We start from the raw sequence: 72,089 nt of genomic DNA on the forward strand, positions 1-72,089 counted from the left end.
TCCTTTTTATTTTTCCTGGCAACTACAGAAGAAGTAACGATAAGCTATAACTCCATCGACAGTTATGATCAGTGTAAAGAATTCGCACCGAATAGAAATTATATAGTGGGATTGTTGCTTCCTTTGTGATTCGACTTGGGAAGCGTTCTTTTCACAAAAGAGTCTACGTCCCGCGTTATACATGATATAGTTGGCGATCATAATGATGATTAAGATTTCCGCTGCGACGTGCTGATATGAGAGTCTTGCAAAGCGCGCACCTTGTACTTACGTGCCCGCGGAAGATGACACGTGAGCGACATCAGTAAAAAAACGGGAATAAGAGTTTTGGCCAGCCTTCTCTATATTTTATTTGTTCAACGTGCAAAGCACCTCAAGGTGCCCAGGAAATGACGAATGGGTCAGCCAGTGGCTCCCAGATTCCGAAAATGGTCAGCACCTGCGAGTGACGAACAAACGTTAGACGCGTTTAGGCGCACCTGACGTCAAGCAGCTGCTGCAGGCGAAACAGATAAAAAACACATAAGCAGTTTTTGTCGATCACTGCCGTCAGAGAGCCCAAAGAGTGAATAACGTGGAAAAAAGAATAAAACTAATACTGGCAGCGGCTGCAGCTTACTATAGAAAACACAGTTATCGCTACTTGAGAGCGACTGGATTGAGTGACAAATTGTGACAGCGTTGTGCGTGTGTGTGTGTGTTATGCCTTTTTCCCCTTCTCTCTTCCTCCTTTTAGTCCCCTAATTCCTGTTCCTCAGTGCAGGGTAGCCAACCGGAACACCTTTCTGGTTAACATCCCTGCCTTTCCCTCCTCCTCTTTATCTACAGTTATCGCATGAAATTTCAGAACTGAAGATTGTTCGCATCATCCAGAGACGGTAATGCATTTCGAAAATTGAAATACCGCTTCGTTTCCGAATAAAATACTCTGCACCCGGCATAAATCCGTCCCAGCGTGTAAAATTCGACCATAACTATAATGCGCGAACGTTTATGGAATGTGGCCGGGTTTTACGAGCTGCTCGCTCTTAATCATAGCTATAATCAAATCTGATTGGTGAGCATGTGAAGTAGGGTAAATTGATTCGGCGCATTCCCATTGATATTTAAAAAATAATTATAAAAAAATTCCAACTTACAAGTTGCACAACAGCGGAATACACAGCCACGTATGTACCAATCAAAACATAAAGGTAAGGCGTATGATTTGTGGATTTTGAAGTCGGCTGGCATAGACACACACTTCGACTTCACGCACCTGAGTTTCGTTGCTGTGGCGGAACTCTAAGCTCCTGCTCTTCAGCGACACCCCGCTGGGTTTGTGGCGCACACCGAAGACGGCCACGCTGTTCAAGCGCAGGTCGTCACTGAAGCCGCGGTGGGTCACGCTCACGACGAGTTGGTTGCTCTGCAAGTTAAAGGCACGCGAGGCATCATTAGCACTCAGGGTGCTTAGGCTTATCCACGGCTCTTTTTGGCCACGATGCCCTAGCTGCATTAAAATCAAGACGTCCTCATCGTCACTGTCGCTTAGCTCGTAGGGGTTGCGCTTAGATGTTAAAGTCATATCAATCCCAAAATTTGTATCGGTGCGGGGGGTAGCGCTCAATGTTTATGTGAAAGGATTTCGACAGTTTGCTGTAGTACGGCAGCAAAAATTTTATGCGAAGCATACTAGCCGCACAACCGAGCTCTTCCTTGCTGCGCCGCGCGCGGCCGCGTAGCTACCACTTGACCTATATCGGCGCACCACGTGATATGACGTCACAACAGCTGTGAAAGCTGGGGCTCAACTCGTGCGCTCGCTTGCGGACGCGCAGCCTCCGCCGGCGGCCTAACTCCCGCTCCTACCGCTAGGAGATACTGACGTCACGCAATTGTATAAAAAGCGACGCACTCGTTGAGTCAGTTGAGCAGCGAGATGTCGGCCAGGGAGAGGGCGGCTCGCCAGACCGCAAAGCGCAAGTTACAAAGAGCCACGGAAACGGGAGAAGAACGAGAGGTACGGCTTGCCAAGCGACGTATGCTTCGCATCCTAGGCTTAACCATAAGCTAAGCCAGGCCATTTTTTGCCTCAACTTTCCTGCCGCGCTTACGCCATTGGCGCTGCTTTCCTTGAAAAAGTGGCCTCGCGCCATTACACAACACATCTTGCGAGCTGCGCATTAAAGTAAACTGGAAGAAAAGCGATAACAAAAAAAATTCAGCGAGGCACTTCGTTGCCCTAAAGTGCACTGAGGCGAAAGCCTTTAGCACGGTGTTGCTGCTTGTATCGCTGACATGTGGTAAAGATGTTGATTAAAGACTACATAATTGTTCGCTTCACGACACTTTCGCTGACGTTCATTTGCGCGCGCAAGCTTGGTTGCTGGAGACACAGGAGAGCGTTTAGGTGGATTCCTTCCAGATCGGCGTTGAGGAGGCGTCTGTCAGATTTCCTGGGGAACGCTCATCTCGAACGATGGAGGCGCCGCTCAATGACGTCACACGCATGCGCAGTAGGCTGAAGCGCAGGTGCATTGTCTGCTGGCGCCTAGCGCATGCGCAGTGCATTATCGTATACTGAGTTCCCAGTTACGACATACTACACCAACCACTAGTAATACTAAATACCTAATTACTAATTTACTAAATTTCCATTCATAAATTAACCAATTACCGTTAAATTAATTACTAATTGATTAATTAATGTTCCACTTTGAGGACACTTGTCTGCTTACGTGGAGGAATGCGAAAGAATGTGTTTGGAGGAAAGGACGCAGTAGTTCTCAGATGGACACCACACCCACGTTTGATTGACAGCTATAGTGTTATTCTTTTCTGCAACATCCCTGCTGGCGAGTCATTAACCTATAAAGGCTTTCGCTTTAACAGGAAGGACAAGGTGTGAACTTAATGAACCTAGTGTACGCCACGAAGCAAATATTTGCACGCTATACTGGCATCATGTGATGGTGAACAGACTTTCTGGCATATTCTCGCCCGGCAAGGCCTCAGTGAGGTCCCGTTTAGCCGCCGCGGTGGCTCAGTGGTTATGGCGCTCGACTGCTGACCCGAAAGACGCGGGTTAGATTCCGGCCGCGGCGGTCACTTTTTTATGGAGGCGAAATTCTAGAGGCCCGTGTCCTGTCCGATGTCAGTGCATGTAAAAGAACCCCAGGTAGTCGAAACTTCCGGAGCCCTTCACTACGGAGTCCCTCATAGCCTGAGTTGCTTTGGGACGTTAAGTACTTATGAACCAAACCCGATCCCGTTTAACCATGTCTGTAGCTTCGTAGGTATCCTGATGTAGTTAACTGGTTATGATCCATCGCTATGGATCGTAACGCATACCCACTAGCCCGAACCATCACCTTGTTAAGGTAGTTAACTGGTACAGCGCAACCAATAAGTGAGTGAACCAGACTTACGTCGATGAGCATGAACGAGTAAGTATTGTACTGTCCCCGCTGCACAGTGTCTGTAAGAGAAAAAAATTGTTTGATTTAATAATCTGTTCACGAACGTCAACAGTTCTCATCGCGCGATTTTATGTGCCCAGTTTCGCTGCGCGGAGTAACGTGACTCGGCTCAGTAAGCGGCATTCCTAAACTTTGCGCTGTCGAAGAATCGAATCTCAAACGTTCTTTAACTCCTTCGAGATACACTACGCATTAGTCTCTGTAATATTTTCTAACAGTGCTTCTATGTTCTGCGCGCCAGTCGGTGTCATTATAGCACAAATTTCGACTCGGAAGACACGATCGCTTTATTCCCTTTTGGAGCATCTAATCAAGTATGATTTGCTGCCTCTGTTTCCCAACGCTTTGATGACCAGATCAGGCGTCAACACGGTTGTCTTTGGCAAGGGAGTGCGTAACAAACAGGCAAATATGGTTTGATTCCCGCATGGGTAAACTTGTCCACAACCCATTTTTGTGATGATAGTTTGAAGATGCAAACGGAAAAGCTGATGAAGTGGGCAGCTGAACAGAGTACATTCATATCAAAATCTAACACCCCAATGCACATAAAATAAGCGCCGAATGCGTGTCGTTTTCTATGTTTCGTCAAAACTAACGATGGTGCGAAGATATTTTCTTACAAAGTTGACTTTTCCATGCTTCTTTATGCCTACGCACAACATAAGTGCGGAACAAGTGCGGAACAAGTGCGGAACAAGTGCGGAACGCACTTGTGTCAGTGCAGCACATAGCAGTCGTTCTGGCAGCCCCATCGCCTGCAATCCATGGTATATACCCCATTACGTACCAATAGAGTCTCCATCGTCCCAAAAGAGCTCGCCTTGAGCCGTTCCTTTGTCGTCCGGCGCTACGACGAGTAGCAGTGGATTCCTTCGGCTAGCACAGAGGGAGATTAAAAACAAAAAGACATAAGGGTGGGGGAAGGGAGGTGGAGAGGGAAAGCTGAGAAGCAAAAAAATGTTTGGCAGTTTGCATGGCGTTGGAACAGAAGCTTTTTCCGGCATAGTAATGCCAACGTTGGCAGACGTCGAAAAACAGGCGAATCATCTCAACTAGCTAAGTGATTAACTGAATTCTAATAGTTAACCTTTTAACTATTACCAATAGGCCCCTGATTGCAAACACAGATTTGTAGCCGGCCGTTAATAATAGCCATACCAGTTTTTAGAATTTCGAAAACGCCATTACTCTCGCCGCTGTGGCACTACAAAATCTGGCTACATCGTGCTAAAATACATGCAGTTTCGAAAAGTATGCAGGCAAAGCAACCCCTCCAGTGGTCCTAACTAGTCGAAATAGCCAAATTTCGTTGTGCCACAGAGGCGAGAGTAATGGCGTTTTCGAAATTCAAAAAACTGATACGGCTATTACTAACCGCCGGCTACAAATCTCTAATTGCAATCAGATGCCTATTGGTAATAGTTAAAAGTGAACTATAAGAATTAGTTAATCACTTAGCTAGTTAAGATGATTCGCCTGTTTTTTTGACGTCCGCCAGCACTCATATTATTATGCCGCAAATTGCTTCCTCATGTTACCTGAAAAACCTTATTTTTAAATATTAGTGATCACCATCTCTGAAACACGTGGTATCTAAAACACATTGAAGTCCTACCCGCCGTGGTGGCTTACTGGCTTTAGCATCCGGCTGCTGGTCCCGAGATCGCACGATTGAACTCTGCCGTGGTTTTCAATGGAGGCGCAATGCAAAAACTCCCGTGCGCTGTGGGATGTCAGAGCCAGTCGCATAACTCCGGTTGGTCCAAATTAATCCGGAGCTCTCCACTACGTCTTCCCTCATAGCCCTGTGCCACTTCGGGATGTTAAACCCCACATTTAAATTGCCACTACTTGCCACAATGCCGCCCATGGCCACAAGGATGCCGGTGGACACGTGTTCCAAACATCGTAGAGCTGTAGAGTCGAGAGTAAACAAAAAAAAAAAGATTAGCACAGTGACGTCATCGGAACGGTGAAACTCACACCGCACGGCTGGCGCGGTGTCGGGCTTTGCGAACACGCCTGGCACTTTTGTTACCGGCGTGTTCGTAACCGCAGCGCCGAGTGATGCTATCCGCCGCTCCGGGTGGCACGTCACCAGTGCTAATCTTTTTTCTCGCGACTGTACTGTACAACAGACGACACAAGGCAACAATTTGCCCCCATTTCTCTAATCTCATACATGTCGCCATTGAGTGACGAGTGGAAGTAATTAAATATGTCAAGATCCCTTACTGCACTTACATTCTATTGCACGAATAATCGCGCTTCAGCTATATACAAACGTAAATCATCGAGCAAATGTATGCACGATATGTGGAACACTGGGATAGCTGGAGACCTTATGAAAGCTCTCCTAAACTTCTTTTTTTGTCCGTCTCTGAAGGTGGAGCATGATCCCTTTTATTTAAGAAATTGCAGATGTTTACGCTCTGCTTACGCTGCGCAACTCAGCGAAAGCTGTCATCCGGCTGCTGCATGTGTGCGGGTAATACCCAAGAGCTACCGCAATGTCTAAGACACACGGGGTTTGCGAAAACCTGGGCTATCAAGAAGATTGCAGTCAGGTGATCGGTCACACGACCGCGATCCCTGACCATCACGTGACCGGATGTTGACAGTCTACGCCGTGAATTCTCCTGAGAGGGCTCCTACAACAGCTTTCGCTGCAACAACTGCGCGCAGCGCTCTCACCTGATTTCGGTTGTCTGGCCGGGAACTTGACATGGAATTATTGAGCCCCCTCTGACGAGCACCCGGATGTCGCGCTGGGGCGCCGCAAGGAGACCGTAGCTTCCTTTCGGTTCCCTGTAGACGCTTCCGTCCGCGTTCATGTCGTACCACACTCCCCGAGGAATGTAGGCCCGCACACTCGTCTCGTTCTGATAACCGCAGAGAAAAGACACTTGTGTAAATAATGGGCCCAAGGATAAGGCATGGTTACGGCCGAATTACAGGGACGCCGGAAAAAGGGGGGCCAGAGCACCCCTCCCTCGATCTCTGCCGAATCAAGGCGCCGTTAAAAAGCTTTACGCTTTAACCTGAAACTTATTCAACATCCTTTATAAAGTATGTTTTCTTCCCACTAGTGCTTTTTTTTGCCCACTTTACACGCAGTTCATCTTTGCGGTGTATCCGAAATTGATAATAATATAAAGCTTCCTGCCACGAAATATCATTCCACCCTAAAGCCCTTTCAACAGCTGGAACACAATTTCACTGAGGACACCATGCAGCAACTTACACTGGGCAACTACAGCAGCGCAATAAAGCATCAAACTGCACGCTAAAACAAACCGCATATGAAGACGGTATACCATCTGCCCTTGGGGCTCAACACCTGGACACGGCCCCGTTACTATTGACATTAAGCTACATACCTCGTATAGGACAGGGTTGAAGAGAAGACTTGATCCCCATAGGAACTGCTGGTCGATGTCGTACGTGTTGGGATCGTCAGGAAACCTGCGCAACCGGAAAGCTCTGTTTTGCACGCTCATATCACCGCACTACACGGCTAAAAAAGAAGCACTGTGATACTACCCAATACTGACTATTTGCCTGTACGCAAAATGAGATATCTTGCTGTCATTCCTTCGGATATTGCCCAGTTATCACAATGTACTCGCTTATGTATAAGCATGAAGCGGTGAGCTACATTAGACTAATTATTCGAGAGGCATTTCGAAGCCACCAGTGTACAGTAAATGACTATTGCTATAAACAGCCCGGTTGCCACATTGAAGTTCTTACAGCCTTGAGAATCCTGTTTAGATGAGGAGTTCGAATGCGCCGCATGGTGGTTTGAAATTTTTTCGCCTCACAATCCATCTCTTCTCAGTTCTGCTTTGGCAAACCTTGATTTTCGCCCCTATCCTGCATCTTGAAGTTTTCGAGTCTTCACCGAAATAAAGTATCGGGTGACCTGCCGCGTACACGTTTGTGTTTTATGAGAAAACTATGTCAATCGTATGAGAAATGAGTGTTATTTTCTTGGTTCAGTCATACATAAAATCTCTAATTGGACCTCAAATCAAAGTCTGTGACCGTAGCTGAAGTCGTTATTCCACACGAAGAGGTCTATTTCAGCAACACGCGTGTAGTCGCCACAAAAAAAAAGCTGCAAATATAACAGCAAGCCCGAGCAACACGTCCTGGGCCTTGTTGACTGGCTGGCCTTCTAAAAAGCACAACTTGAACATTTATTTCCAGCCCTCTATCTATTGAACAAGGTTACGGACTAAATCATATTCCCAGTTTATCTGATCAAAAAATCACCGCATCGAATACCCACTCCATAAATAATGGCCTGGCCACCGTATCTCCGTAGACGTGACTTCTGTAGAACAGCGTGTACAGGTACGGCAGGAGGGTGTAGCGCGCCTCGAGCGCATTCTTCGCTACTGCGACCACTGCGGGGCCCATGCTGTAAGGATCTTGGTCCTATTAGAAATTGCAAAAAAAAAAAAAGGAAATGAGACAGTGCCAGTGGAATAGGCTTTTAGCTAATCGGAAATAAAAACAATGGTGTGAGCCTGAGCGGGGAATTCACTTTGTCCCCCCTCGTGCATCTGTACGCACTCATTAGAGCAAAAATGAAACACTGTAGTTCTCCAAACTACGCGCAAGGTCCAGCAGAACTGAACAGCGTCATTAATGACAGCAGCAAGTTTGAACTAAACTTGGTTGATTGCCCGGCGTGATAGTAATCTTATCACGTTAAAACATTGTGCGCCTTCTTTACAGAGCTTTACGATCACAAATATATTTAGAGGTTTTCACTGAGCTGTAAATGTATGTAATCAAGAGCCGCGGTTGCTTTCATGGCGCGAACTTGGTCTCAGATCTTGCGTGCGGAAAGAGCACTACTAAATCTATGGCATATGCGAACTATAGAAGAGATTTACTGTCCATAATACTCGCCTTTTTGGAATGTTATTTTATAAACAGCACGTACGAAGGTACACGGAAAGTTTTGTACCCAGAAATTTTGGACAAGCGCATTTCCTAAACGAAAAATTGGTTATGAACACAATTTTTTTCCCATATCGTAAGATTGCGCCATTATATTCAATACATTCCGCAGGATCCTCCTAGGCACGCCTGTAGTTTTCTGCTATTTGTTGTCATAAACGCCCCCATTAGTTTTCTTTGGCAGAAGCGCGGGACAAAATTTAAAAGCAAGACTTCGCTATGTATCGGAGGGTTCGGCCATTTCCATGTCCAAGAAACCTGGACTTGGCAGTGATGTATACGACCCGTTTACTTTCAAGAACAACTTTTAGACTATGTCCAAGTCTACGTCAAAGCTCGATGTTTCCCACCGTGCGCTGAGTGCACTCTATGGTGGGACCCAAGATCACACGGCGATGCATAGGTGTATGAATAGATGGCATGAGTATCCCACTCGAAACAGTGGGTGGTACAGGGTCGTCTTTTCTCAATGTCACCTTCACGCGGAAATTCCCTCTTACGTAGGCTTATCAGCTTGTCGCTCTGAAATCACGAAAACCGCCAGTTTTCCTTTCTTTCATTTTTTTTGCCACTGTGGGCGCTCAAAATAGCCCTACTAACAAAGTCACCAGTCCAATTTACGGTTCGTAATAGCCTGATCGTTCATTCACGATGCTGATTCCAGCCCCTGCTTTTTTTCATCATGTCACGCAAACCGAAAACGCAACAGCATTTTTTGTTTCTTTTAACCGTGTAACGCCGAGATAAAAAAGCCGGAAAAAATTATTACCTGCTTTCATTTCAGCGTTACTGGTCGGCAAATTGCATAAATGTAAAAAAAAAAGCCTGATAGACTTACGACCCATCATGTCATTTCTGTCCAGTTATAATTAGGAACTCATAATAAATTCCAGAAACCTAATATCAACAAAACTTCGCGCACATACTCAGGATTATATAACCAATAAATGGCATAATTGAAAACTATTGCATCTAGAGTCAATGCAGCAGTGCGCCTGTGGCAATTTTACTTAAGAATAATCTTCCAGTAGACACCCTGCCTATTCGGCCGGGGGCACTTGAGTTTGTTGAGATACATATATTGAGGAATGCAATCTGTACAATGATGTCAAGATTGGATCTTCTTTTGGGAGCATGAACGAAGGGCATTCATGTTTTTACTCTGTGCAATTGGTCATAAGCGTGCGTTACAGCCTTAACCTTTGGATCATCTCCGTCTACAGACCGGAATGGAATTCAGTCTCCCTTCCATGGAAGAATCAAAATGCAAACAGAAAACCGACATGGGTGTTGCAGGCAGGTAAAACGAGCTATCAAAAAGAAAAAAAAAACAAAACATTCAATGAACAACATATCGCACGTACCACGCTGCCCATCATGTTGTGGCTCCGAGAGAAGGGGTAGAAGGCGCCCAGCTCGAACCAGCGGGCGCACAGCTCTTCCGTCGTGTTTTGAAAGAAGCCGCACACGTCGGTTCCGGTGAGCGGAATGCCCAGCAAACTGAAACTCAGCATGCCTGAGGGAGGAGAGAAAGGCAAATCGACACGAGCGGGTGGCGGCGATGTCGATGGTAACCAGGAAGCGACGGAAAAATGGGCATCACTTCAGAATGTCCTGCATACTATGTAGTCAGCAAGCAAAAGATGCAGACGTTAGTCTGAACGCTCGCTGTAAGCAAACTCCAGCACATAAACGTAAAGACGACGCGGGCGGCTTTAAAAGCAGCTGCATGACACTCCGTGTCTTCTCGCAGAACAATGCCATCTGCGTTGTTTTAGAGAGAAAGCTCATCATGGGAACTTTCTGCAAAGGAGCCACGCTTGAGCCCCGTCACGTGTTTTCGGCTCCACCACGGGATGGCGCTACTGGAGAACGCATCTTTGTTGTTTTGAAGCCAGGACGGGAGTTTAGCGGACTAAGTCGTATAGAGTCAGGTACCAGGGGATAGATACGTTGTGCGGTGCTTGTGGAGATGAGGAGGAAACGGCTGAACACTTCTTTCCACCTACGGTGGAAAGCAGCGGGGCTGATTTATCCAAGGCATTGGGGTTTAAGGACAGTGAAGGGAAAGTAGATTTTAAGCGGGTAGAAGTAACCAAGCGAAGGTTATCTGATTGGTGGCTAAAATCAAGAGAAGAGTAATGTTTCACAAGTCATGGCTAGGTGGCTTGAACCACTGCCCGATTTAAATGGTTCAGCCTTATCCATCCATCCATCCGTCCGTCCGTCCGTCCGTCCGTCCGTCCGTCCGTCCGTCCATCCATCCATCCATCCATCCATCCATCCATCCATCCATCCATCCATCCATCCATCCATCCATCCATTCTTAAAACGTGTCCAAGAGTACGCGTGATAACGCAGATATTGCATGGCAGATGGAGTCAATAGAGAGAGTGAGGAGGAGGAGGAGGAGGAGGAGGAGGAGGAGGAGGAGGAGGAGGAGGAGGAGGAAGTGCGCATAGACGATGGCCTATGGCGCGGTAGCGAAAGAGTTAATGTGTTAGCTTGGCGCCACGTTTGCATTGTGAAGAATGTAGTGGAGGAGGAGACGTGGTGTGAGCTCAGTATGCGCTAGCGCACTCTATACTAATATGCGGGCACGCAGATCATACTTCATATTGAAATTACAACTTTCAATGGAATGCGCGAACGAGTTTATGTAGATGCGTTTACAGGCGGTGGTGTATGCTGCATGTACCAAACGGTGTGCATATGACAAAGTAATGACGTCACGATGCGGATGCAATAAGCGGTATGAGGGATCGTTAACACCAGGGGGCGCTGCGCGCCAGCTATCGCTCAGTTTAGCCATTTATGCAGAATACCGTAAACGTTGCGTAATGTTTGTATTTTTGTTGAAAATTATGGTTATAGCCCAGCGCAATATCGCTCCTGCCCCTAACGCCTGATGGGCGAAGGCGCTGGTGGGTACAAAAACCACAGTTGCAAAGCAGAAAAAAATTGAACGGAGGAAAGAATAGGAAAAGTGTGATCAGTGGATAAAAAGTGCAGTTAAATTTCTCGCTCAGAAAAAAAAGGTACCATATCCAAATTAGCTCTTAAGTAACCATAGATATTTCAAAATTGAGCATGGCAGCGTGCTCGCATTGCTCATTAAACCATAAAAAGGGTTGCAGACGTCACTACGGGTAAGGCCTAGAACCTGGGCCCTAAGGAAAAGTTTGAGTTGATGGAAACAGCTCAAATCGTGTTGACAGAACGAAGAGAATTTGGCATGGAGAACGACAACAACCAGCTAAACGTTTTCTGTGTAGATTCGCGTTCACTCCGGCAGTGACAAAGTTGTAACTATGCCCGACCGAACTTATATATGCAGAAAATCGATGGGAACACGCAATACCACACTCACGCGACAGAGCCTTTATATCTAGTCGCCAGAGTCGGAGCAAAGGTTTTTCAAAAAAAATCAGAGATCCTGAAAATCTCAGGAAGGCTTTATTGATAGTGTAGGCTTATGTCGCGGGCAAAAGGGAAAAAGAACATCGACACATGTCAAGACTAAAACCGGACTACAATGTCGCGCCATCACGTGCCACAGCCCGGCACCGTCTCTACTCTCCTCTCTACGTGCGGCCAGGCTTTGGAGAGCTTTTGGCGCAGCCAAAGGAGGGCGCTAGCTTCAATCTCCCAAGTCTTGCAATAGGGACATCGGCAGTATGGAGACACATAGTTCAGCAAACGACTCCGCTATTCCAGCGAACTGTGCAACGCTACAGCCAGGAGCGCCCACATTAAACAAAAAGGCCTCGAGAGACGAAGAGAGGAATGCGCTCAATCCAGACGAATAATTGGACGGAGCAAGACAAGCGCTCCCGAATAGGGAGTAATTTACAGCATTCGAGAGTAATTTTCAAGGACGACTGGCTCCGGCGCAGCAAGAAATATAGGGGCAGGTTCAAGGAGGACCGTTGAATAGATGGCGAGCAAATTCCTAAGCCTGCGTTTCTTTCACACAAGGAAGCCGCAGTTCCAATTAGTGCTCGTGTTTGGAGACACACTGCAGAGCCTTCCCAACGGGGGCTTATTGGTTTGGGTGCTAATGCGACCGTCGAACCATCGACTGCAAGGGAGCGCTCTGCCGATTGAATTGGTAGCCCGTCAGCGCTAGCGAAGGACATATAGGAAGACTTATAGCCCTGCGTGCCAGAGGGTTGGTGCTGTTCCAGGAAGAAAAACCAGGAGTACCTACTGCTCTCAACGCTGCACACGCGGATGGCAGATTAAAATGAACAAAAATAAAAAGATATGCATGAAAAAACCCACTGCGTTGCGAGCAATATAGGCATGTCGAAAGCCAATGAGCATATTTCGACCCCTTAGAAAGACTGCGCCGAGGAAACACATGAACACGCACTACCATAAAAACAATGGCAAGCAGAAAATGGGTGCCGAATGCAGCCATTTTATGCACTATTCGACATTCAGTGACTTATTTTTCTGCAAAAATGCGCAAGTACTTATTATTAACGACCTTTGGTCAAAAACTCTAGATGATACATATATATTCAAGGAGTACTTGCCTTTCATTAAAGTGCTATGCTAATCACTCGCGACATCAGGAGCACCTTGCACCGCGATTAGTTCCTGAGCAGCCTCGGGACATTGTGAAGCTAACCGGAGCTCTTTGTGACTCGGAGCCGGTCAGCATACGACGCTGGCCCAGAATGATGGTTTATGGTTTAGCGGGTTTAGCGTCCTAAAGCGACTCGGGCTATGAGGGACGCCATAGTGAAGGGCTTCCGAAATTTCGACCACCTGGGGTTCTTTAATGTTCACTGACATCGCATAGTACAGGGGCCTCTAGAATTCCGCCTCCATCGAAATTCAACCGCCGCGGCCGGGATCGAACCCGCATCTTTCGGGTCAGCAGTCAAGCGCCATAACCACTGAGACTGAGCCACCGCGGCAGGTGCGAAATGAAGAAGCTACTGTAGGGCAAAAAAATTAAATCAACGAATTACGCGGAGTTTACTTTCTTTCATCTCTCTGTAAGACATGTTCTGAGGGCCGCGTCTGGCAACAATAATCCTCAGATGGAAAAGAAATGATAAGAGAGGTTTTCACATGCGAATCATCCAAAAAAATCATTCGGTAGGGCTTGAACTCACTCCAGTTGTAGCCAACACAGTGCTATGCGCGTGTGTTTTAATTCCTCCAAGATTAACTAATCACGCGCACAACCTGGACACATTTCTTATTGTGTAAATAGTTTGCGTATATTACCTCTCCCTCTATCCTCTCTTCCTGTCCCTTTCATTTCATTTCTCCATTCTGCCTGCTATCCTTTATTTCCGCTGCCCCAGCTCAGGTGCTTCAGTATCGATGGCAGATGCCGGGGCTAGCAAAAATCTTTTCCTTCCTTTTTACTATTATTTTAATAAAAAACCACTACCACCACCACCACTAGGGCTTGAACTCCAAGGAGCTGTTGGTTCAGTAAGCGTGCTGTTTCTTCAGCCGTTTGCAATAAGGATAAGCGGAATTCTCACTGGGAACGCTGAACCTGAGATGCTCCCAGCTGGAGTCGGTATCGCCGGACCAATGTCCCGACCACGCCCCCTGACCGGGGCTTGTCGAGCGGGATATGATGAAGGGCCGCTTTCCACGGACGTCCACCAGGGCTCTTGAAGAGACATTACAAAAAACACCTGTCAGAAAGGTACTCATAAAGCCGTCGGAACACGTTCAATACAAGTACTGCCTTTATTCTTTTTGGTGACAGATAACGAGTTAGCCGAAATGAACAGGTCTTGATCCCAATAATTGTGCTTGGAGTGATACCTTTGTATAGCTTAAGCAACCGAGCCAAGGCTAGAGGTAAAAACTGCGATAATATGCTACTAAGGAAAGTTTTTTTTTTCAAATAAGTGCGCTCTTGAAGCAGTTCGTGAGCACCCTAGCAGAGTTTCACGCACTTACTTTACGACTGTTCATGCACAAATACTAATCTTCCAAATCTTTTCTGTCCTTGCTTTTTTTCCATCTTTGGCATTGGATGTGGTGCCGACGCTCTGTCGTTAGTAGAGGCCAGTTTTCACAGCAGGTAGCAGAAATATAAAAGGGTCGAAGGAAAATCAATCGCTGTACTGCTGCATCCCGGGTCTGCCCAGCTTTTCATAGAGTTAGGGAATGTCAAGAAAACGTAGATTTGGACAGCAATATCCGACATATGAGCGCTCGGAGGCAACCCTTCATAGCCACAGTCCCGTCGACCAGGAATCGCTGGTTGAGAGGGGCCGGATTATGATGGCGACCAATGAGGTTCTCCTACTGAACCCACCCAGTATTAATACTCTTAATAAATGTTTTACTCCTCCTCCTGCACAGCATTTGTCTCTGGTCACCGCCACTGCTGTGGTTATAATCCAGGGTTTGACGGAATGCCGTCTGGCCAGATAGGGGAATAGTAGAATTAATCTTGGGTCACTGAGCCAAGTCGACTTGGTCAGTGACCCAAGATTCATTTACTGCTATGGCGGCCTGAAAAGTGATATTCAGACTGACGACGCATAGGCAGTTACTTCGGAACCAACGCGCCATACTGTGAAGCATCGTCGTTATTTCGGAGTCCAGCACGATGGTTGATAGAAAGCCCTTGCGCACCTGTAGGTGAGGATGGCCTCGAGGTGCGCATAAATGTTGTGGATGTCGTAGTGGCTGGACAGGTGGTGCCGGTCGCTCATGCACAGCGTCTTGTTGGACAGCGCTTCATCGCCCGGCACATACGGGGGAGGGTTGGCATCCTCTTCCACGGGGCAGCCTTCACTGCCATCCCCGCGGAAGTTGGCGAAGTTGGCTGGTTCGTTCATGTCCTGCGAGGCGGGAAGGCGACGCTGTTAGGCAGCGGCAAACGCCAGGCTCGACATCAGCGTGTCACGTGACGCTAGGAAACAGCAGCGATCGGATAATTTTCGCACAAGCGCAACTTGCAGTGGTGCGGCTCGTCTTCGATATATCACATGAACGGCGAAATCGGAGTTCGATATACTGCGTGACTTGCCTATACTTTTACACAATCTTTCCAAGGGGATAATCGGTGTGTCCAATATAGCCAATAATTAGAAATATCCGGGTTTTATTCATCCGAGCTCGACTGTATTGCCAAACCGGTCATACGCAGGATGAGCTGTAAGAATAGAGGTTTCGGTTCAGGCGGTATGTTGCCTATCGATAGTTCTGCAGAGTGCCGCGATAGGCCAGCGCTGTTCCGCAGCTGACCAGAAAAATTTACCGCATCGAGACAACACACCAGACCACAGTAGCATTTCTTAGCTCTCGCAAGAAGACGTGTAGGTATAACAGCGTGAGCCTAAATGCAGGGACATGCGAGGGGAACGGTGGTGCACTCTCGTATGCTGGCACCGATTTATCGTTTAGAAGAGATGGAATGCGAACACTTTAAAACCTACTCCGAAATGTAGCGCGGCTGGGGTAGTTGCACGCTGATAATTTAATCACAGCTTGCACGTTGCAGAAGTGATGGATCAGTTCACCTAAACTTTTACTGTGAGGAACAGTTCTGGTCGAGCAAGCCCGCAGCCACTTCATCCGCTCCTTATTTTTCAGCAACTAATAATTAGGTTAGTATTTACTCATTTGTGCTAATTAAGAACATCCTAAGTTCATTATTAATCAACCTTCAATCAAATACAAATACCCTGAAATTGTGAATTTATTCTTTACAAACTTTGAGTACCTGGCGCAAAGTGTTCGCAGTATCCTCATGATCAGTTTAACTACGTCCACTGCGGGACAGAGGCCTGCGGAACAAAGGCCTGTGGGACTAAGGTTCCAATTAATCGTATGGACCTTTTCACGACCCTCCGGAAAACCGGTTTTCGGAGATGTGGGGAGAACACGGGGTAGCTTAACCCTTAACTCTTTCCTTTAATACGAGCACAGCCCAGTCCCCAATATGGCGGCGCCCGTGAACCCCTTTTTTAAAAAGTTTATACTGCGCCAGCTGCAAGCACCTTTTTTTTCCCTTGTTTGTACTTGGCACGAAATTTCGCTTTTCATGCGTGGCTGTTTTGCTCTCCAAATTTGTGACGCAGAAGTATGCGCTGCAAGAAAAATAAGTGTATTGGAGTAGCTGACTGCTTGTCATAGCAGCCCGCCTCTACTAATTAAGTATCGCTATTTTTTTTCGCTTCCTTGTGTCATTCGTCCGTTTTCTCACTGTTTGATTCGTTCCTTAAACATACGACGTACTCACAATCCACGCGCCGTCGAAGGGAATGACTTCGTGAAAGCGACGGAACTGCTCTCTCCAGTAGTCGCCCGCCGCGGGGTGCGAGAAATCCGGAAACACGCTGATGTTGTCGTTCCACACCTGTGGAACATGAAAAAAAAGCAAAAAGAATGTCGTCAGTGGCACAGGAGCAGATCTCGGAGCGTGTTCGACTTGCCTTTCCCTGCTTTACGCCGCCGGTGGCGTTCTTGACGAAAATGTCCATTTCGACTCCGTCGTCGTAGGGCGGGTACGTTCCAGGCTCCTCAGAACCGCTCACTGCTGGATCCTGTCACACCGCGAGGGCCATCAGTCAAGAATGCAAGGCACGACACTACAAGCAAGCTCAAGCTCGTTTCCGTCGCTCTCGTTACTATTGTATACGCTTTTAGGAAGAGCGCGAAATCATTCTGAGCACCCTTTCGGGTAGCTCGTTTGTAGGAAGCGCTGAGAATCTTTGTCCCCCTGTGGTTCAAGAACAGTCCGTCAGGAGCGCTACGGCTCAGCTGTTCGTTAATTCTGCGGAAAGTTAACCCTCTAAGGTGGTGGGCGGGGTGGTGTTAATGTACAGGTGGGATTATTCTTACAGTGGCCTGTAGCCAATTGCTCCGCCTGAGTCACTGATTGCAATGATTGTCTCCACAATTGTTTTATCCATAAGGCTAGTGTCTTCTGAAAACTTCAAGAGTGTTTTTGACACAGATCGCTGCTCGATTCGGCAGCCCTCATGTAACACTATGCGACAGATGTCGTGCAATGAAATGTTCATTGTAAGCATTAATCTCCCACTAGATCAGAGGTACCATACAAAAATTTCGCAAAGCGTTGTACAGTGCAAGTGTGAGCAAATTTCTCGTCAGGCGAGAAGCACCTGTACTGTACAGAATGATACAGTTAATGAACCTATCTGTTCCCATTTAGAATCTAGCTTAAATTTTACTTGATTATAGTTTTTTTTTTTACTTGAGATTTTCTGATGCAGTCCATTTTGGCTCTCGCCTGCCTCCTCATTTAAACTCTATAAGCGACGGGTATTTCAGAAGCCAGTTTAGGAATTCAGCACAAGCAGATACACGACACAGAACGGACACAGTGAAGGGCTCTAGGGCCCTGTGTCTTTTATTCGCTGTGCTTAAGCTCAGTCCCCACCGACCCCTGTGCTCTCCAACCTGCCCAGCTGGCACTTTTGCAGCGAGTAATGGTCTTCCCTACTACGTCTATCCATGTCGCCGCGGTTACTACTCATGACCTATCTTATGACGAGCACTACATGGCAGATGATGAGCAAGCTTGTCAGATAGTGAACTTGGCTCTTTTCTGTCTCTCCCGAATGTTCCCAACCATGAAACGCAGCGACCGCCTCATTTTGCAGAATGCGAAACTCCGCATATATTCCAGGACATTACAGCTCTGAACACGCGCATCCCTACACGCAGAACAGCTAGCTAATAATGCTTATTCGTAATAGCAGGCGTGTAGGAAATAGCCAGTAACGATGTTCAAAGTGCCGGACACGCCCGAACCGCTCCTATGCTACAACGACATTCTGAACTATGCCTATAATGAATCATTCCCAGAAATTCAAGGCAGCGCTCAGCCAGTACCGCTAAGCCTAGCAGCCTATAGTGCTTCATTCGAAACCACTCGGTCATGCTCTATCTTCGTTACGTCAAGGATGTGCCAACACGCTGTTTTTGAATGTTCAAAGCCATGCGACTCGTGGTGGCAGCCAAGGGAACTAGAAGCGCTTGTTTCGAATTCCTGGTAATGAGTCTGTATGGATGCAGCTCGCACTCACAAAGATGAGCATGTAGCGGCGGCCTCCGGCGTGGACCTCGCTCACAAACTCCGGCAGTCCGGCAAACGTGTCCTTGTCGTACGTGAATCCGTTGTTACGCTCCATGGAATCGATGTCGTTCCACTGAGCATCCTGCAGTACACCGAGACAATGAGCAACTTTACGCGGCAAAGCTCACAGCGGCACATTTTGCAAAAAAAAAAAATAAAACTGTATTACTGGGGAAAAAGATGCAGATGGTAATAATCGTTTTCGCAGCTTATCAACAATAAAAGTCACAAACGATCGATGCCATTCATGCGGAAGAGTACGCGTTATAGCATTAGTGTTGCCCCCTGATGGTGGCGAGTGGAGTGATCCAGTCCATCAGTCACAATGTGACATGCCTAACCCCCTCTCCACTCACCAGATCCCAACCCAGCAATCACACCACGCCACACCGTACCCTCTCGCCACTCTCTCTACCCCCGACTCTTTTGGACGGTAGCGGTTTCCCTCTTACCACCGCCGTCTCCCACTGACTCGCTCTCTCTCCCTATCTTCACTTTACTCCTACCTGCTTCATCTCTCATTCCCTCCGTCTCTCGCTTTTTCTCCTCTCCACTCTGCCTCCTCTCCTCCGAGGCTTCACACGCCGGAGGCCAACGGCGGACATTTTTCTGCTGAGGGTGTTCTAAAGCTAACGCATTAAAAAGCATAAATAGTCGGTGGTAACTTACAAAAGGAATTCCGGCCCGTATATTGTTCTCCATGACTTGGCGCGTATTGTTGAGGCTTCCGTAGCCGTAACGGCAGAGGTGGAAACCGAGACTCCAGTAGGGTGGCATGGCGGGAAAGCCTACCACCCTCTGATACTGCTGCACCACTTGAGCCGGCAAGGGACCCACGAAGACGAACAGGTCCAGGATGCCACCCAGGGCGCGGAAGGTGGCAGCGGGCGTCGGCTGCAGCAGTACTTCTGCATGGAACACGAGGGAAGCGCATGTGTCCTTAAGTCACCATAGACTTCGCAACATACATTGATTTCCTTCGTCCTCTTTCCAGAGCAGACTAGCAGGTCAGGTGACCACAGTTGAACCTTACACCGTCTCCTCCTGGATTTTGATGCAGATGTGCGTTCTTGGCATCCACCTCGTACTTTCTGCGTTCGCATTCAGATTCTGAGCTGCGCCTCATTGGTTCGCGCCTGCTAAAGACCCCCATGCCAGCGTGACTTTCCAATTTTTATTTCGAATAATACTCCCACGCCTGGCAGCAGTAAGCCTCAAACGTGTGAAAATACTGCTTTCCGCAAAGATGCTTTGCTGTTGCATGATTGAGCTCCTCAACGAGATGGCTGCACCCTCCACAGTTGCTCAGTGGTTGAGGGAAGGCAGGGTATACAGGTGACAGGGGGCTGCCTGGCTTTTACTACAGCCGTCGACGTCGCGTCTGCGCAGGCGGCTGCGGCACTCGTCTTCCATTTCTCTCACCTGTGGATTCTTTCACTTTCATTCGCACGCTGCAGTGATAGTGGCAGTGATAGGCGGTTTGAGGTCAGTGTACAAGACGGTGGACATTCCATTTTTTTCTTTACACACACAAAACGCGGCTACCGAGCCTAAAGAGGCGGTTCTAATCAAGGCAGCGGCGGGCGCGAACAGATCAGCTTCGCTGGTTACTACATGAAAGGGCCGCGGCGGTCGAATTTCGATGGAGCGGAAATTCTAGAGGCCCGTGTGCTGTGCGATGTCAGTGCACGTTAAAGAACCCCAGGTGGTCGAAATTTCCGGAGCCCTTCACTACGGCGTCCCTCATAGCCTGAGCCGTAAACCAAGCATGAAAGCACTATGTTATCGCCACAGTCGATCCGCCCCATGTTAAACTGCAACACACTCTCGCGTTGTGCATTGCACATCACCGTCTTCATCAACTTCATGATTGAAGAAATACAGGCTGCACCAACCTCTGATGCACTTTGATCATATGCTGTTATAGCAAGGCGAGCTAATGATTCCAGTTTTTTAGCACCTTGTGATAAAAACGCTCCGCAATGTCCCAGACACGCGTTACAGCTATTCAGCGAGTTTCTTACCGATATAGTTGGTGTTGTGAAGAAAAACACCATGGCTCTGGCCTCCGCGTTCGACAACCAAGTAGAAAGGATGTGAACCGTACAAGTTCTTGCCGACCTGCGTCGAGAACAGAAGCGCCCCTATGTAGTAGCAGCCTTGTGCGCTGAGCGCCCAAAATGAACTGCAAGGCATGAAGCTTAACAAACGCACACAACAAATACTGAATACATTTTTTAAGAGAATAGCCATAATCGCTAGTACGAAAATGCGAAATTTACGCCAATAACCTACTATCCACAACATAGAGATTACGTCACCGAGACCCCCAGCGTCATCAAACTGGTGCAGTTAACATTTTCCCTTCCGAATGTGCCTCAGAAATTTAAACATCGTCTCCATCTCCACCGTGCTTCAGAAATCAGAGGCGCGAATGCCCCCCGCCCCCCCCCCCCCCCCCCCCTCCCCGGTTAAGCTACACTCAATCTCTGCCTCGTGCGCTCAGTAAGATCATACTCCACAGGGGCGAAAGCCTTTCAGCCGGATGCTCTCCATGCCGGTGCATGCTTCCAGGGCATTATCTGTCCAGTAAAGAGGAGCTGCATCAGCACAGCTGCTTTTGCACACAATCAGTTGGCGACAGGCGGCGTCCGTGCTCTAGCCAGACAACGTAGCGGACGCAGAGATAGCTACGGCGCCGACAAATGAAGATTTAATCAAGAGTACAAAGGTCTACACAGGAACCGGCGCTATCACCGCGACAGCTTAGTCGGCGGTCGCCGCACGTTCTCTCGGTGTTTCCCATCACTCTCAGGAAGGGCTTTGTTGCTAATCATATGCAAGTTACTCGAATACCATCATACTTGGCGCGAATTCGTCGCAGCATGACCTGCATTTTGGGTGTTTATTGGACAAGAGTCTGAAATTGTCTTGTTTTACAGTAAAGCTCGAGTATACTTTTCATTTGTTTGTTCTAAATAATTATGCTGGAGCCCTTTCTCGAGATCAAGCAGGGGTGGTTACAATATTGATGCAAAATGCAAAACAAAATGCAGCAGAGCCACTCAGAAAATAAAAGGTCTGCAAGACCAGTACTTGAAGTAATTGGATGCACGCAGTCAAAACAACGCGCAAATAAACAAGACAATGAAACAAGTGCAACTCTCATACCATTCTCTGAAATTTCTTTATTAAATATAGACCTAGAGTTAAACCCACCTGGCTGGAATTAATTAGGGATAAAAAAGGTTAAGCGAGCAACACTTGTTTTACATATATATATATATATATATATATATATATATATATATATATATATATATATATATATATATATATATATATATATATATATATATATATATATATATATATATATATATATATATATATATATATATATATATATATATATATATATATATATATTTTTATACGAATAATTACACAAGTATACAAGGCTCTCATAGAAATGAGCGCTTTCCCATTTGGGAAGCTATGTGTACGTCATGCGTTTAAGAAATTCTTTTCGGTGCTTTTTTTTTTGACGTTCTGAAGCGAATCAGCCTACGAGGGACGCCGTAGTGGAGGGCTCTGGATAATTTGGACTACATGGCTTCTGTTTTGTTCGCTTTGTCGCAAAGCCGTAGAGGGACGTACCACTGGCTTTTCAGGACGAATCAAGACCAAACCATCACGCAAAAGTTGTAAAGGCGGAATGTCAGACGCATGAAGTGCTGCCGGCGAAGCATCGCACTCAATCTGCCGTCCGGTAGCCTTTATCATAACCACCAAACCATCAGTAACAGAAGTACTCAGTAACGAAACCCTCTGTTCCAAGCGTTTTCATTTCCACTAAGCAAGATACACAGCTAACACAAAGCAGATCAGCCGCCGCAGTGGCTCAGTGGTTATGGTGCTGGGCTGCTGACCCGAAAGACACTCGTTCGATCCCGGCCATGGCGGTCAAATTTCGATGGAGGCGAAATTCTAGAGGCCTGTGTACTGTGCGACGTCAATGCACGTTAAAGAACCCCAGGTGGTCGAAATTTCCGGAGCCATTCACTACGGCGTCCCTCATAGCGTTATTTGCTTTGGGACGTTAAACCCCCAAAAACCAAACAAAGCAGATCATCACAATGCAACAACTGTGGCTGTCAGACCAGCTTCATGCCGGAGCGTAGTTTCCGTGTCCTGACTGAGGGATCACTTGTGCCAGTGATTTCCCCAGCAGCACAGCTAATCGACCCAATATTGGAATTGCATTGGCAAATGTCGGTTCTGCAAAGGACCAAAGTAAAACCATCAATTTCCAATACTTGGCCGATAATCTGTGCTGCTTGGGTTCCTGCACTCACCGTGACCGCCCTGTCCTTGTTGAAGAGCAGCTGACTAGTCCAGTTGAGGCTCCTGCGCAGGGGACCCCAGTGCTGGCCCAGGCCATACAGCACGTCTGAAGGTAGTAGCGTCGACAGCTGCAGGAATCGGTCCGTGAACACCAGCCGTGAGAGATCCGTGTCGAAACTGCACCCAAACGAGTCATATAACGGTGGGTAAAAGGAAGCACTGTACACTTCACACCGTAAAGCACTGATCCGTTTGTTTTCTGCTCAATTTACTTGGAACTCTTAGCTTCTAGATAGCAGCATGAACGCTTTATAAAACACTGCGGTGCAAGTTGATGATAAACTGTTGCTAGATGAGGTGAAAAAACTTTATTTCCTCCAGAATAATACCCGTGCCCCTCCGGGTCCGCGCGCAGGCGCCCGGGTAGGGGCAGCGTAGCAGATGGAAGAGTAGCAACGATATAGTCGCACAGCTTCTGCTGCCAGGCGGGTAGCGTAGCGTTGTATACTAAGGTCAGCGCTTCTGAGTATGGTCTCCCATTCTGCATTATTATTATTAATTCTGTCATGCCGTGGGACATTGCGGCATCTCCATATTATGTGTTCGAGTGTAGTGGTATGCCCTCAGAATCGCAGACCTCCGCATCCTCCCTCGTGTCACCTCCTGTCCAGCTCCTCCAGAGCGGGGATGCGAAGTTGCTAGCCTGGAGTCTTCTCCAGTCATAGACATCAGCCGAGCTAAGGGATTTATCCGGAGGAGGATAGATCATTTCACTCCTTCGGATTGTCTGCGATGCATTAAAGGTATTGGTTTACACTTTCGTGCTGAATTCGTCTGAGGTCTCCACGGCTCCCCGGGGTAAAGAGGAATACTTTACGGAAGCCAAGAGTCACCAAAACCATGGAGTAATTTAGTAATAGTAATTTAGTAATTCAGCGCTTTCTTATTTCAGCCCAGCACACAGACAAACATGACTGGACGTGCGCTGTCTGTGTGCTCTTCTGGAATAAGTAGCGCTGAATTACGGTTCTAGAAACCAACACGGTCGGACAGACAGCAAAGAAGCAACTAGACAACCTGAGGTTAAGCCAGGCTTCAATGTGACAGCACTGTCTGCGAAGAATATTTCCAAACCTACAAATTTGTGTAGCTATACAGAGGGTTTTGCGGAACTGATACCGGTGTACATAGAATCTTCAAGGTCTACAGAATCCAACTTTATCGAAAAAAAGTCGTACTTGACTTACTCCATGAACACTGTCACCGAAAGTCAACAATGGGTTCAATTTACTTTGTAAATTGAAAATTGAAAATTGTTTTTTTTTGGGGGGGAAAGTAAATGGCTCAGTATGTGCCTCGTATCTCGACGGACACCTGAACCGCGTCACAAGGGAATGGATAAAGGAGGGAGTGAAAGAAGAAAGGGAGAAAGAGGCGCCCTAGTGGAATGCTCCGGAATAATTTCGACCACCTGGGGATCTTTAACGTGCATTTACATCGCACAGCACACGGGCGCCTTTTCGCGTTTCGCCTCCAACGAAACGCTGCCGCCGCGGTCGGTGTCGAACCCGGGTACTCCGGATCAGTAGCCTACCGCCCTAGCCACCGAGCCATCGCGGCAGGTAAAATTTACTCTCCACTAAACCTCTCTTTGTTTATTAATAACAAGCGGGCTATATCTCGCGACCAGTGCTTCATTTCGCTGACCAACTACTGGCTTCCAGTTTAATGGCGCACCTAAATTTATTCTGCTTTTCAGAACTCCTCCCCCCCCCCCCCCCGCGCGCGCTTCGCCTGGCGCCAACACAATCGCAGAGCTGAGTGTTACTGTTACGCTTCGAGGCAATATTTGTGCACCTATAGCCAGCCTGTAGTTCACAGGAATCGCTGCAGTTGTCCTATAATGCAAGCCTATACATTACTCCCGCCAGCCGCTTCGGTGTCGATAAACGCGAGACCGCATTCTGAATGATTAGAGGCGCACGTTTGGCCGATAACATGCCATGCCTATAAGTGCTCTCGGCAAAGCCGAGTTCGCTGACGCACGCCACGTGTGACTACTACAGAGCACCGAATCTCATGCATTATACAAGCTCAGGCAGGCGGCGCGGAAAATCACTATAGGTCAGCGTAAAAATTGCTTGCTCCTCTCGCTATAGGCTGTGCGTCACGGCGCTGCGATAGCCACGGCAGTCTTAATGGCAGGTTGGTTACAGAGCACTATCTGTCCCTTTTGAACAGTATGGCCTGGCAGGCAAGGTCGCAACCTCACAAAGCGTTTCTTTTGGGAAAATCCGAGGACAGTTCTGGAGAACGCTGGTGTTGGATAAATGAATTAGATGGTTTCAGTTTTATGGGGTTTACCGTCCCTAAAGCGACACAAGCTGAGGAACACCGTGGTGGAGGGCTCCGGGTAATTTCGACCCCCTTGGGTTCCTTAACGTGCACGGACATCGACCAGGATGCGGGCCCCTAGCATTTCGCCTCTAAATAAATGCGACCACCGTGGCCCTGGACCGACCCCGCGAATTTCGGGCGGCAGGCGGGCATCGTAATCACTAAGCCACCATGGCGGCTCGGATTCGATGGGTTCCCGGTGTTACAGGGATATGAACACAGCAGTTCTCCTGCGAGGCGGATACCATTCCTTTGGTCTCTCTTATCTATGGTGTCGTGTATCTGTGCTTGTCTGTACGCTCAAGTCCGTATTGACATCCGCGTGTCGTCTCTCATTGTCGGCAGGGCAAAAACAAAGAGCGCTTACATCCTTGTCTGAGCTGGATCGCTGCGACGCACCCTCAATGCCCCGCTGGCGTCGACGTCCACCGAGTAGTCGCGCACGCCGGCGAAGGTACGAAATGGGATGCGTGGGACCGGAGGGACGAAGCGCTCCCTTGAGGCGTCCGTTATCTGCAAGACAACGCGTGTTCGTGCCTGTACCATGCTGTGTGCTCGCAGGGTTAACGGAACTTCGTCGCTATATGTCAGAATGACGACAGCGCAATGGTCCCAAAACGACAGAAATTCAACATCACGGACTGCAGAATCATCATCATCATCATCATCAGCCTGACTACGGCCACTGCAGGTCTAAGGCCTCCGCCATGTCTCTCCAATTAACCCTGTCCTTTGCCAGCTGCGACCACCGCATCTCTGCAAACTTCTTAATCTCATCCGTCCACCTAACTTCCTGCCGCCCCTGCTACGCTTGACTTCTCCTGGAATACACTCCGTTGCCCTTAAGGGCCAGCGGTTATCTTTATATGAAACAAAAAAGACGACTAATGTTTCTATTCACTTCTGTTAAGACTTGACATCTGAACAGTTAGCTTGGTTCGATCTCTAGAAGCGTTCCAGAGATAATTTGACACCTCATCATTAAACCCCCACTAAAAGAACAAGTAATAAGCAAGGGCGAAGTTGTCATCCTTGGAATTCTGGCGGATTCTACGCAGCCTAACGTTCCAGCGACAGATTCTCAATAATGTCGCGTTCGCTTGTCTATGAAAACGTAACTCAACTCCCTTCAGCTTGTCACCTAGCGCAATTGGGCAATATATTCGGCAACTGTCGATGAAATCCTATTTGTATGCTCAGGTCCGCTAGAACTCTAGTTTAAAACACTCTTTTAAATCTCGCGACATTATGTAATATCACTTTGTGTTTGCTTCCATAGCCTCTCATTTGCCAAGGCACCAAAGGACCCAGATGCTACTGATATGCAACAAGTACTGCTTCTACAACCATTACTGCAGCACTACAAAATATCGGACATAATAGAACGTGCTCACGAATTTACCCTTATTCTCACGGTGTCCCTGTCATAGTAGATGACCTCGACGTTCACACTTTCGACGTCCACGTCCACACCCGACGGCGTTCGGCGCTCGAGGCGCAGCCTGATTCGGTCGTTGTCCGTCGCCTTGTCAACCACGGCGTAGCCATCGTGGTCCGGCGCAAAGTAACAGCGAGGCACGCGGCCACTGGCTTCAAGGTCAAGGTCGTCTTCCGTCCCCGAAGAAGACCAGCAGCATCCTCGAGCCAGGCAAGCATCTTGGGACGCGCCCTCTTCCGGATGGCAGTCGAAGCGCTCGGCGACGCTCTTCAGCACGCATCTGGCCGACGATGCTGAAAGCGATGAGAAACAGACTGGTCTCTTTGCAACCACGGACCCGAGTGGTGTGCACTAAAAGTCCGTCCCATACAAACATGGTCTATCTACCGTTTATAGACTTCTTATAGACTCTATTCCCTCCCTATAGATATTTATTTTTCTCTATTCATTATTTATAGTGTGTCTATACGTAAAAGTCTACTAAAAGTGTATGGCCATAAATCTATAGAGTGTCTATAGGATTTGTATTGCCTATAGGTGGTTCTCTAGGGTCTGACTATAGAAAGTCTATAGACTTTATCGACAGATGTCCATGGACAGTCTATAGACTGTCTAAAGGAATTTTTGTAAGGATTGACGCAAAAGAAACTTCTTCTTCAGAGAACATATCAATACAGCAAAGCATGGCGACTCCATCGGCCATTCGTGGGAACTGCAGCGGTTAGAAAAATAGTAGATACTTTCATTACGAACACGCTAGTTTAACCAACAGTTGATGTTGATAACTATTCCACAATAGAAATCCAAGCTAAGTAAAAGGTATTTCCTGCAGTTATAAACTAGGTGGCCTTAAGCGCATTCTTAAAGAACAAAATGTGGTGGACAGTTTGCTCACAATTCGATGGGAAGGTTGCCGCCTGCTACAATACGCAGGCTGTGATGACGTCACAAGTTCACTTGACCTCTCTCGACCATTCAGCGATTTCCACAGCCTAAATGCTGTCGCATTAAAAAATCCGCAAACACGGAGCACGGAATAGGAGATCCCCTGACTAAGCCTGGAACAAGAGTTTGGCTGAAGTCAGGTAGGTTATTTTATTTGTACAGGCTTGTTCGTCCCCTCTTAACACCAGCGTCGTAGGTATAGTTGCTATGGCGGAAGAGGCTGTAGCAATTGTAGCATGACAAGCGCAGCCTGCATGCATCTTGGCTTCCTGTTAGATTTTATAGTAACTCGGCAAAACCGTCTGAACGACGTTTCATAGTGCACTTCAAGCGGTTAATTTGTACGAAGGCGGCGGTTTCGTTTATTTTCGCCTCAAAAAAACGCGCGAGCAATCGCGCAGTCCGGCGGTACGCGGAGAGGGGAACGCAAGAAAGGAAACGTAATAGAGTCGAGCTCGGGTATACCGAACCCTGATATTTCAAATTATTGGCTATATTGAACACACACAATATAACCTTAAAAATCCCGTGTAAAAGTATAGGAAAGTGTCGCAGTATATCGAACTTGAATTTCGTCTGCCATTCGGTAAAGCGAACAGCACCTCATGCGCAGCAACAGTGCCCTTACAGCGGGCGACTGCGTTGACTTATTAAATGTAGCCGAAAAAGCACGAGGTACACACAGGGAAACTTCCGATACGGCATACGTGACTGCTAAGTGCAAGAAGCAGGACGGCGGGGTGCATGACGCGAAGCAGCTTTTCACATAACGAACCTTGCGATGTGCCCCCTGTTTTTGCCGAGCCACTTCGGTAATATTCCGCGTTCTCTGGAGTGGACACTGAAGTCAAACAGTTACTTTTAATGCAAATGCGATGTCTCTGTTCTCGGGAACTTTTTCGAGTGCGCAGCGAACTAATGTTTTATTCTGCTTGGTGAAATAGACAGTTATGGTAGGAGTCGAGGTCTCGCGTCACCGGTAATGTCTGCAAGAATGCTCGTTTTGTTCTCTTGGTGTTGGGACAGCTTCACAAGCGAATACACAGACGTCTTCTTCGAGTTCCCAACGGAATTTACGTTTTATCTGCAGGGCTAAACATGTTAAGTCATTCTGCTTATTTCGAAAATTGTGTTCAAGATGCACGCCTTATTTTGTTTGACCGGAGTGGCGTTTGGTGTGGTATTTGCTGTTTTCACCACAGGTTTTGATCCACCTGCAATCATAAAATTCAGGTAATCTGGGAAGCAACACTACGTGACTCTGCGGAGATCTTAGCGATGTTTAATCGTTTTCTAGGACCGGTGTTGAAAAGACGCACTTGTTCAAGCTCGCGAAAGTGAAAAAACGTCGCGCTTAGTGGCTCGCAATGAACGCTGAACGCGACTGCCAGCAGCTGTTTTGTGTTTAGATTTTTTTTTTTTCGCGGCGCAAAGAGACGCTCAGGACGTAGTCGGGTGATTGGCCTCTGAAAAGGACTTCATGCGTTCAACTTACGATCCCACGCACACAAAATATCGCGTCAAAACTTTTCATATTAAAGATCGCCAGGTGGTCTAAATTTCTGGAGCCCTTCACTAAGGCGTCCCTCATAGCCTGAGTCGCTTTGGGACGTTAAACCCCCATAAACCGTAAAACTTTTCATAATGGGAGCCTGACAGAACGCGAGCTAGTTGCAGGCGTTGATTTTTGCATTGTTGGCCGCGCGACTGACGAGAAGCCATGCAGATTAAGAGAAGCGAACTATTATATTTCGACGACGAAATGCAATACTAGCCGCGCCAGCGACCCGTCGGCTAACTTGTCGCGCTCCACTAACGCTGCCCATCGCTTTCGCCCCTACGTGTGATCGTGATAAGCTTGCGAAAATTTATATCGCTGCCTTTATTCAGCCTTGCGGCTCAACCAACCGCACTACAACTCGTCAGGATATCGCGAATTACATTAAAAAACACGCAAGCATGTCGTACCCAAGGCGCGTGGTACCGCCTTTTGCCTACACAAAAAAAGTCACTGCTGACGCCAGCGCAGACGTATATTCGTGACGTCACGGCTCAAAGACCAATTTCGCAAGCATTTCACCCCGGATAAGCCGAGGCGAATGCTGCAACCGCTCGGTCACCGCTGCGGTCCATGTATTAATTCGACTGCACATGTATATCGCTCAAGAGAATAGTATACAGCAGCTGTATCTTACTGGTAATCACCTACGGTGCAGAAACGTGGAGGCTAACGAAAAGGGTTCAGCTTAAGTTAAGGACAACGCAGCGAGCCATGGAAAGAAAAAATGATAGGTGTAACGTTAAGAGACCGGAAGCGGGCCGAGTGGGTGAGGGAACAAACGCGTGTTAATGACATCCTGGTCGAAATCAAGAGGAAGAAATTGGCTTCGGCATGGCATGTAACCCGAAGCCAAGATAACCGCTGTTAAGGGTAACGGAGTGGATTCCAAGAGAAGGCAAGCGTAGCAGGGGGCGGCAGAAAGTTTGGTGGGCGGGTGAGATCAAGAAGTTGGCAGAAGTATGGTGGCCGCAGCTGGCAAATTACAGGGTTAATTGGAGAGACATGGGAGAGGCATTTGCCCTCCAGTGGGCGTAGTCAGGCTGACGATGATGATAGTGAAGATGACAGTGCAGAGCTAACAATAATCTTCGCATGGTTGTCTGAGTGCATCTGTGACCCATAGCTCGACTGATAGAGTATATGTAGCTGTAACGCATTGTGTGCACATGGTCGCGGCAGTGTAGGTTAATAAAAGCCTTTCCTCGAGGCCGAAATACATGACTAAACGACGCTAGTATATGCTAACTAAAAAAAAACAGTTGCCTCATCTTATTTCCTCATACAGCGGAGTAGTGTCGATGTGTTTACGTCCGACCGACTTGCGTCCGGAGGGTTGATAAATGCACAAAATCGCTTCCTCATCCTGATCGAAAACATAAAAGCTTCCACTGCGTGTCGTAATTTGAAAACATCACGGTAAATATTTGTAAAATTTTGAAGAAAATGAACGCTGTAAACAGGTCGGCGCGCTTCTACATACATACTTGCTTCGCCGTTCATTAAAACGCTCGCCCAGCATGAAGATAATGAACGTGAAGCTGAAACGAACCTTTTACGTGCCCGCCTCGTAGTATATCCTCGGCGAGTGCATAGCAGCACGCGACAGAGAGCCAGCATTTCACCTTTTACACGTAGAGCAGCCGTCTTGTTTATGCAACGTCTGGCAAAGGTTTCGTTTTTTTTGACCGAATCAGCATGGCGGGCCTAATTACGGCACGCGAAAAACATGGCGGTGTGCATTTCGCATTCTGTCTATTGACGTGGGCAAGGAAGCGCCGGGCTCTACCTCGCAAAATGAAAACCGCCTATGGAGGCAAAACGCTAAGGCGCCCGTGTGCTGTGCGATGTCAGTGCACGTTAAAGATCCCAAGATGGTTGAAATTATTCCGGAGCCCTCCACTACGGCACCTCTTTCTTCTTTTATTTTTCACTCTCTCCTTTATCCCTTCCCTTGCGGCGCGGTTCAGGTGTCCAGCGATATATGAGACAGATACTGCGCCATTTCCGTTCCCCCAAAACCAATTATTATTATTATTATTATTATTATTATTATTATTATTATTATTATTATTATTATTATTATTATTATTATTATTATTATTATTATTATTATTACTACTACTACTACTACTGAAGCCGCCTTTCTCATAACGAAAAAAAAAAACAATGCGCTAGCCACGCATCAAAAAGCGGTTAACGAGGTACAGCTGAACCTCGTTGTAACTAATAATATGGGGCCTGGCGATTACTTCGTCACAGCCGTAGCTTCGTTATACCCGGGTTGGCCGAGCTTCCTAGGGGAATCGTCACTCTTTTGTTACATCCATTATTTCGTTATGAACCGTTTCGGTACAACGAGGTTGGACTGCATAACGACTCTGAACTCCGCTATCAAAACGGCACTGTGTAGTATAGTTTTTTTTTTTAACAAACAGGCGTTCGGACAGGGCGAAGAGAAAGTTAATGACGATGCGCTGAGTACACTACGGGAATTGCACAACAAGCACCGGTGGTACGCCCACTGTCCTTGTCCCTCCCTCCATCTCCATCTCGTCTATGCGGTTATTGCTGTTACGTTAGTCACAAACACACCAACCGGCATAAATCTTTACAGCTTTGAAAAGGTGCACGCACAAGCGAGGTCTCTGAAGCACGACAGCGTTGTGCACGTAATAATAATTGGTTTTGGGGGGAAAGGAAATGGCACAGTATCTGTCTCATATATCGTTGGACACCTGAACCGCGCCGTAAGGGAAGGGATAAAGGAGGGAGTGAAAGAAGAAAGGAAGGAAGAGGTGCCGTAGTGGAGGGCTCCGGAATAATTTCTACCACCTGGGGATCTTTAACGTGTACTGACATCGCACAGCAAACGGGCGCCTTAGCGTTTCGCCTCCATAAAAACGCAGCCGCCGCGGTCGTATTCGAACCCGGGAACTCCGGATCAGTAGTCGAGCGCCCTAACCACTGAGCCACCGCGGCGGGGCGCGTTGTGCACGTACCATTTTGTTTTTCAGGGTTGACCGGTCTCCACGGTACCGACTTCGGTTCTCCGACAGACGCCCCAGCTCCACTGAACCAAGCGATGACGCTGTCGAGCAAAAAAAAAAAAAATTAATAGGACGACATGAGCGTACACAAAGTCGCTTGAACAACGCACAGTGCACTTGCAGCCGTTAATTGCACATATCCGTCAGTTAGGGAGTTTTTAAAGAATGATATCGCCCAGACAGCATCACGTGATAAATGGAGACATTTGTTATGATGGGCAACAAAAAATAAACAAGACAAACAGTGCCTTGCCTGCAGCCCCTATGGCGCAAGTATCGATGAGAAGCGATGCTTCGGTCGCTGCAATTCGTCACAATTTGGGACTACGGCTTTCCCTAGCAAAGAACATCGTCCTCTATGAATCAGGCTGACACAGATTCAGTGTAAAGCTTGCGAGCAGTGTCGCACTTCGTCGTATGGCAGACCACAGCATTCACACTCTCTCCTAGAGCGCAGGTTAACAATAATTTCTCATCGGCGGATTTAGGTGAACGCATTATTAACGTATTTTTGAACAAGTTATCAAACTAAATGTTGAAAAAGTTAGATTTAATAGTACTTTTACCCGATTCCATTCATTGTCTAAGTGTTGCAAGAAACTGCCTTGTAAAAGGAGTGGAGAATCTGTCAACGGACCTCGTTCATGAGAAATTGTCGCCCCTTCTTTCTGCATTTCTATACTGATAGAAATGCAGAAAAAAATGAATTCAATTGAAATATAAGGCCTCCTATCTTTGAATGTTCTTCTCAGTGCATATATGTCATTAAGATAAAAAACACCAGCATTACTAGGAGACAACTAGAATCCAGTCCTGAATCCCGGCTGATTCGAACAACCAACTGACTCAAGCAGGAGAAGCAAGTAAAGGCTGAAACAAGCAACACACCGTCAGAAATGCCACTTTACCATGTACAAACTACTGACCTGAGATCTACCCACTTGAGCCGTTTTAACTATATTTTGCTTACTTTTTTCATTCTTGTTCGTGCCGCCGATAGAGTTGGACATGGTCTGAGCACCAATAAGCAAAATCACCACGGCGTCAGTCATGACAAAAAGTAAAACTGCAATGTCGAACAAAACCGGCAAACTGCCGACTTTGCGAATGGTACGCTGAAAAGAAAAAAGTCGCCACTTGTAGGCGCTTTCAAGATATATCTCACCCGATCCAAAGCGCAGTCCGGAGGGTAAGCATGTCTCACGATTCCTGCAGCGCTCCTGGCGCCGCGCAACAGCTTCGCCACCGTGGTTTGACGCCCACACAGACGGAGACATTATATAACCAACCACACCGACGGCGGCCGTGCGTACGACGGTAGCGGCATCTATCCTTCGAGTGGGACACCTCGGCGTCGAATGACGCAAAGCAGAGCCGCTATCGCTTGGGCAAGACGGCGTCTTTGATGATATTGCACCTGCGCGTCTACTCGACGGCGTGTCGAGGGCCCTGCACGGGTGAATGAGAGAATGAAATGTGTGGCAGTTCGCTTGGGGAGGATAGCACTTGTCTTGTGATGCATCGTATCCTGTCCTCTGGAAATTTTTTCGTACTGTGCATGAAAAGCTATCGATGTTCCAAATCCGTGAGCGTTGGTGAACAACTTATATAAATTATTGCAACTGGCTGCATTCAAAGTGCGATACAACACCTTCTTCTGCAAGATGAAATTATTTGCTGTTATCTTATATTTTACAAAGCAGAGCGTTCATTTTTTGAAAGAGAGGCAAAGTAGTAGTCCTGAGGTGAAATTGTGTGTCCTGCTATATCTACAGTCTTGAAATAAACACGCACGAACGTTCCGTCAATCCTCAGCCACGTGTAAGGGATAAAGTTTCTGATAGCCAGTACAATGACACCCTACCTTTTTCTTTTTTTCCAGCGACAACAAAAGATGACCTTATCTCACAAATGGTGTAGTGACCCAAGTAATCAGTCTATCCAGTCCGTCTATATTGCCATCGATGCTAGGAAACACTGATGAAACATTTATCGAAACAAATTCCAGCTTCTGCGCCCTCCTATACATGCCGAAGGGACAACAATAACTGTTCCGCTGCCCAGCTCCCGTACGAGAGTCCTGACCCACAAACGTGTCCCTCAGTTCTTCTGTCCACTAATTTCTAACTCGCCAATAAGCGACTGGTCTCTCCCACCCACACCGATGACGCAAAATTGGTCTAAAAAGCTTCTTTTCTTCTTCGTCTTCCCTTTCTTCCTCTTCCCTTATCTCCTTCTTCTTTTCCTTCTTTTTGTTTTCTCTTCTTTTTTCTTTTCTTTTTGTGCCTACCTCTTCATCAACTTCATTCTTCCTTCCTTTCTCATCTCCTCCTGCTTCGTTCACTGCCAGGTCTACCTGGATCAGAAAGCTAATACGGGGGCATTCTTGACGCCACCCGTATCAGGACTTATCGCTCTCAGCTCTCACTCGGCTAAATTATCGTCGGCCAAGACGCCAACGCAAGAGCTTTCGGTGACACGACGTTCGACACGAAAGGCGACAGAGATGTCGACGCGTCGTTTACGCAGGTCGCTTATCCTTGTCTAAGGACAATGATGATGGCAAAACTTTATTTCGTCAACGATCAAATAAATGTCAGATCTCCGAGTGGTGTCAAATCTTCTCTTCTTCCCCTTGACCTTGAGGGTCCGTGAAGTTGCTACTTCCAAAGCCCGATGCAAGGACCTCTTCTGGTTTTGAGGGTCCGAGGTGTACACCGCGTCCTCCCACCCTTCTTGGCTAGAGAAACCCGTGGGAGCTAGTAGGTCCGCATGACATTCTTATAATATGTGAGCTATATCGCCATTTCGATGGTCACAAAATCTGCACATTAGAGAATATGATCTGGGATAAACGATGGACCATTTATGTGGATGGGGTAGAGTATTTCTCTGCAGCTCTATATATATGTTATCTGCTAGAGTTTTGAGAGAGATTTGTCGGGGGGTGTAGTGCATTTTATCATTTCTCTAGTGCACCGCTATTTCGTCTTACGTGACTATGCTCTCTGCACCCTGTTTCAGGTTTGGGCAGCCCACAGCCCGGTTGGCGAATCTTCGGGCATAATCGGAAGCTGGCTCAATCCCAGCTTGGGAAGAATGCGCAGGGACCCATATAATTTTCATTCGACGGTCGATAATACTTATCTTTCTAATGATGCTGCTGGCTGTGTAATTCAGCCTGCCGTCAGAAAAATTTCTAATCGCCATTTTTGAATTGATAAAGATATATCTAGTCCCGCTGAAAGCGATCTCGAGAGATATAGCCGCCGTCTCCGCCTCCTTCGGCCGCCTAACCTAAAAGGTGGCTGCACATAGATGGCTGCCGATGCGAAGGGCTCCATATCTGCTAGCTCTGCAGCATCTCCGTAGATTGCCTCTACTTTGACAAGAGCCGTGGTTTTGGCGACTTGTCTCTTTTTATGATGTTCCAAGCAACGTGTTTCTGGTTAAGAAGTTGACTCGGATATGTTAATATATCTTGGACGGACTCGATAACTCTCCTTTTCCTGTTTATTATATCTGTGTCGCCATCCCATCCGGCAAGGGTAGTTCTGCCTGTTTATATATATATATATATATATATATATACATATATATATATATATATATATATATATATATATATATATATATATATATATATATATATATATATATATATATATATATATATATATATATATAAGCGCTCTATCTGTGAGAGTAGATGCGCTTCTTTAAGCTAGGAAAGCGCGCGAACGACAAGGAGAAAGGAGGAACAAGTCTTTACGCCGCCTTTCTTTACGTGGTTTAGCAATTTAGTCGTGCAATGCTTAAGCTGCTCATGGTGACCAGGAAACGGCGGATGGATCGGCGAGGGGATCTTGGATCCCTAAAATTCTCTGCACCAGCGAATTATCAGGAAACGCAAGCTGGATATAAAAGGCCCTGGCGTCAAGCCGTTGTCATTGCCATAGGCTGCAAGATGTCAGCTACCACCTCTTCTCTCCAGTGTGCCACCAGACTAGCGCTGAGAAGAGAAGGTGTTAGAGCGATTGAATGCTCCTTGTATATATGTAGCGTTGGAATACATACGTCCTGCACCAGTGCCGCATTAAGATGTGCACCCGACTTCCCATGTCTTTAATTATTTTAACAGCAAAAAAAGCACAGGACGGTGGCCATGTGTAATGCGAGATTCAGCGACAACTCTTTGAGGTGGGGAATTTATTATTGAATATTCGTTATTATTTGCGTTCTCCTCCGTCCCATTGCAGGTAACGTCACCGTACTCAGACCACTCCGCGTGGTGACAACATGCGTGACGTCACTGCATGCGGGCCAATCCACCTGGTGTGTTGCGGTGACGTCATACATGACGCCATTGCATAATGACCAATCATTCTGTCACGGCGCTACGCCAGCAACGCCAACGCCGCCGCCGCAGAACTGAGGAGCGTGACCTTAACAACTATCGCTGTAAAAACAATCTCATTTGATCCCGACCACCTCTCCTTAGACGTTGCTCCTGTAGAACAGCGTATAAATGTAGCTAGGAGTATGTATCGGGTCTCAAGAGCATTCTTCGCTGCTGCCATCACCGGGAGTCCCATGCTGTAAGGATCCTGACCCTGCCACGAATCACCAGCAAGAGAAATGAGAGCGCTCTTGCGAACTGAACGTAGACAGTCTGCAGAGAAGTACTCAAGCAAATAGCGAAGTTTTCTCGGATATACTGGCGCGTCTGTGTGAAAGTAATTTCTCTTGACCACGAAACTGCGCAAGATATTTTCCCAGAAATAGCCTCATTAACAAGCACAGCGCTCAAGAAATATAGTAAACATGGATATTGCACGCAAATAACCAGTTACGTTTTCAGACTACTTATTGAAAAGCTTTCCTTGGGTTCGGGTTCCTTTGGGCACATGTTCCTTTGGGTTCAGGTCCGGCAAGCCACTTGGCCGCTGGTCTTTCATTTAAATGTTCTAAGTAATAACAGCCAATTTAGTCGATATCAGACATCGAGCAACGTAAAAACGTGATGGATGACAGTACACCAAAATGAAAAGCCACTTGCCCTAATTCCCGTGGAGTCATACCTGACTGCGGGTTTCCTATCAGTTTCAGTTTCATTAATGTATTTTCAGCGCAATGTGTCTGTTAACGCTGTTTTCCGCCTCTCTTCCGATTTGCACCCTAGGAGGGAATCATTTACCGCCCTAGAGGGAGTTCCGCATGAGTACGCTCCCCATGACGATAGGAGACAGGCTGAAACTCTCACCCGAATTTATCTTGGCTCTTAACCGCAGGCCTCCGATTGCTTGTCCCGAAGTGCCCGATAACGATATCGCTCCGGAGCGCCGAGAGCGACGTCCAGCCCAGCTGCGGAAAATCGGCCTGCTCTTAGAAGCATGCACTGCTCAAGCTCTTTCGCACCCTCAGGTTTTTGTAGTTCGTGCTGAAGTCACCAGATGGCACCAACGGGCGCACAATGCCAACGCGGACCCGCCGCGCGTCGTCTGCTCGCACCCGCGGTCGCATCTGTTCCGCCTTCGCTGCAGCCGGCGGCTGCCGCGGCTGCGCAACCACCACCGCGCGCGCGTCCCGGCGTCCTCTCGCGGGTGGGGGACGAATGCCTCTCAGGCGATGATCGGTGCGTTGTCACACAGTGGGCGCGTGGCGGATGCTTTCTCCGGGTCGCTGCGCTTGCCGAAAGCTCGGGAAACGGCTCCTCCGACTGCCACTCAAATGAGCCGCGCCGCGTCGCACGTTCGCGAGCAACGGCCTGCGGCGGCAGCCGTCTTCTATTGATCAGGCGGCCCCAAAGTGCAGACGGACCATCTCCCAGACGGCGGCGGCGGCGCGCGAGGCAAAAAGGCGCAGAGAGAGAGCAGAGTAGGAAGAGCGGTGCAAGTGGGGGGTGGAGGCGGTGGATGGCGCTGGCGTCGGGGGTCAACAGCCGCTGTACAGGGAACCCGGCGTCGCGCGCCGGGCGCTCCGTGGGCTCCCAACTTCCGCAACCGCGCTCACGCGCTCCCAACGCTAGGGGTGTTTACGCGGCGAAAGCCGGCGGCCGGCTACTCCGGTGTGCGGCCGGAGCGCCGCTGCGGGGCTACCCTCTCCGGTCCGGGCCTCCGCCTCTTCCCGGACCCCCTACACGGGTACCGGTCGGACGCGCCGCCGGGCCTACTGCGTAGCGGCGACTGCGTCGGACTGCTGCTCCGTCGCGAAAAGCGGTGAGCCTCGCCCCCGTAGCGTGTCTCTCTGTGTGTGTAATAATCCTCCCTCCTTTCGTGGCCGGTGGGAGCCCGGCGGCATAGAACCCGGGGTTAGGGAGCCGGGCCGCGTTGGACCCTAGCGCAGCCGAGCAAAGCCGTGCGCCGATGGCACTTTCGGATATCTCGAGTGCGTTTTGAGACGGCGGGCTGTAACTGCACACGCGCGGAGCGGGAAATCGGCCGTGCTCGTGGCTGGCGCATAACTGCGCACGTTGTGTGGCAAAGCGCGCCGGCGAAGTCCTCGCCGGTGTCCGCGTTGCTGCGCCATCGAAAGAAATAAAGCAGAGAAGCAAGAGCGGCCAGTAGTGCGTCATACGGGGTTTGTTTGGGTTCGCGGCGCCGCCAGCGACGTTCAACGGACTTTTTTTTTTTTTTCGCTCCTAACCCGGAAGTGATGTTAGCATTGGCGCAGCACTGTTCGATCGGATTACATCACGAGGGAAGCGGTTCTTCCTGCGTCTGGGGAAAAAAACCCACGGATTTTCCCCTTCGGGACCGACAGTGGTGCGAAATATGCATATAGTCGTAGCCATTTTAACTGGTCGTGCCAGCGCCTGAAAACCCCGTTCACGGGTATCTGGAGAAGCTTCGTCGGACGCTTCTACATCACATAAAGCTCGTTTACGTTAATCCTATAAAAATAAAACGTCTCGCACAAAGTATAGAGCGATGCAAGACATGGAGCAAGTGTTATGATAAGGCAACGAAAACCGAAACTGCGCGCTCCTTCTAGTTCAGATATCGAGATGTAGGGCAGTGTTATCATGTGCGGAGCACATTTGCACCATCGGGCCATTCGTGTCTGTCTGTGATGTTCGCTGTTATATTCTTCGATCAAATATTCTGTTTGTCAAGCTCGGATGTCGTGCAAATGGTCGCGTAGCTCACGGCTATATGATTGCAACGACATTTGCTGCGCCTTATACTGGCACTAGCTGTAGCGATTATGCAGTTGCTAGTTCTTTATTGCCACCGAGTAGGCATTCAGCAGGAGCCCAGTCTTTCGCATAAAGCCCTCAAACGGTGCTCCTTTTCGCATACTGTCACTTTCAAAGCCGGCCTTCGGTATGACTGAAATAGCACGCCCGTTGAAATCACACTTGTTTACATGTTCCAAGGAGGCGGGTAAACTTGCGTGTGCCTTGCCAACTCTTCTAACCCACTTCCTTCACCTTCTAAAATATAAAATAACGTAGCAGCAAACGTTGCCAAAGAGCAACAAACCTTTATCTTCTATAGTTTCTTTCGAAGATTCCGACTCTTGATTATCTCAGAAATTAAGGAAGTTACAAGCACTTGAATTAACCAGCATGAATACCAAAATACCCAGCAATTCTGGACAACAGCATCTTTCAGCACGAAACCGTTTATGAACGGAATTCTTTGTTCATATAATGTTTAGTTTAGATTAGTTTGTGGGGGTTTAACGTCCCAAAGCGACTCAGGCTATGAGAGACGCCGTAGTGAAGGGCTCCGGAAATTTCGACCACCTGGGGTTCTTTAACGTGCACTGACATCGCACAGTACACTGGTCTCTCGAATTTCGCCTCCATCGAAATTCGACCGCCGCGGCCGGGATCGAAACCGTTCATATAATGTAAGATTTCACTATAACAATCGATATATCCGCAGATAACCCGACGGCGGTCTTGTATCTTTTTTTCCCGAGTATTCAAGTTTTTTCTGCCGTTAAAAGCGTTCCCCATTGATTTTCTATGGCCCTCTCGACTGCTCGATGCGATCGCTGAAAAACACTTTAACAGAAAGAATTTGTTGCACTTCAAAATAATGGACCGTTCCCTTCAGTATTTCCTTAACAGCCTCTTACAATTTTCGAATTTTTTTTTTGCCCAAGAAAGCTGCACATGTCACATCACATGTGGACGACTCTTAGATGATTGGCGGCCTCGAAAACAGATAAGCCGTGGCTGAGCCACGCCGTTCGTCAGCACTGCAGCGCGTTTATTATGCATCGTCAACCCGTGACCGCGCCATTGCTTCAGCCCATTGCTCTCATAATTCTCTTGCGGAAGGTTAGCTGCGTCACATTTTTCACGGCGTGGTCATCAATGCCGTTTCAATATTTCCTATTCCTTCCTACGGTGGGGCGTTTAAGTAGGGCTGATTGCTGCTCGCATTTTGGAATTACTTTGGACTTGCATTCGTATTCAAGCTCTATTCGGACGATGATTTCGACGTTTTATCCATCCCTCGTTTTGTTTTATTCGGCAGTCTTCAGCGGAGGCAGCCAGTCGACTTTGCTGAGCGTTTCTTATCAGTTCTTATCGAAACATCTCTTAACGAAGGCTTCTTCTCTGACGCATAACTTGTCGCGGTGATGTGGTGCATTGGTGCGATGAAGGAGCTGCTTCATCATGAACTAATCACGCGCGCAACCTGTACATATTTATTACTGTGTAAATAGTGTTTGTGTATATTACCTTTCCCCCCTATCCTCTATTCCTGTCCCCTCACCTCTTTCATTTCATTTCTCCATTCTGCCTGCTTTCCTTCATTTCCGCTGCCCCAGCTCAGGTGCTTCAGTATCGATGGCAGATGCCGGGACTAGCAAAAATATTTTCCTTCCTTTTTATTATTATTTTAATAAACCACTTACTACTACTACTGCTACTACTACTACTACTGACGGAGTCACAGCGCTGACGGGTGCGGATTACTTGCTGATTCACTGCGAATTCTCTCCGTACCTCAACTTGTCCAACTTAACCTTGGTATCTTCATATACAAAGTAATTAATGAACATATTTCATTTCCATCCATCCCAAGGTCAGAGCTCACCAACACCAGCACCACGAGATTTGCGATTAACAGGAACCTAATTCTGCCTCATGTACGCACCAATTATGGGAAGGAAACAGTTTATTTTTCATCATCCTCCTTATGGAATACCTTACCGGTGGAATTAAAAAATACTAAACCTGTATGTGAATTTAAAAATGAACTAAAAGCGTTAATACTTCACAATAACTGTTAGACAAGCTACCACATTTTAGAATTATAAGGTATTACATCAGATGTACACCGCATGCTTTTAATATGTGCACTATTTTCCCTATCGCCATTTTACTGTTCAGTTTTTCGCTTTTTTAGTAATTTTGTAATGTATCAGTAGTACTGAATAACTGTATAACTATAAGCACTGTATAACTTCTATTTTCATTATTCTGCTTGGTTGTTGTATATGCCTACTCACCCCTGTATATAATATATGTGTCGCCGCGGAAATATGTAACGGCACGATTGTTTCTTGTTATTACTACCTGTTATTACTACTGCTGTGTTTGCATTCATATTAGCATTTTGATTAACAATATAGGAGGTCCCAGTACAGTCGCTGACTACGGGACCTCCTTCTGTATACATTTATCCGGGCTGTATCTCCTTCTTGTATAAAGAAACATGATTCTGAAACAGGGCGGAAGTTCGGGTTTAGTGCCTCGTACGGAGGCGGCTGTTCCAGAAAGATTCTCCAGGTACTGCGGGGATCCCCGTACAGTGCAATACGCACTTAATCCCCTTAACATCCTCTTGCGTCCCGGGAGTCGAGTGCCAACATTTCTGGCCTATTATGCTCACTGAGTGTACGCGAAAATCGCGCGTTGAGTTGAATGCGTCTACTGAAAGACGCGCTATTTTTTGTGTCCCCGTAATGTATGAGGCTGCTTTTAAAGCGCGACATATTTGATAAAATTGAATATTTCGCATTTTGTTTTATGAAAATCCCGTTTCATTACTGAACAAACTGCAACCAAAATTAACAGGCTTAATTAGACACAAGTTGTAACCCCTTGCGCATCTAGCAAAACTGATACTAAACGTTTTCCAGCCGATATAAAAACCTCATTTTTTCATTATTAGTTTGGGCAAACGGGTATTATTACATTGGGCAATCGGGTAGATGTGTCAACACGAGACTTCTAGAGCATAATAATGACTGCGACAAAATTAACCACCCTGGGAATCTGGCGCAACATTGCAGCAGGTGTAAGAAGAAATGCGAGCCAATTTCCCACAGGACCACAACTGTAGGTAAACAGAAAGAAAGGATTGAAAGAGAGATAGTCGAAGCGTTTATAATCGAAAAGGCGGAAAATGTAGCGTGTGTAAGCACTCCTTCTATTGCACTTACAAATACAGATATTGACATGAAAAGTGCAGATGCTGTGTCGTGGTGATGGTCACGTGTTTGATGATGGGAAGGTTGCATTTTTCAAAAAACTAACGTTGCGTATATAAACGCATCTTCCGTAAGGAATAAATAGTTGTTAGTTTGCGCTTGTGTCGTGTGTATGTGTGTTGTCTTCTTGTGCCGCTTTTAGCGCATTCCTTCGCATAATCATTATTAGTTATTTTTTCACCTTGAGTTTTTCAGTTTAGACTTATAATGTCTGCTTCTTGCCATCTATGCCTATTTTTGTTCGTATTTAGTAACTAAGACGCTCACAAAAGCAACGCAAGACGAGGATGATGATTTCAGGATGCCAACACTGAAAATTGTATGTTGGCATGTGTGATTTCAGCTATGGTATCAGAGGTACGCTAGACGTTTTGAAGCACACAAAGATCAAAGCTGGTCCGTGCACACAGAAAGCTTCCCTGACAAGTGACCAGCAGCGTGTCTGGCAATCTTCCGTTCGGTCTACTGATGCCTAAAAAAACACAAGAAAAAAATTGAGCTGCCACATCCGCCAAATCAAGGAAAAGCAAGACTAAGGAAGAGCAGGGCTGCAAATATGGCGGATTTTAATTGTCCTCCAGCTTGGTTTATGGCATTTGTAGTTATTCCTAATCTTCTTTCTCGTATTTCTCGAAACTCACTTTCTTTCGATTTCTTCTTACACGAGAAATTTTTACTTTGTCATTGTACACAATTTTTTATAGAGACGTTGCTCCCTTATCTATTATATATCAAGCTGTTCAATGGACCACAATATGTAAAGTCATGTAATTTGTTTTCCTACTTCTTCATTTTTTTTCTCAAAAGATGCATATGCGAAAACGATTGTTTTCGGTCTTTCCGCTGTTGTACAATGACAATTGATTGTGCCATAAGTATACCGGTTCTTTGCGCAGTTATGTATATAAATGCCAACGCAATTTTCCTTTAGATGAACTAAAATAAAATTATGACTGCTGGCATCAGATGTATAATTAGCACAGTTTAAAAAATAAATAAAATAAATTTTTTGCAACTGTTTCACCATTTAAATTATGCTGAAACAACGTCCTACAGACAGACAACTAATTTTATGATTTTTGTTTTCTCTGCTGTTCCGTCCTCTCAAAAGCGATTGTTCGCTGTGGTCATATGCACAGGCAGGCTAAACTACAGCTAAACATTCTAGTCCCACCATCGCTATCTTTGTTCTCCAACCGGTGTCCGCCAACCCCATCTTGAATGGCTGGCTTTGCATCGCCCGACATGTCGGTGCGTCTGGGTCGCTCGGCGCTGTACAGAACGAGGTATCACGTATCCTACCATCGCTTCGGTGTCCGGTGGTCTGTTGTGCACTCCCACGGGAATGCGGGCTTCTAAAGAGCGCATTGTTGATTCGCATTGTGAACGGGCCGAGCCCCGTCGAATGCTGGTTAACGTCACGCGTCTTTAATGCTACATAACACCGTCTGCCCTTGGGTCGCGTCTTCCTTTTCCGCTGTTCGCACGTTCTGCTGTCTTTTGCTTTTTTTAGTTAACAAATACTGCAGGCCCTATGTGGGCCCTAGAAGGAGGGGCGGAAAGAATACAGCATTGTGAATATGAATTCATCGAGCGAAACATAAGCAAAATACAATGAGACATGTGCAACTGTTACAAGAAAACATACATAAATGCGAAACACTGACTATGATGTAGACGCCAACAATTAGTCAATAGAATCAATGAACATGATGACATCACAAGGCAGCTTGTTCCATTCCTGAGTAGTACGTGGGTAAAAATAATACTTAAAGGCATTAATTTTAGCTTGATACGAAGTTAACGAGTGTACATGATGATGTCTTGTGAGAAAAGTTCTAAGGGGCGCAAGCTTAAGTTCTGAACTCATGGCAAGTTTGTTGTTTTTCAGGAGAAATAGAAATTTTAGTCTCTGGATTTGTAGGATAGCATTTTCTTTCATTAAAATGAAGGCAGAGTCGTATGTGCGATATTTTGAAAAGATGAAGCGCACGGCTTTTCGCTGTACAGCCTCCAATGCCTAAATATTCTTCCTGGTATAAGGGTCCCAGTCTAGTTTGGGTCTTATGAGGCTGTAGTATGCTAACTGCTTTATCCGGTAAGGAACGTTTTTAAGTTTGCGGCGAAGAAGTCCAACTTTTCTGTAGGAGGATGAGCCTGTATTGACAGTATAACTGTTCCAACTTAGATTATTAGTTATGGTATCACTGCCAGCTTCCACGCTTCGCTACAACGGGTCGTTACAATTGTCACACCCGCTCGCAGTGTTCAACTTAGTTTTGTATTTCCTAGCTCCCCTGTATATCGCCAATTTTACTTGATCTGGTTTCTTTCTGATTCGACATTGAACGCGTGTGAAAAAATGCACGTATCTTGCGTGGATCTGTTTTTTACAAAAATGTCTTTAGACAGTCTATAGACTGCCCGTAGACGTCTGTATATAAAATTTACAGACTCTCTATAGACAAGCCCTAGAGAACAGTCTATAGGCAATACAAATCCTATAGACATTCTATAGAGAATCTATAGATTTTTGGCCACTACTTTGTTATCGCCACTGACACATACGCACATTTGTAAAGCCACACTGTGTGTCAGGCCACAGTAATTGACCACTTTCCTCTCCTTCCTCCTCCTTCTTTTTTGTCGATAGACAGCCAGTAGACTATGAATAGACAAAAATAAATATACATATGAAGGCAATAAAGTCTAAAAAAAGTCTAAAGACTCTATAGACCATTTTTATAAGGGATGCCCTGTGGCTGGTAGCGGAGCCCTTTAAAAGCGTCAAATTACGAACACTGATAGATAACGAATGAAAAGACGATTAGAAAAAGACATTCAGCATAACATTAAGCAATGCATGAAGCAATAAGTGCCGAGTTCAGAAAAGCTCCTGCCCACCTTGACTTCAGACTCTATGATTGTGCGTATCGTGCTGTGATGCCTAAGTTTGGATGCGCGCGCGATTTCCTCCTTTTCTTCGCAGCGATGTGTGTGTATGTGCTTATGAGTTACATAGAAAAAACTTTTTTGCCTAGATAAAGAATTCGTTCGAACGTTGGCCAAAGCCAGGGTAACCTGCAAAGAACAAACGGCAAAACACAGCAGCGAAAATTTCGACATGGCCACTACTTCGTTATCGCCACTGAAACATACGCACATTTGTAAAGCCAAACTGTGTGTCAGGCCACAGTAATTGACTACTTAATATCTGTTGTTCAGGTAAACCTCACTTCATATCTGTGTCGAGATGTGTTGAGAGAATTCGGGCTTCCGGTTTGAGTCGCCTCGGCCAACTTGTGATAGCTTTGTCGTGTCCTGCCTATCATATGCGATACAAAGTGGTGACATGCCAATAATAATATTAAAAATAATAATAGTATAATAGTTTATTTCCAGGCAATTGTACATGATAGTAACCAGCCTGCTTAAGAATTGATGCTTGTGAGCGTGGCTGGGCAGTACAGCATGACTGCATCAGGACAAAGCCTTGCAGAAAAAAAAGAAAACAATATTGAAAGCACATAAATGTTCAAAAGAAATAAACAAACACATGTATGTCACAAAGCAGTGAGGCTCAAAACAGGATATTAGTACTGGCATCGTATATGAACAAGACTGTATTTTCCTCAATACACATAAAAAAAACAGACAGGGCATTTTTGCAACTGTATTATCTTTTGAGCACTACATAGTTTTTGTTAACATCTGCATAAGAATATCACATCTTCGCAGTATTACCCAGACCACACTTCTTAACACATTTCCCAAAGCAGGGTCAAAGAGTCAGCTGCCGGAGATAGATCGCCTGCTGTAAGATCATTAACTACTCAATCCCACCTTCCTGGCTAAACAAACCTGCATATAAGCTCACCTTCAGCAACACTATCGCCTGATTAGATTATTTTGAATGTTGATAGTGATTTATTGCGCGTTTCTGGGTGTATGTGCACGGTTTGGTCCATTTTTAGAGGTTCAGGGGCTAGTATAATTAGCCCCGTTTAATTTCATATACATAGTTTATTTTTACCAAATCTACAATTTTTAATGCGACAGCGTTAGAAACCTCATCGGGGAAAAAAATACCTCGTTGGTCACATAATCTTCAGGACAGGCAGTGACGTCACCAGGCCGGAAGTGAAACTATACGATTCGATGTATCTTCGTTGTGTCCGGGTCCTCACCTCTTGACACCTTCGGGGAAACATCTAACCACCAGCTCACTGACTCGAAGAGATGTCTGGTTGTGTGAAAACAGAAGTGTAGGGGTCCGTAAATAGAGCCAGGAATGAATGATACAACACTCCACGTAAAGGCATCAACAGCTTCTAATGCTGTTACACTGCCAACACATATTGTAATTAGGTGTCCCTGTGATTTTCTTTTTTTGCATTTCTTCAGTGTCAGGGGAAATAATGACGAATCGCTGATTAGTTCGAATTTTTCATTCCATGTGATCAATTTTCGGGATTTTACAGGGCTAGAATACATTGCGAAAAAAGTTAGCCTACCTGTATTCACAGATTACCGCGTTCTACTCGCAAAGCGGCTGCTTTCGCTGAAAACCAAGGCTTTGTAAGCAAGACTAGTGCAAAAAATAAAACACAGGTATCGCCACCATTGGTCGCTTTCGCGCGCAAGATTTTTTTTTTTCCAGCGCAGATCACTGAGGCTATAGTATACAGCGTCATTAGCTTCAAAACGATGATCACGGAGTCATCTTGGGTGTTGACGTCACGAGTTCGGATCGAGTGGCGAGAAAAGAAACGCTCCATTTATAAATCCAATTTTCTCAGCAATAAATGCGTTTCTTGCAGCTCAACGAACATAAGCTTATGCAGAAGGGGCCACAGAATAGATTTTTTTTAACTACGCAAAAAAAAAAAGGTTGACGAGTTGTTGAAACCGTTCATTTTTTCACCGCATTCAGCTGAGTTCGCAATACAGCCTTCTCCTGCCCCGCCGCGCTCTCTGAATGAACTCTGGCTCGTACATTCGTATCGCGTTGTACGCGGATGCTGGTTTTCCTAACGTTCACCCGGCTGAGTTGGCGCCAGGCGCAGCTGTTTCGCTCCTCTCCTATTCCGTCGTTCTGCGAGGTGACTGCACTGTCCGATTAGCAAGCAGGTCGGCGCCGGAAAGCGGCAAGCGATTTCGGCTTGCAGGCTTAGCTGTCACCTCGCGTCGTAATCCGGCGTCGCCTCAAATACGTGCCATCGGGGCGGGAAGAGTAAAAAATAAAGACAGCGGGAAGGTTTTCGTGAACCCTTCCTTTTAAATACGTGTCCTCCAGACATGGAGGAAGGAGCTTAGAACTCAGGAGAGGCGGTTACGTCACATTTTTTTTTTTTGAAGCCGGCTCCCCCTGCCCTCCCCCCCCCCCCCCCCCCTACTTGGCCGCGCCATCGCAGGGAGCCTGCGCGTGCGCAGCAGTCAATGCAGCAGACGACGACGCTATTGGTTCACTATTGGTTACTATTGGTTCAGTGAGGATTTTGGTCTTGACTAGTTGGTTTATTGTTTTTCGTCGACAGACTACCACAGTGCTATGGAACATGGACACAAGAAGAAGACACGCAAGACAGGACGGGAGCTGTCCTGTATTGCGTGTCTTCTTCTTGTGTCCGTCTTCCATAGCGCTGTGATAATCCGTCAACGAAAAGTTACTATTGGCTGCGCCGTCGGCCAAGAGCTCCCAGTAGTCCTCGCGAAAGCGCATGACTTCCGGCATACTTTTTGGCGTGCAGATCAGATAGCGAGGGCCTCCCCTGAGCTTTCCTTTCTCCATGCCTCCACACCTTAGCAACACTGTTTAGTTTGTTTGTTTGTTTGTTTGTTTGTTTGTTTGTTTGTTTGTTTCAGTGTGTTGTACACCGCAGACGCGGTGAGTCAGACACTGTGCACGGCTGTGCCGTACTAGATATCGATCGGCAGTGACGGAACCGTTGACCCAAACCGAGGTCGGAATGCAACTTCAAAAAAAGAAGGCTAAACACATATCCTCCGCATCAGTTTTTGTTTATCGCCCGCAATTTTTTCGCTTCGTGGCGTGTGACGCACAGTCAGTTCGATCACCTCTTTTTTTTTTCCGCAGACCGGATACGACCATTTTTTTTGCTTATTTGTTTAATTTTCTTTATATGCGTATTTTTGTTACTCCCACCCTCTTCAGTCCATCCGTGTCTTTTCTCCCCGCGTTACATGTCGGCAAGTTTGGAGGTTAAGAAAAACAAAAATGTAGACGCGAGCATGGGCAGACAGACGATCGTCCAGCGCGACTCATGCAGACTCAAATGCCGGCGCGTCATGTCTCAGCTCGCTTTGATCAGTTATGCCTCAGGGCTTCACTTTTGGGAACCGCGCCGCGCGGACTCTCTCAACGGCATCCGCTCTTCCGGATTGCGTGCCTTGAGCTCGTCGCGTGTGTCGTTCAGCTGGCAGAAGACGTCGCTTGGTGCGTGGAGGGACAAACGCAGAGAGTGTTGATGGCAGCCGCGTGTTTGCCGTATTTTGGAGCCGGCAACTTCAAGGCAAAGTAAGACACAAGTTTCAGCCAGAAGCGCGCTAAATTTTACTAAATTTCGCTAAATTGTTTCCTATGCGTCTGCATGCGTTATTCGCGCACCAGTATGCTAACACGTTTCTTGCTTTCAGTTTCCCCTGTAAAAATGTTGGGTAGTTTTGATATTGATAACTATTCTGAAGAGCGAGCGGTGTGGATAAAACATTGATGCTGCTGTGTGAAATATAACGTCCTACATTTCATTTTTTTTTTCAATTTCTGACTTTCACTGCTTGTGTGCAGTGCGTTCTTTTTAAGTATGCCGCGCGCTGCTTATGATGTGCGGTGCGCGACTAAATCACGCTTTGAATTTAAAGCATTTCACAAGTTTAAAAAATCCTATTCGACTTTTTTTTTTTTTGCCCAAATCGTGTTGCAGCACGACGATGGGTCGCCAAGCCATCAAGTTCTAAATTTCAAGTTGTTAGAGCATTTAGAACATTTCAGCATTGTAGCTTTTTTTTTTAAATTCCTGGCTACAAGACTGCCTCTTGTGGAATCGAATTACAAACTGCCAAAAGAAGCTTATACCTTGTTCTGCAATTCTTTGATAATGTTTTCATAAAATTAAAGATTAAGGTATAGTCCAGAAACTGCACGAAAACGAATGCCTTTGTTATGCGGAAGGTTTTTGGAGCTGCGCTTCTCTCTAAGTTATATGTTGTTTGAATGAGCTTTCGCTTCAGTAATCCTGGAACGGCGCAACGATGGCTGCAAGAACTTTAATTGTTACATCTGAAACAGCTTCCCTCACCTAACAGGCAGTGCATGCAGACCACTGTCCGTACTCTTCGGGTGTACATTGTTTGTGTTCTCGGGTTCGTCCGAGCAAGGATGCATGCCGCAGGTTCTGCGAGCCGACCGGCAATAATTGAGAATTTGACAGTAGCTCATTGTACTTCTCTTCTCCTCGGAGCTCTTGCTAGTATTCATACTTATAGCTTACTCCTTTTTAACTCACTTTTTTAACTTATAGGGGCAGATTACTCCTTTTAACTCCCTTTTTAATTTAAAGGGACAGCTTACTCTTTTTTAACTCACTTTTTAACTTAAAGGGACAGCTGACTATTTTTTAACTCGCTTTTAACTTAAAGCGATAGCTTACTCCTTTTTAACTTCCTTTCTAACTTAAAGGGACAGCTTACTCTTTTCTAACTTCCTTTCTAACTTAAAGGAACAGATTACTCTTTTTAGCTCCCTTTTTAACTTAAAGGAACAGATTACCCTTTTCAACACTCTTTTTAACTTAAACAGAGAGCTTACTTCTTTTTACGTAAAGAGACAGCTTACACCTTTCTAACTCCCATATAGGCGTATTCGTGTTAAGAACGTATCTCAATTTCGGGTATGAAGCTGAAAGTGCATGATGACGTCACTCTCATTTGGGACCTCTCTATGGCATCTTTCCTCTTTCTATTGCACGACATCATTTACAACACGATCGGGATTTCCAGACTATTTGAAGTAAGTAAATAAATCAACGGGCATTTTTAACGCGTTACACCGATATAGTGCGTTCTCGCGAAACAGGAACATTGAAACGGTATATTTCCGTCGCCCGTCTATAAGAGGAGAGAAATCCTTGGGGAGAGTATTCAAGATACTTCGCACTTGCGATTACGCTGCGTGTTTGGTCGGCGTTGTACGGCTCAAATAATTGAGCAACGAACAAATTCTACCCTTAAGTGCAAAAACGTGAACATTTGCGAAGGAAGTCCCAGTGGTTGGCTTATGCAGCGCAGAAAGACCCTGTAGCACCAACCAAGGCAACCAACAGCGGCGCCTGATTAATGGAGATGCCTTTCAATCCATCCTCGTAGTCACGGAAATGCTCGAGATGTGTCGGCGGCTGCGTTTTTATGGAGGCAAAACGTTAAGGTGCCCGTGTGCTGTGCGATGTTAGTGCACGTTAAAGATCCTCAGGTGGTCGAAATTATTACGGAGTCCTCCACTACGGCACCTCTTTCTTCCTTTGTTCTTTCACTCCCTCCTTTATCCCTTCCCTTACGGCGCGGTTCAGGTGTCCAACGATATATGAGACAGATACTGCGCCATTTCCTTTCCCGAAAAACCTATTATTATTATTATTATTATTATTATTATTATTATTATTATTATTATTATTATTATTATTATTATTATTATTATTATTATTATTATTATTATTATTATTATTATTATTATTATTATTAAGTAATGCAGCTCACGGGACCGAAATTAAAGAATATCCTTTTGTTGATCCGGTGGCACCGCTGTGTAAGTTATCTCCATAACATGCCCAAGATTCGCCTACGATAGTTGTTGCAACATCAGCAATGTCTTTCGTGCACGCGCGACAGAGAGGAACTTTTATTACAAACTGAAGTTTCAACTCATTTGTGAGTGATAGCACCTATAGGAAGGGCAAAGGGATAGCATGAGCCTCGGTCCTGTCGTTGTCATGGTCCTTCTTTAGCCACGTTTACATGAAAACGACAGCGGCGGGTCGAGTCAGGGGATCGAGTTGAGCAAGGTCAGCCCAACTCGGCGACTGCTTATTTACATGAACTCAATTTAAGCGAGTCAACACCGGTTCAACTGCAGCGACACCAAGCGTCGAACAGTGCAGCGGGAGAGGGCAGTGGCATCCTCCAAGATCGTGGCATGCCACTGCTGTCTCGGAGGTGCGAGGGCGCAAGCGAAAAACAGGTTCGCATTTATCATCCCCCCTCCCACTAACCCGACTCTTCGGCTCGATCCGGTTTACATGCTATCCGTCGTTGGGGTCGAGCGAGTCAACCCACCCCCTGCAGCGGAGTTGACTGGACTCGCTCCCTCGACTCCCGGACCAGACTCTGCGATGTTTACATGAGCCCAGTAACCGGTTTTCAACTTCTTAACTCAACCCCGTCATGTAAACGCCACTTTTGTCCCTGTTCCCTGTCTTCAGAATACGTTTAATTATGAACTAGCCCTAACAGGGGTATAGCGGTATTACATGAACACAAACGTTTACTAAGCAGTCTTTTTTCATGTGGTCAGCGTAGCGTGCGCCCTATATATTCAGCAATCGCGTAGAAAGGTGATTCGTGATGAATGGGAGGCGAGCGACTGAGTGAGTGAGTGAGTGAGTGAGTGAGTGAGTGAGTGAGTGAGTGAGTGAGTGAGTGAGTGAGTGAGTGAGTGAGTGAGTGAGTGAGTGAGTGAGTGAGTGAGTGAGTGAGTGAGTGAGTGAGTGAGTGAGTGAGTGAGTGAGTGAGTGAGTGAGTCGAGAATAACTGTGGCCATTTTCTTTGTCCCTGGTATCCGAAAGAAAACAAAGGATGCGCCCGAACATTTCCCCAGCCACTTGGAATATGTTAGTGTCATTTCGGCCTATCCTGTACACTGCCAAAAGAAGATAGATCACTTTGCAAGCTCAGATGAGGAAACGGTATTTGCATATTCACAATTACGGCTGAGTACGAAACTCTTTCGAAGATTTAAGGGCTCCTGGCGATTTTAAGCAGCGCGGCAAAATAAAATGCGTCTTTTTCTTTTCGTCATTTCTCTCTTCCGCACTTTGTTTCTTTCTTCCTTTGCTTCTTTCTTTGTGTCCACTTTTCTCCTGCCTTCTTTTAGTCTTTGCCTTTCATGCCTTTTTTCTTTCTTTGCCATCGTCGACACAGCGGTTGTGTCAACGGTGGTAATTTAATTGGCGCAGTGCACAGTGCACCTGCGCCAAACTGGGACCAGGGACACGGATTCTCTAAAATTCCTGCGTGAGCGTCAACGCCAGTCGTGGTAGCTCTAACTATGGCATTCGGCTACGATGCTCAAGGTCCCGGGTTCTATCCCGGCCGCGGTGGCTGCCATGCGATGGGGACGAGGCATAAGAACGCTCGTATAATGAAATGCAGGTACAACCTTATGAACCCCACCGGCGAAGCATTTATCCGGAACACTCCGCTACTTAGTGCCTCGTGTTAAAATTCATTAATCCAATGAAACTGAATGGTTGCTTGATGGTGCATAAGTCACGGTCAAACTGACCTCCAAACGACGCACTGCTGACTATTTATGGGCGACCTCAAAACATGTCATGGGCGTGGGTGTTCCGGCCGGATAACCAATTTAATGCTGTCGTACAATACTGGTTGTGGCCAAGTGCACTGTGTTCAGTGCAGCGTTACTTGTGACGTGTGCCAGTGCGAGCCGCTCATAGAGTCAGTTGTGCACGCACACAAGACTATACGAAATAAGAGAGAGAAAGAGAGAATATAAACAGAAAGCATACGCATGCACACATATCCGCCGCGGTGGCTCAGTGGTTAGGGCACTCGGCTACTGATCCGGAGTTCCCGGGTGCATGTTAAAGATTCCCAGGTGGTCGAAATTCACTCCCTCCTTTATCCCTTCCTTTACGGCGCGGTTCAGGTGTCCGCCGATATGTGAGACAGATACTGCGCTATTTCCTTTCCCCCAAAACCAATTTCCATCTTTCATGCACACATACCACACGTTTTCCTTGGCAGAGACGGTGCTTTGCAGGACCATTTTTAATGAAAGTAAAGAAAAAATGAAAAATCTTGCTAACTTTTCAACTACATATCTCGCGGATGCAGTCATTTCTATTTGAATTCAAAAGCCTTCATCGTGTACTGCAAATAGTTTGTTCTTATGGCTGCATTTTAGTTTCACTAGATGTGATTTGCATGGATCCCAACTAGCTTTTAGATAGTGATTCAAGTGTTCAAAACATGCTATGTATAAATGCTCAAAAATAACATTCAATTCAATTCATTTCGTTGTCCTCACCGGAGTTCATAGAGGGATACTCGGCCACCGACCGACGCGAGCTGACAGTTATCCGCGTATACATAGAACTGATATGTCTCCCGTGTGTCAACAACCCGCATTTTCATCTGGGCCTCATTAACAGTGTTCACGTAACGAGCCGCATAATTAACTGTTGTCCCATATTAATAATAATTGGTTTTTTGGGGAAAGGAAATGGCGCAGTATCTGTCTCATATATCGTTGGACACCTGAACCGCGCCGTTAGGGAAGGGATAAGGGAGGGAGTGAAAAAAGAAAGGAAGGAGGAGGTGCCGTAGTGGAGGGCTCCGGAATAATTTCGACCACCTGGGTATCTTTAACGTGCACTGACATCGCACAGCACACGGGCGCCTTAGCGTTTTTCCTCCATAAAAACGCAGCCGCCGCGGTCGGGTTCGAACCCGGGAACTCCGGATCAGTAGTCGAGCGCCCTAACCACTGAGCCACCGCGGCGGGTGATTTGCATGGATCCCAACTAGCTTTTAGCTAGTGATTCAGGTGTTTAAAACATGCTATGTATAAATGCTCAGAAATAACATTCAATTCAATTCATTTCGCAGTCCTCGCCGGAGTTCATAGAGGGATACTCGGCCACCGACCGACGCGAGCTGACAGTTATCCGCGTATACATAGAACTGATATGTCTCCCGGGTGTCAACAACCCGCATTTTAACCTGGGCCTCATTAACAGTGTTCACGTAACGAGCCGCATAATTAACTGTTGTCCCATATTGGCAAATCAAAATTTATGATGATTTCCTTGCATCAATTTGCGGCAATTCAATAGCGTGTCGAAACGCATTAGAACAGAAGACGCGACAGCCTTTCCATTTATTTTTCTTGCTTCATTGAGGCGCCTTTTAACCCTGGGCTTGTTTTAGCGCCCCGCGTGCAATTCACGCTGTGAGGGCACTGCGGCGAGTCGAAAGGCGGTGATTTTGATCACGCGACATAACGTGGCATAAGGCAATACCTGCGCAAATTACCCCACACGCTACCCGGGACGGCTGTGGATGGAGCTAGGGGTCAATTAGGTCCTACACTTCAGTCCTGCGTGGGAAAGACTCCTTTCCAACGAAGACATTTCGGGTGACTGGTTTGTTTACGAGTTCCCGGCCTGACCGAGTTGGTGAAGCCCAATTATGGACGCTTGCCAACGCCAGCGGCACGCTCAGCGGCTTCGTTAAGTAGCGTACGCCTCAGCCCATTCAGTTATCTGCTCTCCACCATTCAGTTCTCACACGTAGGCTTAACCATGCAACGACGGCCTTTTTTTTACCGTTGTGCTCCGAACAAATAAGCTCAGACATAGCGTTTAATTAAACAATGGTCGTATTTTTTTCGTTGCCTTTTTTTTTTGCCTTCAAAAGTTAATATATTCTACCAGTTACGGTTCGCATCCATTAGACATAAGACATTGCTTACCGCAGATTGCGGCGCATCCAGGTTTAAAGTAATCATTCAAGATTTAAACTGTGTTAATTCGTGCAGAGCACTACGCAGATGACAGCTACAAAAATATAATAAAGTATAGGCCTGGCAAGGTAAAGGATCGTTTTCCAAGAACAATGAGCGGACGAATGGTTGTTTACGAGTATCGTGCCTTGTGTACATGATGGCGACGTCATGCACACTAGTAAACCAACCACTCGTAAACAACCATTCGTCTACAGCCTAACGAGACCTTATCGTACGTGTTCCACGCAGCTTCCGATTCATAGTGACACAGTGGCACGCGTGAACACAATCATAGAGCAGTTCACACGCCGGAAACACATCCACAAAAAGTCATTCTAGCAGGATAGGTGAAAACGCATTAGTAGCACTGACTCCTTTGTGATCGCCTTACGACAAGACAAACATGCATCACATGTGTTGACACCGCCCCATCTACAAAGAAAAAGAAGCAGCAGTAGAAGAAGGGAGAATGGTCTGGACACTACAATGGCTGAAAACGTTAAAGCAGGTGAACCCACGGCAAACCAATCGACCCCACTCATTGCAGAGGAATTAAGCCTGCAGTTGCAGAGGGACGAACGTTAATCCAGCAGGTGTCTCTGCCGCTGCACGGAGAAAAGGGGGCTGCTGAACTCCTGTCGGTACTGAGGAGCATGAATGATGACGCGCAAGCAGAGCTCCATTAGATTGATGGCCGTAACCCTTACAAAAATGGTCTATAGACAGTCTATAGACTTCTTATAGACTCTATTTCCTTCCTATAGATATTTCTTTTTGTCTATTCGTAGTCTATAGACTGTGTGTAGAGAGAGGTCTACTAAAAGTGTATGGCCATAAATATATATATTGTCTATAGACTATCTATTGTCTTTATATTGTCTATAGACTATTCTCTACAAATTGTCTATAGAGAGTCTATAGACTTTATAGACAGAAGTTTGTGGACAGTCTTTGGACTGTCTAAAAAAATTTTGTAAGGGAAGGCCCAAGAGGAAAACGTACCCGTGTTATACATGATCGGTGCTGGCGGCATGACCGCGGATTGTCACCTTTCAACTCGGCTCTTAATTCTGCTTTACCCTCTAGCGCAGACATAAAAAATAGATGGAGCTTAGTATGGCCGTCCGTCAGTAACTCAAATATTGCCCGTGGGCTTCTGCTCTTTGTACAAAATCCGATGCCGAAATATGCAGGAGAAATTAAAGCAACGATAGAAACGGGTCTGTACCCCCGCTCTTGCTTTTTCATCTTGAAAGTGTGGACAAATAACACTGCGGCACACATTTTCAGCTAGTGAGAGTCACAAGTAACAACATGGCAGTATTCCTTACTTTAACGATTCAAGTGAATCATTTATGTACGAGCCCATAGTACGTGCCCTCTTCATCAGTTTGCCGCAACTGAGATCGACGACTCGTTCCTTCCCCAAAATTTTTCCCCTGCACCGAGCTGATAGTGCAACTGAGCAACAAACCGACACAATCTAAACTAATAATAATAATAATAATAATAATAATAATAATAATAATAATAATAATAATAATAATAATAATAATAATAATAATAATAATAATAATAACAATTGGCTTTTGGGGAAAGGAAATGGCGCAGTATCTGTCTCATATATCGTTGGACACCTGAACCGCAGCCGTAGGGGAAGGGATAAGGGAGGTAGTGAAAGAAGAAAGGAAGAAAGAGGTGCCGTAGTGGAGGGCTCCGGAATAATTTCGACCACCTGGGGATCTTTAACGTGCACTGACATCGCACAGCACACGGGCGCCTTAGCGTTTTTCCTCCATAAAAACGCAGCCGCCGCGGTCGGGTTCGAACCCGAGAACTCCGGATCAGTAGTCGAGCGCCCTCACCACTGAGCCACCCGCGGCGGGTCGATCTAAAACAGCTTGTGCAATTAAATTGAAACCAACGCGGAAAGGGAAATGCAGTGCGCGTAGCCGCAAGGGGCAGAGCATCTTTCGAACCTACTCTCCAGCAACACTAAATAGCGTTTCTCTCTCTCTATCTCTCTCTCGAGCGCCTTCTCTATAAGTAGAGGAGGCGCTGGTCTGAGACGAATGTGCCTTAAATTTATTCCCGAAGTGTAGGCATGCTCTAAATGCCGTGCATGCCCACAGTTCGTGTCGTCACTGTGAAAGGCAATGAAGACCAAGTCAATTTTCTTTGTGTGGTCACAGGGCCGCTACTGTTCATGGCAGGATGCGATGTTATGACCTCATAGTGTGCATATCCGAGAATTCGTGACAAACGCTTCTTGTTCCCTTGACACTCACCACGCGCCGCATGGTTTCGAACATCGAAAAAAGCACGTTGACATCATCCGTGACGTTAGAAAAAAAAAGACAATGACCAACTCGCAGCAAAATAGAGCTTAGCAAGGCGCTAAGCTTAGCGACAATGGCCTGGAGCTGTTCCGAATTCCTGCTAGCGAGTTACAGGGACTGCGTACTTTAAGGCTATAAAGAGAATTTTTGCAGGGTTTATGGCGTTACCAGGTTGATGTGCAATAAAAAAAATCTCTCGCCTTCACATCTCACCAAAGGGAATACAGTTGAACCTCGTTATAAACGACGCTGAAGGGGCCCGGAGATTACTTAGTTATATCCGCAACTTCGTTATAGCCCGTGTTGATCGAGCTCCCAAGGGGAATTGTCAACTCTTCGTTGTATCCATTATTTTGTTATGTGCCGTTTCGTTACAACGATATTCGACTGTATTATATAGAGTGTCTTAGGTCACAGAGGCCCTATTGGCCGGACAGTCGGTGCTCTAATGGAGATGGAGGAGAAAGGAGGGGGCCCGTTCATCGCTCCATTATATGCGAGAGGTCTAGAAGCATCTTTTTTCTGTTTTTCTTATACTATCCTTGCTGCAGTATTGGAAAACCTTTCACGCTCAGCAAGCAACGCTGTCGCACAGGCGTTGCCTGTCCCAACCACGTTCGGTGGAAGCCACTTGTCTTGAATGTGATGCCAGACATTGCTCTTGCCCACAGCTGCTGCCCGAAAAGCGCCGCAAATGTTCCGCTCGAGCGACGGCGTCTGAGGTGTCGCGTACTTCCATGTATGACGTATACAGCGCCCTCGCAAGGGCGCTGAACTCTGACGAGGGAGTTGTCCACGGGTCTGAATTCCTCGAATTCATCGATGATGCGCCGATGCAAAAAGGAGTGCTCATCAGCTGGCTTCTGGAAGGAGCGTCGTTCAGACGCATCAGACACCACTATGTATTAGCAAGGGGCTTTGGTTGGTGTTCGGGTTGTCATTGACCTCAAGGCCATTGACAAGCAGGCGCTTTGGGAGATGGCCAGTGATCGATTGGGAAATACGAGGAAGATCGTAGCTCAGTCATCTGAATTCCTGCCTTCGTCCGGTTACCACACTAATGACTTCCGCATCTAATTCAAAAACGTGTTCCGAGTTATTAATGCGTTCCTCTCACAGCCTGTCAGCTGTCGTTCCTATTTGCAGTGACTCCACTTCATTTCACCCCACTTCAGCTTCAGCAGTGGTGCGCCGCTATCTTGACCATGGTGGGAAGGTTAAACATGCTCCCTTTGCTACCCTCGGCTTACTTTACTTTAAAGAACTCGTGCAGATTGTGAATGTCTCTACGGTCCTTTTACTGTCTAAAACTATGTGGCGTGAGACGCCAATGCTCCCTTCGGCGCTCTAGTACAAAGAGTTGCTTTGTATAGCCGACAGCGTTGATTGCAACTGGTGCAGGCATGCCGCAAACGGAACATGTTGCCCTAAACAGTGAGTCTCCTACGTTTTCATGCTACGATACATGAACACTTTTAACAATACGAGCCGCCATAATCCGACTATGCAACCAATTAACGATTACCTTTCCCCACCAGTGCGAAGCTGACCCTTTTACAGGCGCGGGCCATCTCTTGACGCGCCTACGCAGCAGCACCGTTTACCGCTGTTGCTGTGATCGCTCCTATTGTGATTTTCAAATCGCTGGCGTATTTCCCATTTTTCTCCTATCGACTTATGAAGCAGGTGATGTTCGGTTCTACGCAGTTGCCTTTTCCGGTGATATAACACGTGCCTGTATTCAGACATGCTGGTGACGAATCAAAACTTTTGACACAATTTCGGAAGCGGTGAAGAACTAGTAAATCACATACTGAGCCATTCATGGTGTATCAGCATGTCTGACCGCGCTTGCGTGCGCGTGTGGCATCGAGCAACAGATGCCCGTGTGTGTAGTGAATGACCTGAGGGCACCTCCTCAGTTCTGCTTGGGGGGAGTGGATTGAAAGCGGCGCGGAGGTGTCGCGGGAGGAGCACCGGTTTGTGTGTGTGTGTGTGTGTGTGTGTGTGTGTGTGTGTGTGTGTGTGTGTGTGTGTGTGTGTGTGTGTGTGTGTGTGTGTGTGTGTGTGTGTGTGTGTGTGTGTGTGTGTGTGTGTGTGTGTGTGTGTGTGTGTGTGCGCGCGCGCGCGCGCGCGCCCGCGAGAGAGATGAGGGGTGGGCGGGGGGGGGGGGGGGGGGGGCAGCGGCGGATGGCAACATCTCCTAATGGGACAGCCATCAGAACGAGCCTGGGTTCAATTGTATTTTCTTTTTCTTTCTTCTGCACTCTTCTATGAACTTTTACACCGGCAGCGGGTCGGAAATATGCTGACTAATTCTCCTTCCCTGCTTACTAAAAAGGAGGAAGAAAGATGACTTGAGTGGGCGCTTTTTGAGGCGCGCTCGAGAAATATCCACGCCGAACGACTCACGCCACACCTGCAGTCACTGCCGCCTAATTTTATTTTTCTTTTCATTTTTTTTTTTCTGTACCCTCACCACGGGCTTCTGGGAGAGCCTCTCCGGGGCGTTAAACCCATCGCCTTATTATTAGCCCGGCGGCAACGCTCGTTGCTGACTGCGGCAGCAACCGTGGGGTCGGTGTCGCCGCCCGCTCCCTGTAAACCCCCGTGGCCCTGCGTCAGCGCGCCAAAGAGCGTGCGTCAGGCTGGTCGAGCGAACACATCCGAACAGCACCCCCCCCCCCCCCCCCCCCCGTATACGGCGCCGCTTATCTGCGGCCTTTGGCCGACAACGGTGCCCGGGGGGTCAGGATTCTCGGGATCTCTGCCCGGCGACTGCGCCGGCTGCGTGTCCAGTCGGCGGCTTGGTGCTCCGTTATTCGAAGCGCGCCTGGGCAGCGGTGATGCCCGTGTTACATAGAGTTAATACACCGACTCCAGAGAGGCGGACGCATTCTCATGTGCACCTTGTCCACATTTTTTGCTAATCGGGGGTGACAGCTTATATGGATCCACCTGTTGATAGCCTGCCACTCTTATACGGACCGAACTACTGGCGTTTTAATCTCGTGACATCAATCTTTTCAGATGATTGGTACACCTCGGTGGCATCTCAGTGGCACGTCGGTGGTACACCTCGGTGACATACGACAGAGCCGGTCCCAAAGTACAACAGAAATATTTGTCGTCCTGTCGCTACGACAAATTTTGCGACAAAGTTGCCTGTTGTAGGATACTGCTCAATACTACAGGAAGTCTTGTGGTTACTACAAGAATTTCTGTTGGCGGGTCCCAAAATACCAGACGAAAATCGCTAGTGAGAAAAGAAAACTTTCTGTTGTGTTTTTCGATATATATATATATATATATATATATATATATATATATATATATATATATATATATATATATATATATATATATATATATATATATATATATATATATGCACTACTACCCAGAGGGGGAGCATTGCCGACAGCATTCCTGCGCTGCATTTAATATCAGGACGATTAGAATTTTAAAAAAAAATTCAACGCTTGCTCACAGTCTCTAACTACGCACCTCTTTTTATTCAAATATTGTTACAAAACAAACTTTTTCTGGCCAGATCTCTGCGAGAAACTATGACTGTTGCCTAATGGCTACTTAGGGGGTTTTTATAACCTCCTTACTTCGCTTTACACCGCTGGTATGCTATGTGCATGGCAGCGTATTAAAGTTGAAAGGCCGATGTATCCCTCTTTTCTGACCCGCGGGACGTCTCTTCGGTCAATCGGCATGATTTTCGTTTATCGGAGTTGCTGAAAACTTTGGCACATGAAAATAGCTATGAGCTATAGTTGACTTGTCATTTTGAAAAGATCTTGAGAATGAACATTACACACAGACAAAGTACGGGAGCAAGCACACGACACCAGCCCCATCTCACTTCTAAGTTTATCGGAGTTAACGCTAACATTAGATGTGGTTCGGAATAAATAATCAACCAACAAACAAACTTGAAAAGGAATTGCGGAAAGTGACAAGACCGACTCATGGCTGCATGTAACATTTGTCTTAGTGAGTGTACTTACTGTCGCGGAGAGACTTTGGCGCTTAGCCCTTGCACGTAATACTCTTCTTCGCTGTGTGAAAGGCCCATTCACACTTGCAAGTCGGACGGAGGGCGTGCGACCGGCTGTCGCTTGCGTACAGGGAGCGGCTTGACTGTATACCGATGTTCACACTTGCGAGTACGACCGCGGGTCGCTTTCTCGAATTGGTCTCGTTCAGAACGAGAATTCTCGATTTTGACCTGTAACGGCAACGAAATTCCGGATGTGGAACATGCTTCGTTCACTTCCTCGGCGCTGCTGATTGGTTAGCGGCTTGTGACTCGCAGTCGCAAAGCTATAGAAAACCGAACAGCGTGCTATTGGCCTAAGACTGTAGTTTTTCGACCGTGGTGCGTGGTGGTAGCCTTTGCAAACGTGCTGATCATCTCTTAACGGAGCGTCAGACCTACAAACAAAAGAACTCAAAAACACAGTAGTAAAAAAGGCTACTGAACGAGAACTGTACGGAGAGTTCCGTAATTAGCAATCGCGTTTATTTCATGCCAAGCAAGAGAGATGGCTTAGATTTTATTTTTGAAAACTTCTTCAAGAGCCCTACGAATGTATATACTTAAAGGTTGAGAAAAAATGACGTGGTGAAGTAATTAGAACAATCACGTTAGCCATTTTAGCATGCTTCGGTATTTACGGAAGATTCAGTCTTTTCTTATTTCGCTCACAACCAGAAAAGCTTTACTTTTACTGATTTTATTTTCTCCTGCAGCCAAGAGACCGTTTTCTTAAAAATCACTCACACGTTGCAGGTGCCTATGAGCGTAACACCCCAGAAAACAAATTTCGGTCACATGTACAACACTTTTCGATTACAGCAACCTCTGTTGCCTCTTATATATACTGAGTATATTGATTCAGTGTGGCGACATGTGACTGCGCCTTCTATCATGAGAGAGTGATGATGGTGGTTATATCTCATTTAGCTCGAACAGACAATACATGGCCCACTAGAGATCTGCTTGCTTCACCTTACGGCGTAAGTCATTCAAAGTTCTTTTCTTTTCCAGAGAGGTGGGGGGGGGGGAGGGGGGGGTGCGAAACTAAACATAATCTAGACATAGCAGCCCGCTTGCGGCTCAAATATGTCTCCGTGCGTCTGAAGGGCATTTCAAAACCTGCGATCTCATCTTATTTTACGCCACGCGTGCCCCGATCCGTTACGCACCCTAGGGTAGAGTATTCACGCACGCACGCACGCACGCACGCACGCACACACACACACACACACACACACACGCACGCACGCACACGCACGCACACACACACACACACACACACACACACACACACACACACACACACACACACACACACACACACACACACACACACACACACACACACACACACACACACACACACACACACACACACACACACACACACACACACACACACACACACACACACATACGGACACGCGCGCTGTAGCGCACAGGCCACGGCTTTTTTGCTGGAAGAGTAATTTACAGCTAACTCAGTACACGTTCTGCTGTTGTAATGATGTTCAGAACAAAGCCATGATACAGTACCTGCGCCAAAGTAGCGTAGGACTCAGACAGCTGCGGCCAGGTGCAGGCTTCTCGTTGGTTTCAATGCTGGGCGAATCCACAGCAGGCGGTGGATGTCGGCTCCACTTCATTAAACGTAAAAATTCAATTCAATTTTTATTTTCAGCACCACATCATAGTGCTGGGAGCGCGGCAAAAAAGCCAACAAAAATCGTCGGCTTGACGGCAACCGCGCCCCCGTTACAGACAATGGCGGCGGCAGCGGTGCCGCATTTTGTTACACTGAACAGAAACTCACCACTTCGAGAAAAAAAAACAATTAAAGACATAAAGAATGAACAAGAGATTTTATCATGTAGCTATAAAAATGATGTAGATAATCACCTTCAATCACGCGTTTTCTAACGGGGGAAAAAATTTGGTGTGACGTGACATGCAGAAGCACGAAATGCAAGAAAGATGAGATCTCAGATAAGAGATCCTGAGAACTCATCTAGCACTATGATGTGGTGCTGAAAATAAATTGAATTGAATTGATATTTCGCGATGGCAAGAGATGACCATCCCAAGAAAGGCCTTGTTAGCATATTCATGACGTTGGGTGAACGCTGGATTAAATGTGTGAGTTCAAAAGGAAACTACCTGGAAGGAAAATGAGGCATCGCTTTAGGTTGCCAACTTTTTACAAAATTAAACGTCAGATGTTTTCCCAAAAGACATTCGAAAAAGAACCGTGCATGTGTAGGAGACGGCAGTACGAGTGTACATTCTCCACACCCAGTATAAGAGTGATTCAGCATATCCTTACCTGCGCATTAACTGCGAATGCATGTCGTAGTTTAGAAAGTGTCAGAAACATATTTGAAGCACTTTCTTGCATCCTACAAATAAGGCCGAAAACGATATCGGGTTTCTGTCCGCCGTTCTTAAGGGACCGTGAAACGTCTTTCTGTTGGTCATGTAAAACTCCTGGGAGAGGCTGGGAGGCTTACTAATAGCGATCTCGTCCCCGATCAAGTCTTCCTAAACGCTCATCAAAAGTGGAGATAATGCACGTAGAACATTTATCGCTGGCACTTGGCAGCTTCCATCAGCTCGAAATGTGTCCTCTGTCAGCCATTTACTTGCACCAGGGAGCAGCGCCCCGCCTACCGAAACCACGTCCTGCCGACGTCACCCATGGCAACCCTGAGCTCGCCAATCGAAGGCTGCGTTGAGACGCGCGAGCGTTGGCGTCTGAAGGGCAGCTGCTCTGTGACAAAATAAATCGTACGGAAAATTCGCTGTGGATAAAAAAAAAAACCGGAATGTATTGTTCTCGCTTCGATGCTCGGTGGGAAAACGAACAGCGCAGTGGAAAAGCGCGAGCGCCGCGCCTAGGGTGGAGGAATTAAGCTTGTCACCCGTCTGCCAGGATTATGAACCAATGATAACGTTTGTGTGTCTCTTGCTTAGCGGATACGAACGCTTTGTCACTGCCAGAACAAGGCGTATGCAAGCAGATTACCAATGTCGAGAGGGAGGACTGGCGGGCTTTGTAGTTTCAGTTTCTACCACTCTTTCTTGGCACGCATGACTCCAAAACTTTCCAAACACAATCGTACCTACGCCGTCTGCGCGCTGTTTGCTTCAAATGTTATCCAAACTTCATAACGAGAATTCCCGCGAGCAATTCATGTTTACATCTCATGTCCCAAACGAGATAAACCTCTGGCCGTCAATGTTATAACGTCTGAGTCTAACACCAAATGTATTCAAACTGCATCGCACAGTACACGGGACTCGAAAAATTAGCCTCCATCAAAATTCTAGAGGCCCATGAACTGTGCGATGTCAGTGCTTGTTAAGAACAGCAGGTGGTCGAAATATGCGGAGCCTTTCACCACTGCGTCCCGAGTCTCTTTGGGCCGTTGAGCCCCCATATACCATAAACCATATTCAAACTGAACAAAGACCTAATTTGTGCTCGTGGCTTTGCGTACTAAGCGAATCTCCTACTAAGCAAATTCTGCGAAAAGGTTGTTGCGTTGCAAAAGGCTGTTGCGTACCAAAAGCTTGGAAGAACGCTAACATTATCTGCCCGTTCCTTTGGCTTAGAGTGATTGTACCAGTAGAGGTCGTCGTACGGCTGCTGATGTCATTGGAAGGAGGAAGAGGATTGTTGCAATGACGTCACTCTTGACGTCACACTGGAACGCGCCGTGGCAACGCACCCCGCTGAATGGACCGAACGCAGTGACGTCACATGTGTCAGCGTAGTTCCTCTCCCTGGTAGCTACTCCCACTGCTGTTACCCCCCTCGCAAAACACATTAGCAGACTTCGTCTTTCAGAATCAGGCATTTCAGAGAATCAGGAACACCTCGCACACATCTGAGATCACAAAGATCATACATACATACATACATACATACATACATACATACATACATACATACATACATACATACATACATACATACATACATACATACATACATACATACATACATACATACATACATACATACATACATACATACATACATACATACATACATACATACATACATACATACATACATACATACATACATACATACATACATACATACATACATACATACATACAAGTTTTATTGTCCACAAAGAAGTGGAAGGAGGTGGAGAGAAAAGCCGTACGTTTGCGCCTTGAAAAATCCTCCGCCCTGGAGTCACATTTTTTTGTTGCAAAGAGAAAAGAAAAACAGCACTGTATCGCATCAGACAATAAAATAAGCCTAAATAAGAGTTTCAATAGAGCACTGGATTTGGACGCCTGGAAAAAAGTTTTATTTTTCCCAAAATGAAACAATGTAATGTAATTGAACATAAGGATAGACATTTGCATTCATTCACAAAAAAGAGTATGAGTAGCAAAATATTTGTACATATTTGAAAGAGACATATTGAATATATCAGCACCTTCTTTTTCTGCAGCATTCAATAATCGCGGAAGATTATACCGGAGTGCTTGTTGTCCATATGCAGTGCGATATTTTGGAACTTTCCATCGCTCTGGAGTTCTGGTGCTGTAGGTGGGATAATTGTGTCTTAATTCTGCCATTTCCCTAAAAACTGTACTCTCTTGTAGGACACTTAAACGATACTGCCTGCATAATTTGTATTCGTATATATTTCTTACTTTCAATAAATTAAGCGAAGCAAAGATATGTGAAGAAGGTGCTGTGCATTCAACGTTTTCAATTATTCGTACTATTTCTTTCTGTAGCCTTTCAAGCTTCAACACATTAGTTTTTGTTGTTGTTGTTCCCCAAACTAAATGAGAGTAGTTTAGGTGGGAGACAAAGAGAGCGTTGTAAACCATTAGTTTAACTTTTTTTGGAAGAGTATAGCGGTAGCGATTCAAAATTACAGTTATGCAGCTCAGTTTTCTGATTAGACTGTTTACATGATCATTCCATTGTAAAGTAAATATCACTTCTGAGAGTCAATTCCCAGGCGGCGAGAGTTGTCAACTGGTTCTAATTGCCAGTGGTTTCTTCGAGGCTGAACTGCGCTCCTTACTGAACTACGCTCCTTATCTCCTGCGCAGGCACTCATATCTCTTTTTACTTACGTCTGCTTTGTCCGCGGCTTGAATGTCATGCAGCACTAGCGGTCAGTGCGACGTGCATCTCGGCAAAACGTGGCGTCCAGCATATTGTGCCTTCGTGTCCGTACACTCCGACCAATCGCGCATGCGTGAAAAGAGAACGAAGAGAAGGCAACTCACCCACGGTTGTATTCGCTTGTTCCTCTTTCGTCGCCGCTGTGTTATCGCTCGTTCTTTGGCGCAGACATGTGCCATTGTGTGAGGTCAACAACAACAACAACAACATGTTCTGTACTCTACAACGGACTACGAGCGCGCTGAAAGAGAAAAACAAGTTTTAACGCAGTTAAACCAAGCAGACATGTTTAGCCTGCTTGGCACATGGTTTTGCTTTTCTGGGTCGTCAACCAGTCTGGCGACGATATCAGATTCCAGTTAAGCTTTGATCGAGGTTAAGCTGGTCTGATATGTCCGCTCCAGAGATGGAGGCTGATAAAGACGAGTAATGCCCAGTGTGAGAGTGTATTTCAATTTAACACAAGGCATGATCGGCTGCGCCGATAGACTAAAACCGTGCGAAATAAAAATTTTAGTCTATGCTGGTGACTTGGCTATTTTTTGTGTTGATGAGGACAGCCATGGTAATGCATAGAAACTGGCCCAAGGGCTTTGTGATGTGGTTGGCTGTCCCATTAATCTAGATAAATGTGTTGGGTTACGGCATGGCGACTGTAGCCGCCCGCCTGAAGTTGACGAAAATGTCAAGTTTTCACGTACTCAGTGCACTTACCTTTGGGGTTCCCTTAGCTCAGTATCAGGATAACGCCCCGCACTGGAACGCGAGAACAAGGGAACTACAAGAGAAGGCGAATAGATGGGGAGGTGGAGATTTGTCGATATTTGCGCGGGCTGTCGTTTGCAATGATTTCTTATTTGCCGAATTGTGGTACTCCGTGCAGGCTTTGTTTTGAAATGAAGCGAATGTAACGAAAATTCTCCGAGTGTCTGCGACGTTTGTTTGGCAGTCGACATTTGAGAGAGCAAGCTGTGACAACCAATTCCGGCCTTTAGTTGGTGGAGGTCTGGCGCTACCTAATCTCACCGTGAAACTATTCGAGTCGAGGTTTCTGTTTCTCAGAGACCAACGCGACCCTTTTCTTCGAACTTTCCTGAAGCTGCGCCTCTCGTCTGCTCTTCGAAACATAATCGTTTCTTCTAAAGACAGTCTCAGATACTCTGTTAGTGGGTATTCGAAGGAAGTCGTTAGTGCTTATAGATTTCCGACAGAGCAATTTTGAAAGGAGTATATCACCAATGTGAAACGCAAACAGTTGAACTGATGTATAGTAGACATCATGCTTCCAGAAACAATTTATAGGTCTTTGTACAGTGGAGGTCAAGGTATATAAAGATGTTATAAAACTGGTTAAGAAAATGATGGTCCCAGCGGGAGTTTAAACTATTTCCTTTAAACTGCACGCACACCAATACGTTGCCTACATGTGAAAACTTCGCAAGAAGAGAGAGGCGTGTTTCTGCCATGGGGGACTAATTGCCTCCTATATAGAAAACCAGAGAGTGTCGTTGTATTTCTCGATTGCTGAACGCTGTATTCTTTTGGGACGTACTGCAACGTACCCTTAAAAAAGACCTCTCGCTCATACCCAGAGATATTCGGTTTCTCGCTATTAACAAAGAGCTGGTTCCATATGATGTGCTGTTTCTTCTTGCCTTGCATGTGATCTGGCGGTCTCGAATAGGAGTCAGAAAATGTGATCCCGGTGTCGGCCCTGTGTGCAGTTATTTTGTTGAGAATGTATGCAAGCTGCGTGACATCCTCGCGAACCAAGGTTTTCGTGATGAAGTCATTGAAGTGACGGATGTTCTCGTTAAAATGAAAATACACAAATTTTGATGTCATACAAACCGACACGGTTGGGGTGCTTCTGTACTTGCCGCAACAGGCAATAAAGAAAAAAAAATGCGGCGATAACACGGCGCTCTCGAGCAGTGGCCAGCGCAGATGATCTGTTCGCGCCGCCGCGGGTTCGAAACCCAGTTGCGACAATATTTGTTTTATTTCTCCAGGTTGTCTAAGGTCATTCTCAAGGTCACCCTCCTATTGGCTGCCGCTTGCGCAACGCTCCTCCGAACTAACCCGAACTTAGCCGACTTACTCCGAGGCTTCACACAATTTTTTTTTTGTTGAAACTGCGTGAAATAGCGCTAAATAGAAAACAATAAAAGGCTTATCACACATGGATGCGCTCACTTTCTTCTGCAAAGTGCGGTAGCCGCCGCTTTTAATGCGTAAACACTAATCCATTGGGTACCAGCCCCGAACAAAATCATTCGTCGTCTGTTCGCAGTTGTCCTGGCGCGAGTGCTCCGCACCACGGTATGCTGCCCGCTCATTGTCGTCTTCTAGGTAGCACAGATCCCTGCTTTCGCACTGATTCGAATGTAGTAAACATTATCTGTAGATAATTTGCCGCTCGGTAGCAAGGTGCGCCGATCGCTAAGTTTTCTCCCAGTATACCCAGGCCACGCACGGTTGGCGCGCCATCTGCTAGATGCCTGGCAATCGCTGAGAAAAGCGGAAGTGACGCGGCGGCAGGGTACTGACGACTAACACAAGCAGTCCCCCGACTATCGCGCGCGGGAACCAGCGCGTCTGCGACAAACACGGGATGAGCCTGGGTTCCGGGACCGACACCCGTAAAGAAGTTGGGGGCGACGTCACGATTACGACCTTTCTTCGACCTTTCGGCGTATTACATGGATTACGAGCGCGCCCTCGTAACCCTTTCATTTATTTATTTATTTATTTATTTATTTATTTATTTATTTATTTATTTATGTTTATTGCGATGTGCCCACTAACAGCCGTAGGAAGTGGTCTTCACAGGGCAACGAAAAGAAAGAGAACAATGAAAATAATAAAAGAGAGCAACAAACGAGCAACTTCAACGGTGAACACAATGATATTGCCAACAAATGATAGAAACAGTCAACAGTCAAAGGAGGACAGCAGGACCACGAGGTGTCACGGCGTTATACTTACACATCATTCGTACGATGGGGCTTATTTTGAGCGGCAATTAACACGATAAACACACGGATTTGTCGAACGGACCATCCCGGCACCCGAAGCATGATCAAAGATGCCAGGTGCATGCAGTCAATGTGTCCATGTGAACACTTGAAGAGAAGGACCCGTGACTGCCGTCTAGTCTCGAAGACGATACTCCCAGATCACGCAGAGCAGCCCTGCAATCGTCTCAGCATTCCTCTCAAATCTTTTCTGCACATTGTCGAGTTTTTGCTACGAGGTGCGGCAGATCGAATTCCATACAACGTAAGCATACTCAGGTCTCGGCAGGACAAGGTTCCAGTGCAAATCAACCTGGCATGCAGTACTGCGTAGGACCCTGCATGCACGGGTCACATTCCAAGCACACGGAGACTTATGCACATGACTTCCATAATGTTAGAGGGAAAAGGCAACTGAACATCTAGGTGAACATTTAAATCACGAACAACAGACGTCCTCGTGATGGTTGTTAAGTACGCGTAAAATAACTCATTGGGTTTACATAACTGCGCGGAAATGATATCATGATAGCCTTGTTTGCATTCAACTTATGTGACAAACACCACCTGTGAACACAGTTCACATTCTCTTGAATTTAGCTGCAGTCACGAGGACAGCAGATTATGTGGAATATCTCTACAAAACAATGCGTTAACACTTTCGCAATGAAATATTTTCTAATCCCTCACAACCGCATCGCAAAATCATCTCTCATATCTGCTGGCCACCTCTCACAAGCACATCTCGAACGCTTCTTACAAAACCATCTCTTCAAACCATATGGCAGAGCACAGCTCTGCTCTCACTTGCAGGACGCTTACGGTGATCGTCTTGTGCAATTTTTAAAAACTGAAAGCATAACGCTCTTTGTGTACTGAGCGCTGAAGGGCCTTATATCTCAGGTAATGTTTTGCTCTATTTTTTTATTTATCTCGATATACTGTCAACCCCAACCGGGGCTTTTACAGGAGTGGGCGCACTTAAAAATATACGCAACTTCCAGATAAAACGGCTATATAACAGTAAGCAATTGTACAATGAAAAGCATGGGTCTAGTTAGAGAAAGACAAGAACAAACAAATTCTAGGTAATCAGTTATACAGAACAAAGTATATATCACCAACATTTTAACAATATTTAGTCAGTTTTGTGGCAATATACTCAGCTGGGCAAGCTCCTAAAATTTGAGAACTGTCGGCTGAATTACAATCGAAGCTTCAAGTGCATTCCATTCGCGCACTGCTTGCGGAAAAAAAAAAGAAAAATAGAATGTGTTATTGCAACAAAAAAATTCTCCAAGTGGGAGAGGATTTTTGCGGCGGGTGATTCTGGAGTGGCTTATATTGATGAAGTCTTCAGAGTTAATTTTAAATGAATTGTGCAGAACTAAGTATAGGAATTTCAAGCGGTGCAGTTTCGCTCGGATAGATAAAGGCTGAAGTCCTGCGCGTGGAAAAATGCAGCAATAACAAATACTGCCTCTACGAGACAAGTTTTGCGCGCTATTTAATCATGGAAGGTAGCCCACTTGCCCACTTCTGTTGCTTTCAAGTTTGTTGAAGTTCTACTGACAATATCATAAACGCCTAGTGATGACCGCATAAACTAACCCGATTAATTTGGAACTGTCGAAAAATATTCACCTTTTTGTTGTCCATGTTGGCCGGTTCAGAGCCTGTCTTGTAGGGTGCCTCGATGCGCACGCCCCCTCGATGCGCGCGCCCCCCTTCGCGCGCGCCCCCCTTCGCGCGCGCATCGAGGCACCCCATTGTCTTATTCCGCGTCCCGCCACCTGTCGGTCAGCCACAAAGTGAACACGATGCAGGCGCGTACACTGGAGGGCGCTGAAATCCAGGCAACGTGCGTTTCCCTCTCGATCTCGTGCGCTCCATCGTCCCATGATCACGGCTCAGAAAGAAAAGAAAAATCACATAGGCTCCCTACAATGTAAACGCACGCTGAGAAAC

General features: G+C 46.5%; 1 protein-coding gene across 1 annotated transcript; it reads right to left on the bottom strand.

Annotated features, from left to right (window-relative positions):
* Window positions 1-332: 332 nt before the first annotated feature.
* LOC144128880 (lysosomal alpha-glucosidase-like) lies at window positions 333-33,591 on the bottom strand. Its single transcript, XM_077662653.1, has 20 exons — window positions 33,438-33,591; window positions 32,225-32,313; window positions 26,684-27,012; window positions 25,649-25,794; window positions 22,896-23,061; window positions 20,562-20,658; window positions 19,207-19,445; window positions 18,488-18,619; window positions 16,868-16,978; window positions 16,675-16,791; window positions 15,063-15,271; window positions 13,949-14,082; window positions 9,803-9,954; window positions 7,759-7,907; window positions 6,845-6,929; window positions 6,159-6,346; window positions 4,252-4,340; window positions 3,411-3,460; window positions 1,259-1,408; window positions 333-439 (listed from the first exon to the last, which is right to left on the bottom strand). Exons 1-20 carry the CDS (start codon window positions 33,467-33,469, stop codon window positions 374-376), a joined length of 2,730 nt encoding a protein of 909 aa, XP_077518779.1. The 5' UTR covers window positions 33,470-33,591; the 3' UTR covers window positions 333-373.
* Between the last annotated feature and the right edge of the window lie 38,498 nt (window positions 33,592-72,089).

Source organism: Amblyomma americanum, chromosome 4, assembly GCF_052857255.1.
Source record: "Amblyomma americanum isolate KBUSLIRL-KWMA chromosome 4, ASM5285725v1, whole genome shotgun sequence".
NCBI classification, from domain to species: domain Eukaryota; kingdom Metazoa; phylum Arthropoda; class Arachnida; order Ixodida; family Ixodidae; genus Amblyomma; species Amblyomma americanum.

What these genes read in the sequence shown, in the direction of transcription:
- LOC144128880 (XM_077662653.1), bottom strand. Translation starts at nt 33,469, where the DNA reads ATGCTTACCCTCCGGACTGCGCTTTGGATCGG. An exon ending in TACGGGCCGGAATTCCTTTT is followed by an intron (nt 18,620 to 19,206) that starts GTAAGTTACCAC and finishes GGTGTACTGCAG; the next exon opens with GATGCTCAGTGGAACGACAT. An exon ending in GCCGCTACATGCTCATCTTT is followed by an intron (nt 16,979 to 18,487) that starts GTGAGTGCGAGC and finishes GCGGTGTGACAG; the next exon opens with GATCCAGCAGTGAGCGGTTC.